Consider the following 72,089-nt stretch of genomic DNA (forward strand, 5'->3'; position numbering starts at 1 on the left):
ACGGAAGCAATTGAAAACAATCTTTAGTATTTTGTGGCAAGGGGTGTTTCCATCGTGTCTGAAACTATCAATGTTAATGATGTGAAGAGATTCAAGCACCTCGAATCTCAAGCAAATAATATCATTTGTGGCCATCTGAGCAAAGGTCAGTATGGCAGAGTGAGTTCTTTGGGAACTGCAAAGCTCATCTCGGATTTGTTGTGCAAAGTTACCGAAGGAGTATCTGCTTGTTGGGGATATTATCCCGTTATAAGACCCGCCTTATAAGGTCGGGTCAGGATAGTGGCGTCTCTACCTCGATGAAAAAGATGGGCCGTTGTTTGATAAGAGGAAGGCGCCAGCTGTACGCGGTGAAGAGGTAGTTGGCCCAAGATTCAGACAAAGCGACTTGCACTCCATGTAAGGAAAGTGACACCAGAAGTTTCCTTGCATGGGAGACAAGGCGAGTTAGAGATAGGTTGGCTTACGAATTGTGAGGAGAGCTGGATTCTTGTAAACCTAGAGCTTCGACCAATATATAAAGGAAAGTCTCTTGGGTTGAGGGGTTAAGTTAACATCAATCGGGAGCTAGGTTAGGCGAGTCCGCACCCTTGTAATAGATTCCCACAACAATATACACAAAGTAGGACGTAGGCTTTTACCTCAATCTGAGGGAACGAACCTCGGTAAACAGCGTCTCCCGTTTCCCGATTAACCCCTTCGAGTCGCCACATAGTGGCGATAGCTCAATCACTATGTCCTTTCACGAGGACATCTGTCGTGAAAAAACCATGACAGTTGGTGCCCACCGTGGGTCCTGCGCACGGTGGAGTTGCGTTCTCAAAGGGAGACCTTCCAGGGTTCGGGATCTATGCGGTCGGCCTTATGACGAAGAGCCACCATGGAAAGTACTATATCGACAATCAACATGGGGTCCGAAGGCCGGATCGATCGAATCCAGGTACCGGGTCCCCTTCTGCAAAATCCATATCTTCATCGGCAAGGTTGGAACGCCGATTCCCGAGCTGGACATCAGCACCGACATTGTCGAGCCGGCTCAGCTCTCCCAACCCGCCGTGCGTTAGCTCAGACGACTTTGCGCCTTCGTTGGCTTGACGCAAGGAGTCTCCCTCCCAGAGGAACCAGAAGCTGGCGGAGACACCCCTATCAATTTTGATTGTCACTCATCGATTGGAGACACCAATTCAATTTGCCCTCTCCACAAGGGAGGGCTGGGCAGTTTCCCTGAGGCGGTGATTTCCGAAGAACCATAGGAGCACCCCCGCCAGATCGCCATCTATATGGCAGGGGCTGAGGCGGCTCAGGATCAGCCAAACGCTGCAAAAGCAAATGGAGTGAGCGGATCAGGCAAAACCCCAGCTCAGGCTATGTCAGATATGATGGTAGATATGGCAAAACTCATGGAGGTGGTTGTGACGGCTGATAATCAGGCGTAGGTTAACACCGAATTGGCTAAACTTCGCCAAGTGATGGCCGCGATACAACGCCAGATCGATGCGAAGAAAACACAGAAGACAGATCAACGAGCCCAGATGGATGAGGAGGAGGAACGTCTAAAATTGGAAGCGTGGCGACTTGAGCGCCGGCGAGTTGCTTCGGAAGCCATGTAGGAGCGGAGGCACCAGGGTCGCATCCCGCATGACCTTAATCCAACCCTCTTGTTCAATATCCCGCAAACCCCTGGGGCAGATCGCAACCCGCCAGGACAAGGTGATCCAAATGGGGAGATCATCCAACAACCATTGCAGCCCCCATTGAACCCACAGGTGAGTCAATGCTTCCAAAGACCTCACGGTCACTTCTCCAATCCGGTGGATAACATGTTGGCTACGACCCGCCATCTGGAGTCTCTCCCCATCCATGGGAATGCTACCTTAGAGGTGGAGGCACGAAACGCCATAGAGATGTTAAAGACTATGGTCGTCCAGCAGGCTCAATTCTCATACAATAGCGATCGTTTGCATTCAACGCCACAGGCGAGCCGTATGAAGAGCCGCCTAGATGACCTCCCGGCGATTTCCAGTGACGCCCATCAACATCAACCTCAGGCCAATCCACTAGAGCCGCCAACACCCAATCCTCACGCGCTTGTCAATGCTGCACGAGCCCCCGACAGGCCGAAGCGGAAGCGACGGCAGCCCTGACCGGTCAGGGAATTATGGGTCATGCTCAACCAGCCTCGGCACATGGTGGCCAAGGTAGGAACATCGGAGTCCCCTTCCTACGACTTTCCCTATGCAATGAACGCATGCCGGAAGATTTCAAAGGTCCCCTCAAGGTGACCAACTACACTCCTGATCTTGAGCCGGTGGCATGGGTAGAAAGTTATGAGCAGGCCATGGACATGCTCGATGCCAGTGATGCGGTCTGCGCCAAATACTTCACCATGATGTTGGAAGGGTCGGCTCGTATTTGATTGAAGAACCTACCGCTAAACTCCATCAACACCTGGGCATAACTCAAGGAGCATTTTGTCATGAATTTCTGCGGGACTTGCAAAGGTCCGATAACCATTGTGGATCTCCACCATTGTGTTCAGCGGGTAGATGAATCCGCCCATCATTGGACCCGGCGGGTCGACAAAATCATCCACCCCTCGGACGATATTTCGGCGGCTCAGGCCGTGTTGATTCTGGATAAGAACTATCACTTCGAACCCCTGGTGTTGAAGCTTGGCCATCTCAAGAGAAAAGTGCAGGATATGGGAGAATTGATGGACACCCTCACCAGGTATGCTGAGTCGGATGGGACGAAGGACGCTGCTCTGCTGATGAGAATGTCAATGAAGCTAGAAAAGGAGAAGTAGGCAAGAGCTACCACCAACACTCTAGGCGCAATAATAACCAGGGAGGTCACGGATAGAGGATGCAACAGGATGGCGTCTCTGATTTTGTTGCTAACACCAATGTCGGGCCGTGAAATCAGCGCTGGAACAAGAATCTGGGCGGTTTCCAAGACCGAGGCTTCACTTGGAAGAAGCCACGTAATTACGAGGAGATGCTCAAGGGACCTTGCCCCAAGCACAGTACCCCAAGTGTCCTGTCTACTCATTCTTGAGAAAATTGCTTTGTGATGCAGGAGTTTCGCCTTCAGGCATCTCGAGGTCATCAAGGAGGTGGTGAAGGCGCCTCGCAGGATTAGTTTGGTTCGGGCAGGTCACATGGCTCTTCATTTGGTGATTTTCCTAACTCGGGGCTCAAGGGTGAGTAGGCTCACATAACAAGGGTGGACAGTCGTCTGGCCGAGGCAATCAACAGTTTAACGACCGGGGAGAATTCCAGCACCCTAAGCAGCCGAATGGTGGACAGTACCATGTTTTTACCACGAGCTCTTGCAAAAGAGACAAGAAGGTGAGGCAGAGGACTATCAGTATGACTGAGCCGGCGGTTCCCCGATACTTAAATTGGTTTGAGCAACCTGTGACGTGGAGCAGGGCCGATCATCCGTCCCAGATTGATAACCCTGGCGAGTTGGCATTAGTGGTGACGCCTCAGGTTGGAGGGTATATGCTTTCTAACGTCCTTATGGATGGAGGTAGCAATATCAATATTCTATACTACAACACCTTCCAGCGGATGAACTTTAAGGAAGAGAATTTTATGCCCTCGACCATGGTCTTCCACGGCATCGTCCCGGGTAAGTCGGTATACCATGTTGGGCGGATTAAGTTGAATGTGGCCTTCGGTGATGAGTCCAATTACAAAAGAGAGTCATTGACGTTTGAAGTCATCAAGATCAAGAGCCGTTATCATGCTTTGTCTGGACGGCCGGCTTACACCCATTTCATGGCCTGGCGTTTCTATGTGTATCTCAAGCTTAAAATGCCGGGTCTCAATGGTACCATCATTGTAAATGAAATCCGGAAGATATCGTAGGAATGTGAAGAGGGGTAGACCGCATACACTGAGTCGGCGTGTGCTGTCCAAGAGCTGAAGGTCCACCAAGACAATGTGGATCCAGCTGGCATGAGCCCATTGAAGAGACCCACGGTCGACTCTGTACCGCCCCTTAAGTTTAAACTCGCGGATGGTACCAAGGAGGTGGATTTTGTCCCTAGCGACTCTTCAAAGCAGTTCACCATTGGGACCGACTTGGATCCCAAATAGGAAAGCGCGCTCATCGAATTCATCTGCGAGCACCAAGACATCTGCGCATGGAAACCTTCTGACATGCCAGGTGTATAGAGATAATTCGCTGACCACAATATCAATGTAGGTCACAAGATGTAGCCGGTTCACCAATACCTTCCTTGTTTTAACGAGGAGAGGCGCTAGGCAATTGGAGAGGAAGTCTCCTAGCTCTTAGTTGTTGGTTTCATTGTTGATGTTTTTCATCCTGAATGTTTGGCTAACCTGGTCCTAGTTGACAAGAAGAACGGCACCTTCTGTATGTGCATCGACTATACGGATCTTATCGAAACATGTCCCAAGGATACATTTCCGCTGCCCCATATTGATCAAATCATCGACTCTACGGCGGCTTGCGAGAGGCTATGCTTTCTGGATGTGTATTCAGGTTACCATCTAATCAAAATGGCCAAGGAGGATTAGGAGAAGCCGGCTTTTATCACCCCCTTTGGTGCCTTTTGTTATGTTTCAATGCCCTTTGGGCTCAAGAGCACAGGGGCGACTTATCAGCGTTGAATCCAGAATTATCTTCATAGTCAGATTGGGAGCAAAGTTCATCCTTATGTTGTTGACAATGTGGTAAAGTCGTAGAAGAAGGAGACGCTTCTAGGTGAACTCAAGGAGACGTTTGACAACCTCCGGGTCTATCAGATGAAGCTTAACCCCACAATGTGCGTGTTTGGGGTCCTTGCTGGAAAGTTACTTGGGTTTTTAGTATCCAAGCGTCGCATAGAGGCTAACCCGGACAAGATTAAGGCGATTACCTTACCTGGGAAGCTGGCCAACATTAACCAAGTCCAACGTATGGCGGGTCGTATCGCGGCACTTAGTCATTTTATAAGTCGCCTGGGTGAGAAGGCCATCCCGCTCTATCAACTGCTCAAAAAGATGGATCACTTCGTTTGGACTGATGCTGCCAATGAAGCGTTTGAGGCCCTCAAAAAACAACTTGCTGAGCTGCCCGTGCAGGCAGCCCCAACTGACAAGGATCCAATGCTCTTGTACATTGCTGCTAATTCTAAAGCGGTGAGCATGGTAGTGGTTGTTGAGCGCAAGGAAGAAGGCAAGGAATACCCAATCTAGCGGCCAGTGTATTTCGTTAGCGAGGTGTTAATCTTTTCCAAGCAGCGGTATCCATATTAGCAGAAGTTGGTCTTTGGATCTTTATGGCAAGCCGGAAGGTGAAGCACTACTTTTTGGAGCACCCATTACCATAGTCAGTTCTGCAACTATTGGGGACATTATACAGAATCGAGAGGCTACGGGGCGGATTGCTAAATGGTAGATAGAACTTGGTCTCCATCATGTGAAGTATGCACCACGTACATCTTTCAAGTCTCAGGCACTTGTGGATTTTATCAATGATCGGACCGGGCTGCAAGTGCTAGACGACAGGCCAGACAACACCTACTGGACGATTCATTTGGACGACTCTAGGCAATTGGAAGGTTCAGGAGCCAAAGTGGTGCTGACAACTCCAAGAGGGGACAAGTTTTGTTATGTCCTGCAACTTATGTTTCCTTACACGAACAATGCAGCTGATTATGAAGCATTATTACACATGCTCAGAATAGCTAAGGAAATGAATTTGAGCCTAGTCGGGTGCTTGGGCGACTCAGATTTGTTGCCTAGCAAGTGTCAGATACCTGGGATTCCGAGGCTCCGATGATGGCGGCTTACAAGCGAGAGGTCACCGAGGTGGCAGGTTATTTCCTTGGCTATCAGGTTGATCATATTGATCGACGACAGAACGAGGCAACTGATGATCTTTCCTGGCTTGGGTCACAACATAAGCCTGCCCCTCCTAATGTGTTCTTGGATGTTTTTCATAACACTTCTGTGAAATTGCCTTCGGAAGAAGACATAGCAATTCGTGACCCGGACTCACAATTGGTGGCGGCCTTCATAGCAATTCCTGATTGGACGATACCTTATATGTCTTATCTGGCTCGAGGCGAGTTGCCATATGATGAAGTTTTTGCTATACAGATCGTGCGGCGATGCAACTCCATGGTTATACATAAAGTCGAGTTGCACAAACAAAGAACTTGTGGGGTTTTCCAGCGTTGTGTCTCACCCGAAGAGGGGAGAGAAATTCTAAGTGAGATACATGCGGGCGACTGTGGACATCATGTCGGGTCATGATCTCTATTGTCAAATTCTTTTCGTCATGGTTTTTACTGGTTGACAGCTCATGCCGATGCTAAAGACATAGTACATCGATGCGATGGATCTCAGAAGTTTGGACATCACGCACAGGTGCCGGCTCAGGAGTTGCGCATGATTCCCATTACGTGGACTTTTGTAGTTAGGCGGCTTGACATGGTTGGCCCTTTTACAAGATCTTCGGACAAGAAGGCACATCTGCTGGTTGCGGTTGAAAAATTTACCAAGTGGGTTGAAGCGGAACCAGTTAGTAACTGTGAAGGAAAAACGACAGTCAAGTTCCTCAAGAAACTGATCTTTCATTTTGGCTACCCTCATAGCATCATCACCGACAATGGTACTAATAAATCTAAGGGGGCAATGAAGGATTTTTGTCAGCGAGAGCACATCCGGCTTGATGTGTCTGCAGTAGCTCATCCACAATCTAATGGTCAGGCTGAGCGGGCTAACAAGGAGATATTGCGTGGGATCAAGCCCCGACTCATGGTTCCTTTGCAGCGCACTCCAGGTTGTTGGGTTGAAGAGATCCCCTTTGTGTTATGGAGTATCAGGACAACGCCTAATAGGTCGACTGGGTACACTCCTTTTTTCCTTGTTTATGGAGCAGAGGCGGTTCTTCCAAGCGATATGAAGCACGATTCTCCCAGAGTCGCCGCATATGTTGAAGTTGGTATTGAGCAGGTGCGTGAGTATTCTTTGGATGCCCTGGAAGAGAAGCATGATTTAACTGCTGCACGATCGGCGATTTACCAACAAGACATACGTCGTTATCATAGTCGATGTGTTAAAAGTCGGGTCTTCCAGGAGGTCAACTTGGTGCTTCGGTTGATTCATTATCATACGGGTATGCACAAGTTTGATTGATCTACACCCTTTCGTCGTCAGCAGGAACCTCCGCAACGGCTCGTACTACTTGATTGATCTACGCCCCGACAATCCAACCATGGAGGAAGAGACAATCCACCCATGGAACATTGCTAATCTACATCACTACTATACTTAGAGACATGGGCTCCTTATCTATGTACATATTTATATCATTGTGTACTCTTTAGATTATATCAATAAAGCCGGCGCCCATGAAATTCGTGGTTTTGCCGTTTCATCCCACATGTGAGCATGAGTCTTTATTGATCAAACTTAAGTCGCCCAAGAGGATAAGTCGCCATTGGGGAGGCTATTCAAACTTGGACGCTACTGGTATCAAAGAGAGTAAGTCGCCTTGAGGTGACCACTTAAACATAGGTACCAGTAAAGCCAAAGAGGATCAAGTGCCATGATGCATGGTTCAAACATAGGCCCCTATGTATGATCATGAACGATAAAAACATGCTTACTTGGGGGCTACTAGGTCCCAAGTTGTTTAGCAGAATAGCATTGTCTTCTGCTATCCTATGCCCATTTTTCCTTGATCATAATACATTTAGGGGCTTATAATGGAATGTATGTTTCGTGACTCGCCCTTAAGACCCGTGTACTCTTAGCAAGTCAATCCAAGTATTGGACCCTGAACTCCCAAGGTTAAAACTTTTAGGTACTTGCGAGAGCCAACATATCGAAAATTGAAAAACCATGGGTTCACTGAAGCTTGACTGGAGCCTGATCAGCTAGCCTAAACACATAAAGGTTTTTGCAAAAACCTCTTTGTGTATGATTAGAGCCTTGCAAGCTCATCTACCCGCCGTGACTCATAGAGCTGGCTCATTTTACACCTTATATGGTGACTATGCTTTCAAGCAGAAGATCCAAACAGCAAAGACTAAATTCATCCAAAGAGGTGGTGGTCAAAGCGGGAGTATAACACTTCTTCAAATTGTCCAATCATGGCGACTTCTATTGCAAAGGTAATGTCATGAAAATTTAAACATTCAGTGCATAGACAAAATCAATTGTTGGGCATGTTCCAAAACAACGATTACAAGGCTCCTTAAGTCCAGAGGTTTTCTATGTTACAACCCGGTGGCAAGGTTTCTCCGGGTTCAATTTCTTCTGCAGCTTGAAGCTTCAAAGAGTCGCCACATCTAAGACGCCGCCGGTTCATCCTGTGGTGAGGTTTCGGGGTCTTGGATATGGAAGTTATCCACATCCCAGGTGCAATTGATTAAGGCGTAAATTCCAGCTTCGTCCGTCCAGGGAAAAAAAGAGCCTTACGGCGTTGAGTGGCTAAGTCCTAAGGAAATCATAAGCTAATTGATATTTCAAAAGATCAAGGTTTACATCAAGGCGGCTTGCTCTAGGGCGGATGTCCTTTACGCATTGCGTGTAGTCTTATTGTATGAGTTCTGAACTGTCATCCTTATATTCAGGGAAGCCGCCAGTTATTTCATCTGTCTTATGTTCCGGAGCATAACCTAGCGCGCGGATGATTTCCTTATTTCAGCTATATGCTGAGGGATAGTTGAGAGTCACCTCAGCATGTCTTTTATGTACCTTACTGGGTTTTTATCTCCCCAAACATCCTTGTCAGTCAACAAGCCGCCAGCATAAAGTTGCTCCGTCAGAGTGTATATGTTCTTCAGCTTCAAAATTGAATCATCTTGAAGGTTGGCAGATCGAGGGCCTGTACAAGAGCAAGTGAGATATAAGTCGCCATGCATTTTGTGTCCTTGGCAACAGAGATAACAACTTTTATGAAGGACTGACCAAAAATAGCGTTGGTCATCTTGGAGATATGTTTACGTAGGCCAGACAATTCTGCTTTAGCTTCTGCAAGTTGACCTTCGGCTTTCTACGCTCGTTTTTCAACGGCGGCTGGTTCCGCTGCGGTTGACTCCTTATACTTCAGATATTCAGCCCTGACCTATTGAAGCTCTGCCGTCGTGGCTCGGAGTTTTTCTTCTAGTACGTACATCGCGTCTTGCCGGCATCCAAGTCTTTTTTGCATCTCGCTTAGGGATACGTCAGTTTGCCTAATCGTCTCCTACAAAATCAGATAGGAAAGATTAGTGACCTTAATATTATGGGATTGCGTTGAAAGGTGGACATACAAGTCTCAAGCATATTGCAAGCAATACACTCAACACTTGGGGGCTATGTACTTGTTATTCTAAGAGGGAAGATAACCTTTTCATTTCTAATAAGCAAGACCCGGCTCATCTTCAAGAAGATGACCCGGACCTTGGGGGATACCTGTTGAACCTTTTCAAAGACTACCAAGTAAGACTCGACTCATCTTCAAGAAGATGACCCGGCCCTTGGGGGCTACGGGTTGAAGCTCTCCACGGATTATTAAGTAAGACCCGGCTCATCTTCAAGAAGATGACCCGACCCTTGGGAGCTACAGGTTGAAGCTTTCCACAGGTTATTAAACCAGACCCAGCTCATCTTCAAGAAGATGAGCCGACCCTTGGGGGCTACAGGTTCAAGTTTTTCAAAGATTGTTGCACAAGATCTGGCTCATCTTCAAGAAGATGACCCGACCCTTGCGGACTAAAGGAGGATATATAAGACAACTTGTTTCGTAAATACCTCGTATCTTCTCTTCATCATATTTACTAAGCCGGCTTCAAAATCTTGGCTCGACGCGAGGCGGTTCAAATATCCTGCGTGAAGCTCTTCAAAGTTCAACTTCTCGATGTTTGGAAGGTCTAGTACAGATTTTCCTGCCGTCATTTTGGTGGAGACATAACCGGCAGTGTGCTTTGACAACACATTGCAGACAGGGGTTGTATGACCCGTCCTAGTGATAACGACAACATCATCTTCAGGTAAAGCAACTTTGGTTGACTTCATGGGAGTTGGCGGCTTGAGTTTATCTTTGCGACTCGGCTCCACCAGCTTACTATCAGTTCTGGATGGAGTAACTTGGGCTTCAGGGATGTTATCTGTGGTGGCGCCTTCAGAAGGATCAGCATAAGCCCCAATATCTTCATCTAGAATATCAAGGACAGGAATATGTGCTTCATCCATTCCAGGCATTCAACGTTTAGAGTTGACCCGCCCGTTTTCCATTTCTTAGGTTGAGCTCTACAAAGATGAAAGTTTAGGACACACTTAAATTGAAAATCTTAAGGAAAAATGCATACACCAATTGATTTCATACCCTGGTACACGGACAAGACGTGGTAGTTTGGAAGATGTCGAGTTGCCAGATGAAGGAGGAGACACCTGTTATAGTTACACGGTTTGATGAATGTAGTCAAAGCTTGTCAATAAAACTTGACAGGATATGAGAAAGTACCTCAGTTTGACGTTTGCGGCCAGATGTTTTTGATGTAAACCCGCCAAAAGATCACCTGAAGAGCCACGGGTGTGGCTCTTTGGAGTATATAAGGCCTTTTTCAAAAGGAAGTTAGGATCCAAGTGAGCATCTGGTTGACCCATAGGGACTTTCCTACAAACCCGCCTCTGAGGTCTTTCCAAGGAAATACTAGAATCAGAAGAAATGGAAATTACCTCAGCCTCTTCAGCATCACTTTCCCCATCTTCTCCCTGGAAGCTAAAGTACATGGTTAGAACAGATCTACGATGCCTTAACGTGATGGTCCAGCATGTGGTGACTCGCCCACAACGGATGACTCGACCGCGTCGGGTTTATTTTCTTCTTCTTGGAGAGGGTCTTCACTCTTTTTACACACGGCTTGACGACCTTACGCTTTGAGAAGGGCGCATTTTTTTATAAAGAGGGAAAGTTAGTTCTACCAAAGAACAAGAGAAGGCATCAAATCAAACGGATGAGAGGTCGAATTATCTACCTCATGAGCAGGGTTGGCACGACAGAACGGTTTTAGACCAATTTTGGAACAAGCCTCTTTGGGTTCACCACATACTGACACATCAGACCCTCGTGGCGGCTCGAAGGCACGATCCGCCATTCAATCGAACATCGGATTAAGTCGACGCCAGTCAAACCATTGGCGTTCAGAGCCCTCAGCCGGAGCCAAATAGATTTGTGGGAGGCTTATTCTTCTGAAGTTAGAGGTTTAGGGAGTTGAAAGTCCATTGGAAGGCAATCTTCTATGTAACCTGGTAGGGGATTCTCTTGATCTGGAGCGATGTTTTTGCACTAGGACCAAGTCTTTCCCCAACCTTTAGGATGGCTGGGCAAGGCGGCAGCAGGGAAGCCAGTTTCACGATGCGTCTGGATGGTAACTCTGCCACGCTCCAAGGTAGGACCATAAGCACATTCCGTTTGGCGATTTCAATAGAAAAATTCTCTAAACATAGAAATGGTGGGTTCTATTTCTGAACATGCTTCACAATGAACCTGGAATTGGCACAGGTTACTAATTGAATTGGGACCCAGATCTTGGTGGTGGAGATTGAAAAAGTTGAGGACGTCTCGAAAGAACTTTGAGCTGGGGGGCGAGAAGCCTCATTCTAAGTGGTATGCAAAGACTACTACTTCCCCTTTGGCGGGTTGTGGTCGAGCATCTTTGGCGGGAGCCCTCCATTCAAACTCCTCTTTAGGAAGCAAGATCCCCATTTACACAAAACATTGTAAGGCGGCTTCGTCAATATCAGAAGGTAACCCGTCGCATTTCGATGGTTCTCACATAATGTCCCAAGCCGGAAAAAGGTCAGCTGCATGGATATAAATGACGGGTTATTCTAAAATGACTAGCAAGAAGGGACATTGCAAGGTTCTAAGTCGTCTAAGAATGGGAGGGCGCATGAGAATGGCGAGTCACGAAAAGGGCTAAGCCGATTTCATGGTAAGTCGCCATTAGGTCATGAAGGACCCCAAATGATTGAATTTTGCTAAGTGTTGGAAGAACAGTTTTTTATCAAAACTACACAACAGTTTGGATCTACTAGTAGTGCAGAAAAGAAAAGTTAATGGCTGAAATAAAAACAACGAAGAACAGCGGCGACAACAAGTAAAAGGCGGCGGATTTTTCATGGAGAGATATGAGTAAAGTTTTTGCTAGATTCATCCAACATTCGCTTCCACTACTTGTTAAGGGAATTTCGATGCGTTTAAAGGAGTACATCAACTAGCGCTGCTAATGGAGGTGCGACGAACCCTGGAGAAGCTCCGCCGAACTATGACACGCTATTTGAGTAGATCTATACAAAGAGATGAAGGCGTACCCGACGGCGTCGACTGGCGGAGGAAAAAGATAGCTGGGCGCAGAGATGAACGAAGAAGGAATCTGTACTTCGGAGGGGATCGCTGGAGAAGATGCAGCGGCGGCGTGTCCAGGGTCGAGTAGCTCGAGGAGGAAGAAGGTGAGCTAGGGTAAAAAGTAAAAAGATCCCCCTCAGTATATAAGGAGCGGAGGGGGAAATGGAAACGGAAGGCGCGGGAAACAAGGAGGCACTGTAAATTCGGAATTGATCGAGCCTTGATTTTCGAACTGTACGGATAAGATCGAAAGGAGCCATTGGGTGATGTCATGAAGATTCTTGAGATTTCGGAGTGAATGACATCATCATTCCACGTGGCAGAAAATCAAAAAAGTTCACAAGCTGGCAATGTTTCCGTTGGAAGTAAGATGGCGATTCAAGTGAGCCGCCAAGAATTAAGGAGAGGTTTATTGACGTGAATAAACTCAAGTCAATCTGGATCCTAGTGTTGGGTATATTATCACGTTATAAGACCAAGATGGGCCGTTGTCTGATAAGCGGAAGGCGCCAGCTGGACGCGGTGAAGAGATAGTTGGACCAAGATTCACAGAAGGCGACTTGCGGTCCACATAAGGAAAGGACACCAGAAGTTTCCTTGCGTGGGAGACAAGGCGATTTAGAGATAGGCTGGCTTACAATTATAAGGAGAGCGGGACTCTTGTAAACCTAGAGCCTCGACCTATATATAAAGGCGAGTCTCTAGGGTTGAGGGGTTAAGTTAACATCAATCAGTATCTAGGTCACGCGAGTTCGCAACCTTGAAATCGATTCCCACAGCAATATACACAAAGCAGGACATAGGCTTTTACCTCAATGTGAGGGGCCGAACCTGGGTAAAAAGTGTCTCCCGTTTCCTGATCAACCCGTTTGAGTGGCCACATAGTTGCGATGGCTCCATCACTAAGTCCTTTCATGAGGACATCTGTTGTGACAAAACCATGACACTACTCAAAATGACTCAAGGGTTGATGTTTGTTGCAATCTCTTCGACTGCTTCAAAAGACGCGATAATGAAAATTGTCAGGAAACCCTCGATCGCCTCACTTATATCTCCAATGATCTATAGGCTCTTGGGGCCAATGACATCCCCGACCATGAGGTGGTGAAGAAACTTCTGAGATATCTTGATTCTTCATTCGATACACTGGTTCCGATGATTCAGGAGTGTAGAGAGAACAAGTTACTAGATACTTATGATATTCTTGAGAGACTCAATACTCATGAATTCCCACACGGTGAGAAGAGAAATCTCTATGGACCAAGCTATGGAAGATCTCGTGCATTGAAGGCAAACGTTATTTCATCATCTGAAGAAGAAGAATCTGATTGCAGTTTGGGTAATCCGAAAGAACTTGGTCACGAACTTGCTATGCTTGTGAGGAAATTCCTGAAGTTTTTCACATGAGGTCACTTCAGAAAATCTTCAGGAAGAGATGTGAGAAAATCAAAATCTTCATCCGAGGACTACAAGAAAAGAACATGCCATAAATGCTAAAAGTCTGGTCACTACATTGCTGGTTTTCCTCGTTGGGTAAAGGAATCAAAGAAGAAGTACAAGGATGACAGTTTTGATGACTCGAAGAAACAGAAGAAATCTTCAAATTCCTCATCATCAAAGTCCTCATAGCACAAGAATAAAAATTTCAAAAAGGCTCGGGCTCTTATTGGCAAGGAAATGCATTCCGAGGAAGAATCTGAGGAATGTGATGAAGAGGACGAATCTGAGGAGGAGCCTGAGTCTGGTGTGGCAAGCCTAGCCCTTTCTACCAGATTCATGAGCACGTCCATCTTCAACCTCGAAGGAAATGAGAACGTCAACAACACTGATGACTGCACCGACAAATTTGCTCCCACCTATTGCTTCATGGCAAAAGGTGCCAAGGTACCCAAACAGACCTCCTCTTTTGACTCAAGTGACCGTGAACCTCATGATTATCATAAACCCAGTTACAACAAGGTTACCAATCACTACTGGAATCTGTTGGTTTGCCGACAGCCAGAGCTGACGGCAAAGGACAGCTTAACTGATGGCAAAGGCTTTGCCGTCAGTGTGCTGTCGGCAAAGGTACCGGCCAAGATTTTATTGGTAATCACCTTCTTTGCCGTCAGCTGAAGGTCGACCGACGGCAAAGAGTTTGCCATCAGCTTTGTGGCACGGGCTGACGGCAAAGAGGAGTGGCGGCAACGGCGCAGGCCGAGCACCGTTAGAAGGTTAACGGCAGGCTTTGCCCACAGCCGTAGAAAAGCTGACGGCAAAGCCGAAACCCCTGTGTCCCCTAGGTCCCCTCTTTGCCCACAGCCGTAGCAAAGCTGACGGCAAAGCCGAAACCCCTGGGTCCCCTTGGTCGCCTCTTTGCCGACAGCTGGAGCACAGCTGACGGCAAATCCAAAAATCTAGGAAAATTTGGTATTCCCAGAGTTGTCAGGATAGACAAGTTGCCGCCACGTGTCTTCTTTGCCGTCAGTCCACCGACGGCAAAGCCGTTGCCGTCAGTAAGCTGTAGGCAAAGACCCTCTCTGCTTTTTTCATATTTGTTTTCTGTTAATTCCCTGCATTTGCAAAACATAGATACAAACAACAACATATATATATATATATTCCCAGCCCCAAAACAGCACCACAAGTGCATCACAAAGTGCAGACAGCACAACACAAGTGCAAACAACACGAATATATGTAATTAAAGTGCAAACAAAATCACAAAGTATTACAAAGCATCACAAGTGCATCCACAAATACAATTGCATTACAAAGTTCATCTAAGACTACACAAGTGCTTTACAAAGTCCCTCGAGCATCCATCGATATACCATGCTGCTTTATCAAAATCTGCATAATGAGAAAGAAGTTAGAAGAAGAATACAATAAGAAGGAAGTTATCTAAATCAAGCTAAGCAATTATAAGAAGAAGTGGAAGAAGAAGAAGAAGAAGAAGATGTGGAAGAAGTGGAAGAAGAAGAAGAAGAAGATAGAGAAAAAGAAAGAAGAGAAGTTATCTTTTTCTCCTCTTTCTTCTTCTGTTATTTCTTCATCTCTTGTTTGTTCTTCTCTTCTGGTTGCTTTTAAAACTTTCTAAACTAATTATATCATTTTTGAGCTCTAATATCAACTATAATTTACTAAGCTAACTAAAACATGGCTAATATCAACTATAATTTACTAAGCTAACTAAAGCCTGGCATAATCTAAGTTGATCTAAACAATAAGAATAATAAGAAGGAGAGGAATAACTTACCGAATGCCAAGAAACGGAGGAGAAGCTGCATCTCCGTTGGTCGCTGGGTTGCTAGGTCTCTCACCAGGAGAAGTAAAGGGATCGTGGGATTCAACTCTGGAATGATGCTGCAACAAGGCAAGAGTTAAAATATGTGGTTAGCACGGCGACAGACAATGGTATAAGACCGTGCAAGGTTGTTCATTGAAAGGGAACTCACCGTTCCCACCGGAGAAGGCATCGGCGGAGGGGGCGGCAAACCTTGCTTCTCACACATAGCCTACAAATTAGTTTTCGAGGAGTCAAAGAAATAGCCTTGTTGCGTCTCACACATACCCTTGCTTCTCACACAACTGACTTACCGCAACGAAGTCGTGCATGGCCTTCGCATGGGCATTATTGCGTGCCCTCTCCTTGTCAAGCAACCTCTACGTATTCCGGTCCCTCTCCTCCAACAAGAGCCTGGTGGCCTCCCTCGCCTTCATAAGTGCCGCGTGCAACCACTCCTCAAAAGGAATTTTCATCATCCATCCAGGGACAAAAGAACGAAAGAAATAATGAAGAAAACTAACCTCAATGGCAAGAACAACTGGCCTCGCGCGTTGCCGTATTACAGGAGCGGAGCTCGTTTGCCTCGACTTGATCTGAGATAGAGTCGCAGTGATAGGGACGAAGCCATCACACATGGCCAGCGTGCCATGACTCTTACCGCCACCAGAGATCATTAACGCCTCTGGATCGATAGGATTCTCGCTCGGGTCAAAGTCAAGCCCACGCAGTTGTTTGACCACCTCAGAATAAGACGTCATCTTGTTGTAGGCGGACAGGCTTGTGTACGCCGACGGCCCGTCCCCCTCAGAATATGCCTTCGCCGTCTTGGACGAGCCCTTATGGGCCATGCTAAACGCGGCGTATCCCTGAGGCTCGGGCTGGTTATTGTGTTTGGCCTACACGAAAGGACAAAGAATTAGTACAACAAAAATCATGAACGAACGAATTATTGATGAAACAAAACAAGGCACACATACCCATTTTTTGGCGTATTGCTTGATGTTGGCATTGCCTTGGTGGTGTGGCAGACCAACCAATTGGGCACGACGGTCCTTGGCCATAGTGTGGGTGCTCAACCAAGCCTCTGTGCACCACCTGTCCACTATCATCTCCCAACAATCCATCTTATCAGCCAACCATCTCGGGGGCACGTATGAATGTAAGTTAATGAAGAATGAAACTAAGTATTATAACTAAATAGACCTAACTAGCCCAAAGAATTGATCTTTGGAATGTACATACCTCCATGTACTCGGTCTTATCAAGGAAAATCTTTCGACATTTAGTCTTTGTCTTCGGCTTTTCTTGCTTGGCGTACCAATCTCGAACAGCCTGAACACGCAACTCATGCCTCGTGTTATTCAATAAACTCTTGCACTCTTTCATGAGGTTCTTCTTGGCCGCCTCCTCCGTCCCCTCCTCGACCCTAAAGTAACTCTGCAATTATGCCAAATAGATGCACAAATGAATAGTGAAATGATTTGGAAGGAAATAACAATATATAACATTGTATACTTTTTATTGGGTAAAATAATAGTTACCCAAAAAATCAGCCAACACCTTGTCGGCCACGCTCACGCAAACAACACCATTGACATGTTTGTTTTCCGGGAGCAGAGCGGCTTGGTAGTGCTCCCACTTGAGTCCTGGCTCGGGAACCATACCCTCACCAGGCAACTGCACTATCCCGGGGAAGTGCTCCCTAAGAAAAGCACCAAGGAGGCAGTTTGGATTCCGGGTATTCTGCGGGTAATCCCACCCCCTACATAATGATAAGGCAAAGACATTAGCTACTTGGTGAAATATAATGATATAAGGTACACAATATATATCAACTTACTTCTCGCCATCTAGCTTAATGAACGCCCTGTGCTGCAACTCCAATCCGTCTGGAACTCGTGTCATACCTCGTTCGTAGTCCGACTTGCAGGCAGCCCCCTCAGCCTGTGCCTTAGCCCCCTCCGCCTCAGCACCCTCCGCCTTAGCCTCCGCCTCAGCACCCTCCGCCTCAGCCCCCTCCGCCTCAGCCTCCGCCTCAGCACCCTCCGCCTCAGCACCCTCCACCTCAGCCCCCTCCGCCTCAGCCTCCGCCTCAGCACCCTCTGCCTCAGCCTCCGTCTCAGCCCCGTGCATCGTTGTCTGCTACTGGACGGGAGGATCCTGTACCGGTGACACCCTCATCTTCAAGGGTGAAGTGGTTGAGACAGAAATAGCTATGGGTGGTGGCGACTGGCTCCTATCATGCAGCCTCCCTCTCCCACGACCACGTCCTCTGCCTCTCTTCTTTCCTACGCCTCTCCCACGGGGCTCCTCGGCAAAGCTCTGCAACAAAGTTCTCCGTAGCTGCCCAGGTGCTATCCTCAACTTATCCCCGCCTGCCATGTCTCACCACCTGTAACGATAAATAGTTAAATAATTAGTACAAATTCAAGGACAATAATTAAATGAACAATAATACATACATGAATAATTCAACTAATAATTGAATAATTAAACAACAATGTTTGGATGCATACAAAGTACTAATAGTCTGGATCATCTGTCTCTTCTCCATGGTCAATTGAAGCAAAATCATGATCAGTATCACACGTGTCGTCATGACTGATATCTTCATCGGGTTCAGGGACGTCATGTGGAAGGACTTTTTGTAACCGATCAAGCATTGATAGCTCATCGACATTGGTAACTTCTTCTACTTCCACTTCTTCCTCATCATCACGTGAGTCTTGTTCCTCCGTGTTCAGGGTGGACGTAGAGCAGCTTCGGGTACGACGTCTGACACCACGTGATTCTTGGAAGAATTCTCCATCATATGTTATTGGGTCAATTTGAGGTTCATAATCGTCTTCATTTGGGGGAGGTGGTCTAAGATGTGGCGGCACATCGAACACGACATACCAATCTTCTAGGTTCTTAACACTTTGACGACAGTATGGCAGATAGAAAACTTGGGTGGCCTGTTGAGCCACAATATAGACATCGGCACCGCTTAACTGCTTGTCTTGTCGAATTTCGAGAATATCAAGATGTTCATGAGTCCGTCTTGTCTTAGTAGGATCGAACCAATGACATTTGAACACAACAACGTTCGGAGGATTTTCACCATAATAATGAAGTTCGTAGACTTCTTCAAGTCTTGCATAATACTCGACACCTCCCTCGCCTATAGCAGAGACACCAGAATTGTTTGTTTTTCGACCGGGCATTGAAAGGTCTTTGCTAGCAGTACGAAAGCGATACCTGTTGATGTCGTACTTCTGAAATGTACGGACCTTAAAGTCAAAACCATTAGCTATTTTTATCAATTCATCATCGAATTGCTCATCTTAATTAGCCTAGAAGTTAAGAAAATATAGAGTTTGGTGTGTTACTCATGAGTAATAGCAACAAAGGAAATCACTTATTATATATAAGGGAGGTACCATTTTTTTTGAACCAAGAGATGAAACCGGGATAGCCGCCTCCTGTCTTTTCAAGAAGTTCATACTCGAGAATGGATTCTTTTTCGATTGCAACACCATTCGAGAATTGTTCGACGTATCGACTGTATCAATTAATAATAGTTGTTAGACACAAAACTTGTTAAAAGTTGCGAAACAATGTACAGAGCACTTACTCGACGTATGGCCAAACTTCTGTTAAATTGTTCAATATATACATCGTTAGTGTGCGGCACTCCTCGACGCACAGCAACTTTGGTTTTCCCACACCAGAAAGTGCGAGCTTCCCTTTGAAAAGGATGAGATTGGATTCACGTCGTTTGGGGTCGCCCAGATTGTACTGAGGCTTTGGATTATGCAAGCTGTGCATAGTGGCATCATAGTGTGCTATTACGAAGTTTGCCGCCTCCTCGGTAATGAACGACTCGGCCATCGATGCTTCAGTTCTACATTTATTTTTACATTTTCCTCGAAGTGTCTTCTGCATTCTTTCAGTTGCGTAGCACCAACGATTTTGCACAGGGCCACCCAATCTTGCCTCGGTTGGGAGATGCAAAATCATGTGTTGCATTGGATTAAAGAAGCCCGGTGGAAAAATCTTCTCTAACTTGCAGAGCAACTCAGGCGCCAACTCTTCTATGTCATCTATCAAGGCACGCGACAACTCTTTAGCACAAAGAACACGGAAGAAATAGCTCAACTCGGCCAATACTAGCCATTCAGCCTCGGGGATATAGCCACACAACATCACCGACATTATCCGCTCAAGCCATATGTGCCAATCATGACTCTTGAGCCCAAATTTTTTTCATTATTTCAATGCTCGCTCCCCTCGCTAGATTCACAGCATACCCATCGGGGAACAATAACTTTTTTTGCACCCACAAGAGGATTTCCCTTATTGCTCCCCTCTCAAGATTGTACCAGGCGGGTGGTTTGGACCAATTTTTTCTTCCTTTCGGTTCTCGCATGTTTAGTGATGGCCTATCACACAAAGTCTCCTGGTCAACTCTAGCCTTTGTATTATCTTTGCCCTTATCAGTGGTGAAAAATGTGCCAAGAAGGGCCTCGGCGATATTCTTTTCAGTGTACATCATGTTAATGTTGTGTGGAAGTAAGAGGTCTTCGAAGTAGGGAGATCCCAGATGCATGGCTTGTGGGCCCAGGCGTGTTCCTCATTGTAACCCAAGAAATACCCTGGACGGTTTGGTTCAGGCTCCATAGATTTTAACTGTTCATTAATTTGTGCCCCCATCAACACAGGTGGTGCTGAGAGTTTGACAACTTTACCTTTCATGAAATTCTTCTTGTCTTTTCTGAATGGATGGTCCATATGCAAGAACTGTCTATGCACGTCAAAGCAGGAATACTTCCCACCCGCCGGCAACCAATGAAACTTAAGAGCTGCCTTGCATTGTGGGTGTGGGAACCTTCCATGCACACACCAGGCAACGAAAAGCGCAAATGCTGGCAGATCATGCAATGAATATTGGTACCAAACATACATTTGAAAGTTCTCTTTCTTAGCTGCGTCGTATGTGTTGACCACATTCACCCAAGCTTCTTTAAAGTCATCCATCAGCGGTTGCATGTACACACTCATATTCTTCCCCGGGTAGTTTGGCCCTGAACTATCAACGTCAGAAATATGTGTTTTATTTGCATAATGGATGATGGTGGAAGATTGAGGGGAATGACAAATACAGGCCAGCAACTATATTGGGGAGCCGTCATACCAAAAGGATTGAACCCATCGAGGCTGATGGCGATTCGACAATTCCTTGGTTCTTTAGCTTTTCCTTATGTATACTATCGAATGCCTTCCATGTGTCACCATTTGAAGGGTGTACCAACATCGGAACTCCGTGTTCATCTAATTCTTTCCTAATTCCATGTTTGTGCCATGTCATCTGTTTTGCTGTTTCTTCGAGCATGTAAAGTCGTTGAAGTCTTGGTAGGATCGACAGATACCGTAGGACACTCACGGGGATTTTGCTCTGCTTCTTCTCACCTTCACCGTTTTCTACCTCAACATATGTGGAGGACTTGCAAAATGGACAATATATTTCGTCCGCATACTCTTTCCTAAATAAGGCACATCCCTTCTCACAAGCATGTATGTGCTCATACGACATCTTGAGTGCACTAAGGATTTTGTCTGACTCATATAGGTTTGAAGGCATAATATGACCTTCTGGTAGAAAGCGCCCAAATAGGGTCATCACTGAGTCAAACAGGTCTCTTCCAATGTTGAACTGGGCTTTCAGAGCCATTACTTGTGCGATGGCATCTAGCTGAGAAATCTTAGTGTGCTCGTGAAGAGGACGTTTTGAAGACTCCAACATGGCATAGAAGGCTTTCGCGGATTCCTCCATCTTTTCGTCCTTGTTCCGAGCATCATCAAAGTCATTCACCATGTCTTCAATCCCTGTAGCATAATCATCGGTGCGCCGATGCAACACCTCGTCTCTGTTACGTTGGGCCGACTCACCATAAAATGTCCACAAGGTATAGCCGGGAGTAAAACCACGCATCTGCAGGTGTTTACCCGTTACATCATTTGTCTGTCGCGAATAATTCTTGCACTTAGTGCAGGGGCACCATGTTTTTGCCTGGCCTTTAGAAAACGTCGTTTCCACGAATTCATAGGTTTTTCTCAACCCTTCATCGGTCATATCTATCTGACTATGGTGACCGGTGTACATCCATTCACGATCAGTCATTCTGGCAAGCTAGCTACATAGTATCCAAATATAAAACAATATAAATTATCAATTCATCAAGTATGTTAAATTAATTATGGCCATTTTTAATCATGGTTAATACATTGGGATGCACGGCGTGCACACCTACCAGCTACTAGGTAAAGATGGGTCCTAATCCCACCCGAGTATGTGTAGATTGGGTCATTTCCCCATGCTCTGCTCCCGACCCAACGCAAAATTTCGGCAGCACCTCCCCGCTGTTCTCCTGATACACGTCTCGGCAACTAAGGATGTGTACCCGGAGAAAAACAAGGAGGAGCTGTCGAAACTCTGCATGGGATCCGGAGCAAAGCGTGGGAAACGACCCAATCTACACATACCCGGGCTGTCCATGGATAACGTTGGACAATTCAAAAGAATCACCGTTATAAATATGCAAATGCGTGCATATTTATGACAAGAACCCTTTCGAACGGGAGACGCATATTGGTTACAAACACCTTTGCATTTTAATACTAAAAATACCTAGCTAGATAGTGTCATCAGCACGAAGGCCGGAAGAGAGAAAAATAAAGGGGGTGGAGGAGGAGTTAACAAATGTGCTCACTTTCGAATGCAGGGGAGGTCGTCAAAAACCAATCCCTCGCAGAGAAGCTACTGCACATGTAAATGCACTCAATCAACACAAATACGCACTCGCGGTAATTAAGCTAACTAATACTAACATCTATTATTAATAATTTATTATTCAAGTTTTGTGACTCTTCTCTTCTTCTATTTCTTCTCTTCTTATTATTTTCTTTCTATTGCTAACAGCTAGCTAACTAATACTAACAGCTAGTTGACTAATACTAACAGCTAGCTAACTAATACTTACATGTACGAACATCTATTGCTAACTAAATCTAACTAAAAATCTACCACTAAGTAATTGCTAACTAAATTTAACTAAAAATCTACTACTAACAGATCTGACTAAGGCCTCCTTTGATTTGAAGGATTTTTCGTAAGAAAAACGCGGGAATGCAAATTCCATAGGATCTAACTAAGGCCTCCATTTCAAAAGTTTCATTTGTTTCATATTCATGTACTTTTCCTCTGTTTTTCAATCCTCAGTTTTACACATGCATCTTCTATTCTTAAATAGTTGCAACCCACAAAGTATTTTTCCTAAGCATGCAATGCTTCCACACCAACAAACCATGCATGTATGCCACATAATTAATCTACAATCCCACTAAATATATTTTCTATGCATACAACCCGTTTCTCTTCTTAAACAGTTGCAACCCACAAAGTATTTTCCTAAGCATGCAACGACTTCCACACCAACAAAACATGCATGTATGCCACATCATTAATCTACAATCCCACTAAATATATTTTTTATGCATGCAACCCTTTTAAATCAACAAGTCATGCATGCCTGCCAAATCACTAGTTCCGATAGTTTTCCTACATTTTTTCTGTTCCTATGTTTTTGCGATCCTGTAAATCTAAGAGGCCCTAACGTAGAAAAAATAATCTAAACAATAGGGGGGAGGAGGAACTCACCAGCGAGTCAGGGCGGGGCTGGCGCGGGGCAGCGTCGGGGCGGGCTGGCGCGGGGCAGAAGCGAGTAGGGGTGGCGCGGGGCTGAGGCGGGTAGGGGCGGGCGCGGGGCAGAGGCGGGTAGGGGCGGCGCCGGCGAGTACGGGCGGGACGGGGCGGCGCGGGGGCCGATGCCTCGGGGCGGGGCGATGGCGGGGCTGGCGCGGGGCGGCGCCCACGAGTAGGGGCGGCGTGGGGCGGCGCAGGGCGGGGCTGCGCAGGGCGAGTAGGGTCGACAATGGCGGCGGGTCGGGACAACAGGGTGGGAGAGGTGAGAGAGGAGGGTGGGTTAGGTCGTGGCCTGCACGGGGGGATAACCACCCGACTATGCCGTCAGCTGGCTGTCAGCAAAGACAACCGTTAGGCTTTGCCGTCAGCTGGCTGTCGGCATAGATGGCTCCCGTTAAGCCGTGGTCGAACGTGGGACCGAGAACCTCCCTATGCCGTTAGCCGCCCTTTGTCGTCAGTCTTTTGCTCCTTGGCCGTCAGCTAGCTGACGGCTTAGATAGAGCGGACGGCATAGAGTTTCTATGTCGTTAGCTGCGCCTATGCCGTCAGCATTATTTTTGGCTGAGGGTAAAGCCTCTATGCCGTCAGCCCCGTGAAAATGCTGACGGCAAAGCCAAAAGCTGTTGGCAAATTAGGATTTTCCAGTAGTGAATATTGGCACTAAGCAACAAAATTCTCTTGAAAAGCTTGAGTAATAGGGATGGCAATGGGTACCCATTACCCATGTACCTATGGGTAAAAACCCTATTAAGGTAAGGGTATGGGTCAAAAAAATACCCATGGGTACATAAATGGGAAATTTTGAAACCCATGGGGTATAGTTGGTACGGGTATGGTTTAGTATAACCCATACCCGTGCATCATGTACCCGCATATAATTTTAGAAATATGCCTTAAATATAATTTATCAACATATTAAACGTATTATATGTACAGAAATCCCGCAGCTAGCCCACGTCCAGAATGTGTTGTTGTTTATGACTATGTATTGTTGTCAAGAAGTGTTGTTGTTTATACATTATTATTATAAGTTGTTGTCTATGACTACGTAATAATAGAATTGATGTGCTGCAAATATGGGTAATTTTACCCGCGGGTACCCATTTACCCTGATGGGTGATGGGTATGGGAAAGAATTTACCCGTCGATGGATATGGGTATGGGTGATGGTTCTGGTTTGTGGCGACGGGTAAGGGTATGGGGTTGCTCCACCCGTTCCCAAACCCGGCGGGTGCCATCCCTATTGAGGAACTACTAGACAAAAGCAATGACCTATTGAACGAGGAAATGGATCGAACTCAAACCCTGACTAATGATGTTCAAAGTCTTAATTCTAAGTTTGATAGTCTTCTAGAATGTCATGACACTCTCTTGGCTGATCATGAGGAACTTTCCTATGAATATCTTGAAAGAAAGCAATATCGTGAGAAACGAAGAGCGTCACATGATGATCTTCGAAGTGAAAATGTTTCTTTGCTCGCTCAACAAATCAGTTCCACTCACAAATATTTAATTCCACCATACATGAAATGCATCAAACATGAATCTGCTAATTCTTCAACTAAAAGTTCAAATGCTTCTATTGCTACAAATTCTTCAACCATGTCTATGGTCACAAATTCCTCACTTAAGGAACCCATAAAGGTCACTGACGAAAATGAAAGGTTGAAGGAATTGTATTTGACAGGAATATACAAAAGTCTCAAAGGGCATCAAACCCTTTGCAATGTGCTCAAAAAGAAGATTCTTAACAGAAACTCTAGGAAAGAGGGTATTGCATTTGAGAAGAAATTGAATGCTGATGGATCATACTCGAAACCTTAGTAGTTTCCCAAAACGTCATGGGTTGCTGCAAAAGTACCTCCTGTTGATCCATCTACATTATCAGCCATTGCATATGAGATTCTGTATTCCTTTGATGAGTCATTTGACTCCAACTATAAATAATTCAAAAATAAGAATGGTGAAGTATTTGCTAGATATGTTGGAACTAACTGTAGGAATGGACCACCCTTGAGGAAAACCTGGGTGGAACTAACTGTGCATTAGCTTCAATGCCTAAATTCTCATATGGTTCTCACAAGATGATGAACGCTTTGTCAACCCTGTAGATGTGGGTGGTGAAGAAATTGAACTAACCACTTATACAGGTCAGGTTTCCAAATGAACTTGATCATCTAAAGAATTTGCTGGAGACCTGAGGAAATGGTGAAAGGAAACAAGCTAATCATGATGAAATTATTGTCGTTTCACACGTCCTCGTATTGTCCTAACTCTACTCTATGTGATGAAATTCAAGTCTGATGAATTTTATATCATATTTCTTCACTCTGAAGCATATGAGATGGTAAGCAGTACTAATTCATCTGCAAGATAACAACACCAAAACCATTGATTGGGTTCTTGATAGCGGATGTACTAATCACATGATTGGTGACAAGAGTCTATTGATGAACATTCTATTAACTCCATCACCACTAAAGCATATCACCCACGCAGACAAAGGAAAAAAGCAAGGTGTTGGCACTAGTAGGAAAAACCATATAGGTAGGAGGCTAGTAGTAGCGCTGGAACATATAACCCGCTGCTACTACTTAGCAGCAGCGCTGGCTCTGCCACACGCTACTGATAATGGCCTTAGCAGTAGCGCTTGATATGCAAAAAGCGCTACTGCTAAACGCGGCCCGACGAGGTCACCGACGGTAGCACTAGTAGCAGCGCGTGCACGTAAAAAGCGCAACTACTAAGTTTCTAATAGCAGTACCTCTCAGCTAGAAGCATAAGTACTGCTATTGGGCCCCACTTAGCAGCAGCGTTGCTTTCTAAAAAGCGCTACTACTACGCGTGGTTGTGGGCAGCTTTCACCCAAACACACCCCCTCTACCCCTTCCTCACCCCTTTGCACTCTCCCCTCTTTTCTCCTTCCTCTCTCTAATTTTCTTCTCCACCATTGTTGCCCTTCTTGTCTCTTCTTTCCACCTATCTTCTCTCCCCATTAAGTCCCCCTCCACACTAATTATCCTCCATAAATGAACTCTTCTAACTCTACCTTCCACATTTATTTGGCTCTCCCTCCTTCCATACATATAGTTCTAGCTATCTAGGTCATCTCTATCCCTCTCCACTAGTTAGCTATAATCATCTCTCCTCACAACAACTAGATCCAGCTATTTATTTAGCCATGCACAATCTCTCTCTCGGGTTATATATAGGTGAGTAAAAGTTTGTGCATTTCAATAATGGAATATGTGTGTTTGCGATATGAAGGGATTTGTGTGAGTGATATGCCCCGTGAGTTGCTTATATTTTACCGAAATGTTGATTTATTTCTGTTTCGGTGAATTTCGAGCAAACTCGATATGTCCTATTTTTAGGAATGGTCAACCCAAATTTTTATATGACTTTGATGCATGCATGCATTTTGTTTATAATGCTTCTTCTTGTTATACCGTGGAGTCATGAAGGTCAGTGGAAGGAAGGTGGAGAGATACTTGCAATCTGTGGTGATGGACATGTATGCAAATAAACGGACTCGGATTAGATGTCCGTGTACAAAATGCAAAGAAGGAGTAGTTTTGAACCCTTTTGATGGCGGCCGTTTGAAGGCCCACTTGCTAATCAATGGTTTCATGGATGGCTATACTCGATGGATAAGTGAAGATGATGATGAGGACCTCCACATGGCACGGAATAACAACATGGGACTAAACAAAGAGATGAACGATCAACATGAAGACGATGGCACCGGACATGGCGGGGGTGAAGAGTCTGAACACCGCGGCGGGGAAGAGTCTGGACACTACGGCGGAGAATATTCTAGACACGGCGAAGAAGCAGAGTCCGGACATGGCAGTGAAGAGGCGACAGACATTGTGGGGACCCCGACTTATGCATCGAGATCGCTGAATGCACATATACAATGATCCCAGACATCAATGCTCACACAACACACAAATACTGAATAAAAAGTCTTACATCCGAAATTAACGTCTAACACAATAACGGATCATCATGGTTATGTCTTACATAGATAGGGCCTATAAGGCCAGTCACACCAACATAACTACTCGCGGAATACTTGGTAGTAAACGGGAACCCATGCCATCAGCCTTAACCAACAGGCATTCTGACTCGGAAGCGTCCTAGTTCGCGAGTTCGTCTCCGATGACAAATTCCTCTCCATACTCTGGTTCCTCCATGTCTGGTCAATAAAAAATAACCAGTGGCAAGCCAATGAGTACTTTGAATGTACTCGCAAATAGCCCATGATATGGAAAATGTAGTTGGTATGATAATGATGTAATATGCAGTCTTTGCGAAAAGCAAGTTTTAATTGAAAATGAGCACGGTCAAGTACTTGTATGGATATGCATCATAAGCTACATGGTAATCATAAGAAAAGGTTAGAGATATCAATATATCTGCTGAGGCCAGAACACCTCACGTTCACCCTTTCTGTCAAGTTTCCACACTTGTGATATCATCTTACTCAGATAACACCGTAACACACATATGTTTTATGCGAAAACGACTGGACGTAGTTTAAGCAAGATTACCCAACTATCCTTGACCATGGACACGGCTATTCAAATAGTTTTACACTCTGCAGAGATTGTACGATGTACCCACTAGATCGGGGAAACTTCCGAGTCATCCACGACTCGCGGTATATAACACACCCGAGGTAAGTACCCCAATCAATGCCTTTCCCCTGACGACACTAGACAAAGAGTCTTACGAGCACCAACTCTAGACCGTATCATCCATGCGAGGACCAACGGTATGCCCGGAACACGTATAAACGGCATTGTCGACCTACCTGGTATGACCCCGTCACGAGAGTGACCATATCACTCCCTCCACTAGAAATATGGGCTCTTTGCTAGCACCAACCAAAGTAATCAACAAAACCCCGTCCATGAAGTGGTATCGTGGTCGCACATGTAAGCTTGGGGCGGTGGATACATTATAAATATAATCCCATTTCCGAAACAACTCACACAAAACCTTTCCGGTACACCACTTCTTTCTCAAGTGGTCATCCAACTCATTGATAACCCACAAGTATAGGGGATCGCAACATTTTTAGAGGGTAGAGTATTCAACCCAAATTTGTTGATTCGACACAAGGGGAAGCCAAAGAATATATTCTCGAGTATTAGCAGTTGAGTTGTCAATTCAACCACACCTAAAAGACTTAGTATCTGTAGCAAAGTATCAGTAGCAAAGTGGTGTGATAGCAACAGTAACAACGGTAATAGTAGCAGGAGTGACAACAGTAGCGGTAACAGTAGCAGCAGTGACAACAGTAGCGACAGAGTAACATAGCAAGGACCAGTAGGAAAAACTCGTAGGCAATGGATCGGTGATGGATAATTATGCCGGATGACATTCATCATGCAGAAGTTATAAAATGGGGAGATATGTAACTAGATCCAATTCGTCAATGTAATGTAGGCATGTATTCCGTATGTAGTCATATGTGCTTAGGGAAATGAACTTACATGAATTCTAATGTACATCCCTCACGTGGTAGTGGGTTACTAATGGAAACTAAGGGATATTAAGGTTCTCCTTTTAATAGAGAACCGGAACAAAGCATTAGCACTTAGTGAATACATGAACTCCTCATACTATGGTCATCTCCAGGAGTGGTTCCGGCTATTTTCACTCCGGGGTTGCCGGGTCATAACACATAGTAGGTGACTACAACTTGCAAGATAGGATCAAGAACACACATATATTGATGAGAACATATTAGGTTCAGATCTGAAATCATGGCACTCGGGCCCTAGTGACAAGCATTAAGCATGGCAAAGTAGTAGCAACATCAATCTCAGAACATAGTGGATACTAGGGATCAATCCCCATCAAAACTAACTCGATTAAATGATAGATCTGATCCAACCAATCACCACCCAACAAGACTACGATGAGATTACTCATGAACGGTGAAAAGCATCATGGAATTGGCGATGAAGGAAGGTTGGTGATGACGATGGCGACGATCTCCCCCTCCGGAGCGCACAATGTACTCCAGATCTGCCCTCCAGAGGAAGAACAGGTGGTGGCGGCGCCTCCATATCATAAAACACGATGAACTCTTCTCCTTTATTTTTTTCCGGACGAAAGGGACTAAATAGAGCTCGAGTTGGAGGCGGCGGAGCCCTGAGGGCCCCAGAAGCCTGCTAGGCGCAGCCGCGGGGGGGGGGGGGGGGGGGCTCGTGCCTCATGGGCTTGTGGGCTCCTCGCTCCACTCCTCCGGCTGATTCTTGCGCCAATATTTTTTATATATTCCACAAAAAATCCTCGTAAATTTCCAGGTCATTCCGAGAACTTTTATTTCTGCGCACAAACAACACCATGGCAATTCTGCTGAAAACAGTGTTAGTCCGGGTTAGTTCCATTCAAATCATGCAAATTAGAGTCCAAAACAAGGGCAAAAGAGTTTGGAAAAGTAGATACGATGGAGACGTGTCAACTCCCCCAAGCTTAAAGCCTTTCTTGTCCTCAAGCAATTCACTTGACAAACTGAAAGAGACAAAAGAAAAACTTTTACAAACTCTGTTTGATCTTGTTGTTGTAATTATGTCTAACTCATATTCAGATTTCCAGCAAGATCATAAGCAAACCACATAAGGAATGACATTTAGGTCTCAAGAGGAACTCATATTAATGGCATAATCAACTAGCGAGCAAAAATAATAAGTTTCAAACGCCAACACTTCAATCAAAACAATCATGAAGCAATATGAACAGATGGTATCTCGCTAGCTCTTTCTGAGACTCCAAAACATAAATGCACAGCACCTTCAAATACCAAGGGCTGACTGAACATTGTAATTCATGGCAAAGAAGATACAATCACAGTCATATTCAATAACAATTAAAAGCAAAGCATAAAAATGACGGAGGTGCTCTCTAATTGGTGCTTTTTGAAAGAAGAGGATGAAAAAACAGAAACATAAATAGATGGGCCCTTCGTAGAGGGAAGCATTGATTTGCAGAGGTGCCAGAGCTCAAGCTTTTAAAGGAGAGATAAATTATTTTGGGTGGCATGCTTTCATTGTCAACGCAATGACCAAGAGTTTTCACCATCTTCCATGCTACACATACTATAAGCGGTTCCCAAACAGAAAAGTAAAGTTTTGACTCCCCCACCACCGATCAATCACACTCCACGGCTAGCCGAATACTCAGGTGCCGTCCATACCAATGACAATCCAAGGGTAGTTTTGTTTGCAATTATCTTTTTGATTTGAGCATGGAACTGGGCATTCCAATTACTGGCCCCTTTCTCGTGAGTGATAGTGAATAAACACATATCGAGGATAACATGCCTAGCATGGAAGATACTGATCGCCCCTTGTCACCACATGAGTGGTTCGGGCATGCAAAACAAATTATTTCTTGAAGGTTTAGAGAGTGGCACATATAAATTTACTTGGAACTGCAGGTAGATACCGCATATAGGTAGGTATGGTGGACTCATATGGAACAACTTTGGGTTTATGGAAGTGGATGCACAAGCATTATTCCCGCTTAGTACAAGTGAAGGCTAGCAAAAGACTCGGAAGTGACCAACTAGAGAGCGACAACAGTCATCAATGTGCATTTAGATTAACAAACATTGAGTGCAAGCATGAGTAGGACATAAATCACTATGAACATGAATGTCATAGAGGCTATGTTGATTTTGTTTCAACTACATGCGTAAACATGCGCCAAATCAAGCCACTTGAATCATTCAAAGGAGGATACCATCCTATCATACTACATCATAATCATCTCAAAATTCATGTTGGCATCCAAGACAAACCATTATAAGATCCTAGCTAATTAAGCATGGCATCAGAAACTATGATCTCTAAGTTGTCATTGCAAACATGTTTCTCTCACAACAAAGCTGAATTAGGAACGGTGAGCTAGTCATATTTACAAAAACAAAATAGATCGAGCTCATACCAGCTTTTCCAGGCTGAGTCACTTCATCATATATCGTCATTATTGCCTTCACTTGCAAGACCGAATGATGTGAACAATAATAAGAGTGGTCGTGCATTGGACTAAGCTGGAATCTGCAAGCAAACATAAAGGAGAAGACCAAGTGATATGGCTCTTTGACAGATAAATAGTAATGCATACGAGAGCCACTAAACATTGTAACCATGGTCTTCTACCTTGACCCAAAGAAAAAGAAAACTATTTACACGGGAAAGCTCCCAACAAGCAAAAGAAGAACGAGATATCTTTTTGGGTTTTCTCAATCTAAACAAACACACGAGAAGAAAGCAAGAAAAATAAAATAAACTAGCATGGATGATAGAGTGGCAAGGTGTGAATACCGACTATCAAAGTGAAAGTGTGAGCAGGAATATAAAGTCGATGAGAAACATGTACTCCCCCAAGCTTAGGCTTTTGGCCTAAGTTGGTCTACTCCCATGGCTGGTCCAGGCGATATCCAAAATCATAATGGGGGTTGTACGGGAACATGGCAGCTACCGCCTGAATAGCTACCTCACGGAGGCGAGCAGCCTTTGCCTCCCTCTCATACTCCTCTGCCTCTCCTCTGGTTATGTAGTATCTCCGTTTTACCTAAAAGTCAAAGAAGGCAGGAGCAGGAAGGGTAATATGGAAAACACGTTGTTGGTTAAATACTAACCGGTATAGGAGGGATTCATTATCCCTCTCAAGGAACTGATAGCGTGTAATAGCGGCGTAATCAAGGGAAGTTGTATGGAGCGGGGGATCTCCTTCGCGGATGGGTACTCCAAGAAAATTTGCTATGCGAGTGGCATAGATCCCACCAAAGAAATCCCCTTCACTAGCATTATTATTCAGCCTCCTTGCTATTATAGCTCCCATGTTGAAACTTCTATCACCCGTTACTGCGCTCTTAAGAATACTAAGGTCAGGTGCGTAGAGGTGACAATGATCAATCTTGCCGTTAATGCATCTACCTATGAAGAGGGCAAAGTAATGCAAGGAAGGAAAATGAATGTTCCCCATGGTAGCCTGCGTAATATCTCTAGTTTCTCTGACAGGTATACTAGAGAAAAAAAAATTCTAACCGAAGATTTAGGAGGATCATTGAGACTACCCCAATCTGGTATCTTGCAAATTCTATTGAAATCCTCTAAATCCATGGTATACGATTTGTCATAGAGATCAAACAGTACGGATGTGTCACTGCCAGCTGAAAATTTGAATCTACGAACAAAAGAGGCAGTGAGAGTAGTATATTGTTCACATTTATCGGAGATGAATTCTTCAAGTCAAACATTGTGAACAAGTGTATCAAACTCGTCTTTGAAACCTGCATCAATCATGAATTCATCAGAACGCCATTCACATGTTGTACTTGTGCGTTCCTCGGTTAGTAAGGATCGGGTTCCCGAATCGCGAGACGGGGACCCCTCTTGCTGGAGGAACCACCATGATAGTTTCTCCTAAACATCTTCCTTTTCTGAAATTTTTAGCTCAAAGGAAAAGTGAACAAGGCTCAACGAAACTCATAGCAACTACTCCTACAAGTTCCTAGAGGCCATATCACGCATCGAAACTACTTGGGACTAGCTAAAATTAGCATGCAAAGCTCAAGAACAGGGTCACCAAGGCAGCAAAAATACGCAACGAATAAGGCACTAGAGCAAAAACTAATTGGATCATTGGAGGAGTCACATACCAAGGAACAATTTCCCCAAAACAGTTTGGTGAATGGGGCTTTGCACAAGGAGATCAAAAATTGCAGCAAGAAGAGCAAGAACACGGGTTTGAGCTGTAGAATGAATTTATCTTGAGGTAGGAGAAGGAGATGGGAGCTGGATTAATTGGAGGGGGATACGTGGGCCTCACAAGCCTAGTAGGCGCGGCCAAGGTGATGTCCGCGCCTCCTGGGGTTGTGGCCCACTGGTGCATCCCCCTGACTAGCTCTCCGTCTCAGAATTTTTCAAAAATTCCCGAGAAAATCCTACTTGATTGTCAGGGAATTCGGAGAGCTTTTATTTTCGGGACACTTTTCTACAGGATGCAAAAAGCAGAAAACAGGAGAAACTAAAGCTAAATCTATCATTTTTCTTGTAAACAACCGAAGGTAAAGGTTTGGAACAGAGGGTTGTGACTGTCAGATTCATCCATCTCATGGTCATCAAAAGAAATCTGTCAATGAGGTTGATCAAGTCTCCTTCACAAACTTTTTTCGAATCGCATAAAAACGGAGAATTTTTGAATAGTCACTAGGTTACCTCAATGGGGATGTGCATATCCCCAACAAGCAAATCATACTTCATCTTAACAGAAGGTATAGGGCATTCAAAGCTCCCAATAAGAAGCGATGGCGTTTTTTCAATAGCATCGATGCAATGTACCCGATATTGTTCTTCGGAAAGTGCACCGTATGATCATTACCATTGACATGGAAAGTCACATTGCTTTGTTGCAATCAATAACAGCCCCTACAGTGATTAAAAAGGGTCTTCCAAGGATGACCGCCATGGCATCATCCTCGGAAATATCCAGAATAACAAAGCATGTTAAGATAGTAACGTTAGCAACTACAACAGGCACATCCTCGCAAATGCCGATAGGGAAAGCAGTTGATTTGTCGGCCATTTGCAGAGAGATTTCAGTGGGTGGTAACTTATCCAGTTCAAGGCTATGATAAAGCGAGAGAGGCATAACACTAACACTGGCTCCAAGGTTGCATAAAGCAGTTCTAACGTAATTTCCTTTAATGGAGCAAGGTATAGTGGGCACTCCGGGATCACCTAGTTTCTTAGGAGTTCCACCCTTGAAGGTGTAATTGGCAAGCATGGTGGAAATCTCAACCTCAGGTATCCTCCTCTTATTAGTCACAATATCCTTCATGTACTTAGCATAAGGAGACATTTTGAGCATATCTGTCAAACGCATTTGCAGAAAGACAGGTCTAATCATTTCAATAAAGAGCTCAAAATCCTCATCATCCATTCTCTTGGATGGTTTGGGAGGAAAGGGCATGAGTTTCTGAACCCATTGTTCCCTTTCTTTACCATGCTTCCTAGCAATGAAATCGTTCTTACCGTATCTCATATTCTTAGGTTGTGGGTTATCAAGATCAACAGGTTCAATCTCCACATCCTTATCATTGCTTGGTTGAGCATCGTCACAAACACCACTATCGATATTATCACTAGGCTCATGTTCATCACCAGATTGTGTTTCATCATCAGAAACAGAGACATTGTTTGGATTCTCGGGTGTAACAACAACATGGTTGCTAGCCTGCAAGTTCCTATTATGTTTATTTTTCTTTCTAGGATGACTAGGTGCCTCGGTGCTAACTCCTTGAGAATCTTGTTCAATTCTCTTAGGATGACCCTCAGGATACAAAGGTTCCTGGGTCATTCTACCGCCTCTAGTGATAACTCTGATAGAATTGTCATTCAACTCATTGAGCAAGTCATTTTCAGCCCTAAGTACTTGTTCTATTTGAGTGGTAACCATAGAGGCATGTTTACTCAAGAGCTTAAGATCATTGACGTTTCTATCCACACAAGCACTTAAATGTCTAAGCATGCGAGCATTCTGTTCCAATTGTCTGCTAACATAATCATTGAAACTTTGTTGTTTGGCAACACAGTTATCAAATTCATCCAGGGATAAGCTAGCAGGTTTATAAAAAGGAATATCACTCTCATTGAATCTACGAAGAGAATTTACCTCTACCACCTGTGTCGGGTTATCAAGACCATGGATCTCTTCGATAGGTGGTAGGTTTTTGACATCTTCAGATTTAATGCCTTTCTCTTTTATAGATTTCTTCGCTTCTTGCATATCATCAAGACTGAGGAATAGCATACCTCTTTTCTTTGGAGCTGGCTTCGGAGGTGGTTCGGGAATAGTCCAAGCATTCTCATTGCACATGATATTATTCAATAGGATCTCTGCTTGTTCCATAGTTCGTTCCCTGAAAACACAACCAACACAACTATCTAGGTGATCCTTAGAAGCATCGGTTAGTCCATTATAGAACAAGTATTTCATTCTTCTCAAGAGGGTGATCGGGCAAAGCATTTAGTAGCTGGACAATCCTCCCCCAAGCTTGTGGGAGACTCTCTTCTTCAACCTGTGCAAAGTTATATATTTCATGCAAGGTAGCTTGCTTCTTATGGGCAGGAAAACATTTCTCAGAGAAGTAGTCGATCATATCCTGGAGACTACGCACACAACCAGGAGCAAGAGAAGTGAACCAAGTCTTAGCATCATCCTTTAGCGACAAAGGAAACAGCTTAAGGATATAGTAGTGGCGGATCTTTTCCTCACTCGTGAATAGGGTGGCTATATCGTGTAGCTTAGTAAGATGTGCTCCAACCGTTTCAGACTCATTACCCTGAAAAGTATCAGATTCGACCAGAGTGATTAACTCAGGGTCTATAGAGAATGCATAATCCATCAGTCACAAAGATAGGCGAAGTAGCAAACTTCGGGTCGTATTTCATAGCGTCCAAAGATTTTTCTTTCCACTTGCGCAGTAATTTCTCAAGATCGTACCTATACTTACAATTAAGAAAGTCCTCAGCTATCTCTCCCTCCATAACATAACCCTCAGGCATATCAGGAAATTCATATCTAGGAGAGCTAGTTCTGACAGGTGAAATAGCAGGTTCTACTTCAATAATCTCAGCAGTTTCAGAAGTATCATCACATTCAACAGCAACTCTAGCAATTTGTGCATCAAGGAATGCACCTAGTGGCAAATCAGTATCAAGCAAAGCATCATCACAAGCATCAGAGATAGCAGAAGTAGCATCGTCAAGCACAGGCGACACATCAAAATTTCTAGCAGGAGGTGGTGTCGCAAACTTACTCATAACTGAAGGTGAATCAAGTGCAGAGCTAGATGGCAGTTCCTTACCTGTCCTCGTAGTTGAGGGCAAGACTTTAGTTTTTGGATCTCTCGGATTCATCATAGTGATCAGCAGACGTAAATCCCAAGTGACTCAGAGAATAGAGCTATGCCTCACTGGCAACGGCACTAGAAAATAGTCTGGCTAATGCAGAAGTATAGGGGATTGCAACAATTTTCGAGGGTAGAGTATTCAACCCAAATTTGTTGATTCGACACAAGGGGAAGCCAAAGAATATTCTCGAGTATTACCAGTTGAGTTGTCAATTCAACCACACCTGAAAGACTTAGTATCTGCAGCAAAGTATCAGTAGCAAAGTGGTGTGATAGCAAAAGTAGCAACGATAATAGTAGCAGTAGTGACAGCAGTAGGAGTAACAATAGCAGCAGTGACAGCAGTAGCGACAGAGTAACAGTAGCAACAGTTACAGCAGTAGTGGCAAAGTAACATAGCAAGGAACAGTAGGAAAAACTCATAGGCAATGGATCAGTGATGGATAATTATGCCGGATGACATTCATCATGCAACAGTTATAATATGGGGACATATGTAACTAGCTCCAATTCGTTAATGTAATGTAGGCATGTATTCCGTATGTACTCATACGTGCTTAGGGAAAAGAACTTGCATGACATCTATTGTCCATCCCTCCTGTGGCAGCGGGGTCCTAATGGAAACTACGGGATATTAAGGTTCTCCTTTTAATAGAAAACTAGAACAAAGCATTAGCACTTAGTGAATACATGAACTCCTCATACTATGGTCATCTCCGGGAGTGGTTCCGGCTATTTTCACTCCGGGCTTGCCGGGTCATAACACATAGTAGGTGACTACAATTTGCAAGATAGGATCAAGAACACACATATATTGACGAGAACATAATAGGTTCAGATTTGAAATCATGGCACTCGGGCCCTAGTGAAAACCATTAAGCATGGCAAAGTAGTAGCAACATCAGTCTCAGAACATAGTGAATACTAGGGATCAATCCCCATCGAAACTAACTCGATTACATGATAGATCTCATCCAACCCATCACCGTCCAGCAAGCCTACGATGAGATTACTTACGAACGGTGAAGAGCATCATGGAATTGGCGATGAAGGCAGGTTGGTGATGACGATGGCGACGATCTCCCCTCTCCGGAGCCCAGAACAGACTCCAGATCTACCCTCCAGAGGAAGAACAGGTGGTGGCGGCGCCTCCGTATCGTAAAACGCGATGAACTCTTCTCCTTTATTTTTTTCCGGACGAAAGGGACTAAATAGGCCAGGGGGGCCCGCGCCTGATGGACTTGTGGGCTCCTCGCCCCACTCCTCCGGTTGATTCTTGCGCCAGTATTTTCTATATATTCCACAAAAAATCCTCATAAATTTCTAGGTCATTCCGTGAACTTTTATTTCTACGCAAAAACAACACCATGGCAATTCTGCTGAAAACAGCGTTAGTCCGGGTTAGTTCCATTCAAATCATGCAAATTAGAGTACAAAACAAGGGCAGAAGCGTTTGGAAAAGTAGATACGATGGACACATATCACTCAACACCATCACCCTCGGGCATTAGTAGCACCCAACAGGGTTTTCGTAAAACCTTTGATTTCATCTTTGTGATACCATCAACATGCTTATGCTCATCCTATGCATAGCACTACTACTACTTGTCAACTTTTATCAGCGTGACCCTCATAGGTGGTAGGGTCATGCTCAATGCAAGTGCTAATAAAATAATCAACATGTCATGCATAAAACATTTTCTCACACATGGTCAAAGGGCTGCTTGCATTGATCAGCTAGGTATCTAGGGTCTTCGAGGTCTTCGGGTCCAAGTCCTTCGTCAAACGCGTGATCTATCGTCGTAATAATAATAATAATAATAATAATAATAATAATAAGCACACTGAAAAAGAGAGCACAAACTCATTTTTATAAATGTTAACCTATTCGCAGAAATTCTATCTTTAGTTTTAAAAATGTTTGTTTCTGTTTTTAATGTAAAAATTATATTTAAAGTCTTATTAACACAAGCTAAAAATACCCAATCTAGGTGTTTAATTGAAGTTGTGCATAAAAGTCTTTTAAAAAATTTGTGCTACAACACTAATAAATTCTACATATTTTCAGAACAATTATGGTGGAAAAATATTTAAATTTGATTAAATATATTATCCTGTAGAAATAATCTAAAATCAGATTTTTAAAGAAAATTAAAATGGGGCTCGGCCCGTGGCCTGGCTCGCCGAGCAGCTGGGCCAGCCCAACTGGGCAACGGGCCAGCTAGCCGAGGCGCGCGCCGTCAGGTTTAAACCGGACGTGCGGGCCCCTGCGGTCAGCGAAGGAGAGGGGGAGAGACTAGCCACAGAGAGGTGGGACCCTCGTGTCGGGGTCGTCTTCCACTTCCAGAAAGAGAGGAGGGGAGGCACGCCGACGGCGACTCCGACGTCCTCCTGACCAACTAAGCACAAAAACGAGCTCTTGTTGTCTCCGTCTACCTGGTAGGGGAAAAGGAACCGACGGGGAGGTCGTGTGTCACTGTCGACGATGATACCGCGGTAGAGGATCTATAGGTTATGGTGGAGGAGGGTGTTCCGAGCGGAGAGAAGCTCGGGGGAGTGGTGGAGAAGGTCCCTGAGCTCACTAAAGTCTCTAGGGCAGCGAGAGGAGCTCGAGAGAGAGGTTGTAGCCCAATATCGACAGAGCTCCGACATGTCGGTGCCACGGGCGATCTCGATTACAGGGGCTCTACTTGCTCAATTTGGGGTGCTATGGGCTCGATTGGAGGTTGGGAGGAGAGGTGTAAGGTGCTAGAACAACGGAGGAGGCCTATTTATAGCCTGGCGATGGGGCACCGAGCGGGGGAGCACCGATGGTTATTTCCACAGCTGCAAGAGAGGGAGAGAGGGCTTAGGGCCGAAACCACAGTTTGCGGAAGTGGTTTAGGGCTTGTGCGGATGCAACAGGAGGAGCGGGGGCAGATGTGCAGGCGTGATGCGGTGTCGCGCCCTTCTGAGCGAATCGGGCGCCCTTATTAAAAGAAAATATGAGTAAATTAATCTCCACAAATACATTCTTGGCAGGGTCTCCTCATTTGGGGTATTGAGCACTGCTGGAAAGTTTTAGGCCATTTCGACAAACTTTGCTACGTAGACTTTCTTCAATTTGATTCTGGATAGAAAAGGTTTTAGGGTTATTTGGTGAACTAAACCACCTTGGAATGAGGTGAAACCTGGCATGATCACCAAATATAGCTTAAGATACATGCTAGAATGTTCTGGGAATTTATTGAGAATATTTCCTTTCGAAATATTTCAAAAGGTAAAAATAGACAGAAAAGGTTTTCAAAGGTTTTCTCAAATATTTTGAACATAAATAGGGGTTGAAAATCTTATCTATGGAAAATATGTGTCCTGTCAGTATCTCCAAATTTTCTCAGTTTTTTCTAAGTAGAAATATAATTTTCCACTTAGAAATATCATTTATGGCCTCAAAAAAGGACATGCAAATAAAATAGAAAAATATTTCATAAAATAATTATTTTATGATTTTGGAGAGTTATAATAGTGATAAAATCAGAATACAATCTTTGGGTGAAGGCACACCCTCGAAATCAGGGACTTGTAGTGCAAACCCCAAAGCAAGGTTTTGAATTAACAATCAATAACAATCATTTTAAAAGAAATATTTTTAGATCCACACACCAAAGCAGACCTACAATCAATAACAATCATGTCACTCATAGCATTTGTTTAAAAAGTTTTAATAAACTCCAAATTTGAAAAGACTACAGTTGAGGCAAAGTGAAAACAGGGTGTGACAAACCTATCCCCCTTACAAGAATCTCCTCCCCAAGATTACTAAGCTAGGTGCTAAAAAGGTACGTATATTAAGATGTGAGATAGTCTTCATGCTCCCTTGTTGCTTCCGCCTCTGTGTGGTTGCTCAACTGTACCATGAAGTACTTGATGGTGCGGTTTCTGGTACAATGCTTTGCTTCGTCCAGGATGCGGATTGGTCCCTCGCCGTAGGTGAGGTCAGGTTGGAGGTCAATGGCTTGGTGGTCTATGTCCTTATAACGATCTGGACGGTTCGGCGCTTGAAGGCACTTCCGAAGTTGTGGCACGTGGAAGATGTTGTGCACACCCGAAAGTTCCGGAGGTAGCTCCAACTAGTAAGCAACGTCTCCACGCCTGGGTTGAAATCCACTTCTCTACGATGTTGGGTAGGTCTCCGGGGTTGAACTCCACTTCTCTATGGTGGGAATCTGCATGGCTCTTTTGCCTTGACTTGGTAGCCTTTAGGTGCTCCCTGCCAAGTTGGTCCTTTTCTTCACCTTCACGGATGACATCTGGCCTGAAAATCAATCCTTCACCAGTTTTGGACCAGTTGAGTGGAGTGCGGCACTTACGTCTGTATAGCACTTCAAATGAGGCCATTTCGAGACTGGACTGATAGCTGCTGGTGTAAGAGAACTCAGCAAAAGGCAAACAGTCTTCCCATTTGGATCCATGTGCCAAGACACAAGCGCGAAGCATATCCTCAAGTATCTGATTTACTCGCTCCATTTGTCCGCCCGTCTGTGGGTGGAAGGCAGTGCTGAAGGAGAACTGTGTGCCTCGGTCGGACACAATTTCCTTGGGAACTCCATGGAGGTTTACGATATGCTCAACATAGAGACCGGCCAACTTGTCGCCAACATAAGTGATGCTGATAGGAATGAAGTACGAGACCTTGATCAGGTGATCGACAATGACCCATATGGAGTCATGGCATCTGCTGGATCTGGGTAGACTAGTGATGAAGTCCATACCGACCTTATCCCACTTCCATTCGGGCACCTCGAGAGGTTGTAGCAGCCAGCAGGTCGTTGGTACTCAACTTTGGCCCGCTGACATACGTCGCACTTGGCTACATATGAAGCTATTTGTCGCTTCATGCCAAGCCACCAGAATCTTTCTCTGAGGTCTTGATACATCTTGGTCCCACTAGGGTGGATTGAGTAGGAAGTGTCATGGGCCTCTTGCAAGATTAAGTTCTTGAGTTCAGCCTTGTTGGGTACGCATAAATGTTTCCAAAACAACACAACTCCTTGTTCATCAACTAAGAATCCCGGGGCCTTGCATTCCTAGATCTTCTTCTTGATTCCTTCAATGCTATCGTGTCCCTTCTGGGCATCTTTATTGTCGTCAGCGAGAGTGGGTTTCACTTCGAGGTCAGCCAGGAATCCTTGTTCAACCAGCTCTAACCCGAAGCTCTCTAGCTATTCAGATAGGGCGGGTAGCCTTTCCTTGATCATAGCATTCAAGGTGCAAGCCTTCCGGCTCAAGGCATCGGCCACCACATTGGCCTTACCGGGGTGGTATTGAATGCTGAGATCGTAGTCCTCAATTAATTCCAACAACCTTCGATGCCTCATATTCAACTCCTTTTGTGTAAAGATATACTTCAGCCTCTTGTGGTTGGTGTACATTTCGTATCGCTTCCCCAGGAGATAATGTTGCCATGTCTTTAACGCATAAACTACAACTGCCAACTCGAGGTCATGAGTGGCGGCCTTCTCTTCGTGTGGGCACAGTTGTCGTGACAGATATGCCACGACTCCGTAGTCTTGCATCAGAACGACACCGAACCCGATTCTTGACGCATCATAGTATATCACAAACTCCTTGTTCATATCTGGAGTGGCCAATACCGGGGCGGTGGTCAACCTCTTCTTCAGTTCCTGGAAGCTTTCTTCGCATTCCGGCGTCCATTCAAACTTTTTGTCCTTATTTAACAGTTGAGTCATTGGTGAGGCGATGTGGGAGAACCTTTCCACGAACTTGCGGTAGTATACCGCAAGTCCGAGCAAGCTTCTAACTTCCTTCACATCGATTGGTGACTCCCAGTTGGTTATCGTAGTAATCTTGGCGGGATCAACTGCCGATCCTTGTGCCTTCATGGTATGACCCAAGGATACAAATTCATATAGCTAGGATTCACATTTGCTAAACTTGGCATAAAGTTAGTGCTCTCGAAGTTCTTCCAACTCCAGCCTTGTCGTGGTTTTGTCACGACAGATGCCTTGTGAAAGGACTTCGTAATGGAGCCTTCAAAATTTTGTGGAGACTCAAAGGGATTGATCGGGAAACGGGAGACTAGTTTACCCAGGGTCGGCCCCTCACATTGAGGTAAAATCCTTCGTACTTCTTTGTCTATATTATTGTGGGAATCGATTACAAGGGTGCAGATTCGCCTGACCTAGTTCTCGATTGATGTTAACTTAACCCCTCAACTATAGAGACTCGCCTTTATATATAACTCAAGGCTCTAGGTTTACAAGAGTCCAACTCTCCTGACAATTCGTAAGCCGACCTATCTCTAACTTTCCTTGTCTCCCACGCAAGGAAGCTTCTCGTGCCTTTTTCCTTACGTGGACCGCAAGTCGCCTTCTCTTAATCTTGGGCCAACTGTCTTTTCACTGCGTACAGCTAGCACATTCCGCTCATCAAACAACTGCCCATCTTGTTCATCGACGTAGAGCCACTATTATCCTGACCCGGCCTTATACGGCGAGTCTTATAAGGGGATAATATCCCCAATAGTAGGCTCCAGATTGACTTGAATTTATTCACCTCAATAAATCTCTTCTTAATTCTTGGCACCTCACTTGAATCGCCATCTTACTTCCAACGGAAACATTGCCGGCTTGTGAACTTTTTTATTTTCCGCCACGTGGAATGATTATGTCATTCACTGCGAAATCCAAGGAATCTTTATGATGTCACCCAACGGCTCCTTTCAACCTTATCTGTACAACCCAAAAATTGAGCCATCAATTCCAAATTTACAGTGCTTCCTTGTTTCCCATTCCCACCACTTCAATTTCCCCCCTCCGGTCCTTAAATACCAACGGGGGAATATTTTTACTTTTTACCCTAGGTCATCTTCTTTCCCCTCGAGTTACTCGACCCTCCACGCATCGCTGCTACATCTTCTCCGGCGATCCCCTCCGAAGCACGGATTCCTTCTTCATTCATCTCTACGCCCAACTTTGATCTTTTTCCTCCACTAGTCGACGCCCTCAGGTACGCCTTCATCTCCTTGTATAGATCTACTCAAATCGTGTGATGTAGTTCGCTGGAGCTTCTCTAGGGTTCGTCGCACCTCCATTAGCAGCGCGAGTTGATGTACTCCTTTAAACACACCGAAACTCCCTTAGCAAGTGGTGGAAGCGGATGCGAGATGAATGTAGTAAAAACTTTACTGATATCTCTGCATGAAAATCCGTCTCCTTTTAGTTGTTGTCGCTGTTGTTCTTCGCTATTTTTATTTCAGCCATTAACTTTTCTTTTCTACACTACGAGTAGATCCAAACTGTTCTATAGTTTTGATAAAAAAATGTTCTCCCAACACTTAGCAAGATTCAATCATTTGGGGTCCTTCATGACATAATGGCGACTTACCATGAAATCGGCTTAGCCCTTTTCGTGACTCCCATTATCATGCGCCCTCCCATTCTTTGGCGAATTAGAACATTGCAATGTCCCCTCTTGCTCGTATTTTTAGAATAACCCGTCATTTATATCCATGCAGCTGACCTTTTTCCAGCTTGGGACATTATGTCAAAACCATCGATATGCGAGAGGTTACCTTGTGATATTGACGAAGCCGCCTTACAACATTTTGTGTCAATGGGGATCTTGCATCCTAAAGAGGTTATTTAATGGATGGCTCCCGCCAAAGAAGCTCGACCACAACCTGCCGAGGGGGAAGTAGGAGTCTTTGGAGACCACTTAGAACGAGGTTTCTCGCCCCCGTCTCAAATTTCTTTCGACATGCCATCAGCTTTTTCAATCACCACCCCCAAGATCTGGGTCCCTATTCAATCAGTAACCTATGACAATTCCAGGTTTATTGTGAAGGATATTTAGAAATAGAACCCACCATTTCTTTGTTTAGAGAATTTTTCTATTTAAATCGCCAAACAGAATGTGCCGATAGTCCTAGCGTAGACCTTGGCGGAGTTACCATCGAGAGGCGTCCCGAAACTGGCTTCCCTGCTGCCGCCTCGCCCAGCCATCCTAAAGGTTGGGGAAAGACCTGGTTCTACAGCAAAAACAACGCTCCAGATCACGAGAATCCCCTACCAGGTTACAGAGAACATCACCTTCCAATGGACTTTCAACTCCCCGAACCTTTGACTTCAGAAGAACAAGCCGCCAACAAATCTATTTGGCCCCGGTTGAGGTCTCTAAACGCAAATGGTTTGACTGGCCTCGACTTGATCTGATGTTGGATTGAATGGCGGATCATGCCTTTGAGGCGCCGTGAGGATCTGATGTGTCAGTATGACGGTAACTTGAACAATGCTCAGCATTTCTTGAATGTCATCTTGACACTGAAGAAAACAACAGCCTCGTGAAAAAGCTATGTGGTGAAACCAAAGATGCTTGTTCCAAAATTGGTCTAAAACCGTTCTGTCGTGCCAATCCTGCTCATGAGGTAGATAATTATACCTCTCATCCGTTTGTTTTTATGCCTTCTTGTGTTATTTAGTAGAGTTAATTTTCCCTCTTTACAGAAAAATGCACCTTTCTGGAAAGGTAAGGTCGGCAAGCCGCTTGTAAAAAGAGTGAAGACCCTTACCAAGAAGAAGAATAGCAAACCCAGCGTGGTCGAGTCTTACGTTGTGGGCGAGTCACCACATGATGAAGACGTGTGTGAGGTAATTACCTAGACCGTCCTGTTAAGGCATCATAGATCTGTTCTAACCATGTACTTTAACTTCCAGGGAGACGATGGGGGAAGTGATGCCGAAGAGGTTGAGGTAATTTCCATTTCTTCTGATTCAAGTATTTTCTTGGATAGACCTCACACGCGGCTTTGTAGGAAAGTCCCTATGAGTCGCCCAGATTCTCACTTGGATCCTAACTTCCTTTTGAAAAAGGCCTTATATACTCCAAAACACCACACCCATAGCTCTTCGGGTGATCTTACGGTGGGTTTACCTGAAAAATCATCCGGTCACAAATGCCGGACTGAGGTACCTTCTCATTTCCTGTCAAGTTTTGTTGATAATTTTTCCTGTATTCATCCATACTTGTAACTATAATAGGTGTCTCTTCCTTCATCTGGCGAATCAACATCCTCCAAATTACCACCCCTTTTATCGTCTACCAGGGTATGACATCAATTGTTGGAAGCATTGTTTCTCATGATAATCCATTTGATTATGTCTTAACCTTTCATTTTTTGTAGAACTCAAGCTAAGAAACGGAAGATGGGCGGGTCAACTCTAAATGTTAATAGGCCTAGAATTGATGAAGCAGATGCTCCTGCTCATGTTCTTCTTCGGATTTGGAGAAGATTAATATGTCATCGATGAAGACGACAACAAACTTATCCAGGTATTCCATGAAGATTCTGTTCATGAGGTACATGAAGTATGCTGGGGCATATGTCAACCCAAACGACATGACCGTGCACTTGTGCAGACCATACCTGGTTACGAATGTCGTCTTAGGTATGTCCTTGGGCCGAATCTTCAATTGGAAATACCCAGATCTGAGATCGATCTTGGAGAATACCTTGGCACCATTTAAATGGTTGAATAGGTCTTCAATCTTGGGGAGTGGATACTTGTTATTTATCGTGACTTCCTTGAGGGAACGGTAATCAACGCAGAGCCTCATAGTTCCATCCTTCTTGGACACGAATAGAGCAGCTGATCCCCAAGGTGACGCACTTGGACGGATGAATCCCTTCCTGACTTGCTCGGCCAACTTCTTCTTCATATCTGCGAGCTCCTCGGAACCCATCCTATAGGGCTTCTTATAGATCGTCCTTGATCCGGGCATGCGCTCAATGATGAACTCGATGTCTCGGTCAGGAGCCATCCCAGGCAGCTCATCGGGAAATCCGTCCGGATATTCACATACCACTAGTACTCGGTCCAACTCTCTTTTCTGGAAGGCAATTTACTTGAGAGACTTGAGTGGGGGTAGGCTCAGGGACGTATTTGACGTTGACCCCTTGCTTACTTGTCATGGTAATAGCTCTCTTGGCGCATACCAGTATGCTTTGGTGCCTGGCCAACCAATCCATACCCAGGATGACATCCAAGCCTTGCAACTTAATGACGATAAGATCTGCTACGAAGTCCATCCCATTAATATTGAGCCCAACTCCGCTATATCCTAGGTTGGTCATTAGCATTGCTCCCGGGGTCTATACTGCCGTTTTCCCATTAAGGTGGGTAGGATTCAAACCGCACTTCGCAGCAAACTTTTGGGTGACAAAAGGATGTGAAGCACCACAATCAAACAATACTGTTGTTGGGGTGGAGTTGACAAGGAACGTAGACACAATGCAGTACGGGTCCTCCTGGGCTTCCTCAGCGGAGATATGATTCATGCGTCCCATGCTGTGGTACCGCTGGTTGCGGGGAGCCTGATTCCTGCTTGGTAATCCATGGCCTTGTCCTTGATTTGGCGCATTGGGGCATGGTGCATCGGGCTTCTTGTCGGGGAATTGCCTAGAGTAGTGTCCAGACTGACCACATCCAAAGCAGGTGACGTGCCCTGGGATATTGGGCTTGCCCCCACTGTTGTTGGGTGGATTGATTGCAGGCTTGGGGATGGCATGCTTCTGAGGCCGATGGTTTGGCCAAAATGCAGGAGTCTTATACTAATGATGTTGATAGTTAGGCCTTTCGGGTGCGAATTGCCACGGACAAGCCTTCTGGTTGCTAGAACCACCATTTCCCATCAGCTTACGCTTGTGAGTATCATCCTTAGCACGACACTTCTCTTCCAGCATGAGAACCTTGTTCACCAGATCAGACAAGGTCCGATAGTCAAAGACAACAAGCTGATATTGCAGCGACTGCTGAAGCCCTTCCATGAAGCATTCCACCTTAGCGGCTTTAGTGCTGACATCTTCGGGCGCATACCTCGACAAGAGGTTGAACTTCTGCAGTTATTCCTTGACTGTGATGCTGCCTTGCTTCAAAGCACGGAACTTCCGCTTCTTCATAGTCATCATTCCACGGGGAATGTGAGCAGTGCGGAACCCGTCTTTGAAGACAGCCCAAGTGATAGGCTATGCGTCTTGCATAATCTGGAACCCGTCCCAGCAAGCCCTGGTTGTGCCTCCGAGACAGTGAGAAGCATAAAGGACTTTCTCGTGATCGTCGACGCTCTTAAGTAGTGCGAGGATGTCTTCAATGGTGTGGATCCAGTCATCGGCATCCATGGGCTCATATGTCTTAGTGAATATTGGCGGCGTAGCCCTCATGAACTCAGACAGAGTGGAGCGACCATTGTCATTTCTGACCGGCGGCAGGTTGTTCACCAGGGCCTGAGCTATATGCTGGATGGCGGTGTTGTTGGCTTGGCATTCCTCTATGAGAGCTTGGAGAAACTGATCCACATTCATGTTCTCCAGAGGAGGCGGCAGCGGGGGAATGTCACCTTGCTGTTGCTCCGGGTGATCTCCGGCGTGGGTAGACCCACCGGCTCCTAGCTGTTGGCCAGAAGTGCCAGTGCTGGGGTTGCCGAAGGAACTAGTGCGAGTAGCAATCACCATCCTCTTTGAAGCAGACGAGTCAATACTCTGAACTGGTCGAGAGGAAAGCATAAGGGATTATGTGCATATATAAGGGGTCTTTCGTATAGTGCAAGTGTGTCAAACAAGAAGGGTCGAAGAACCCTATGCAAATACATTAATTAAGAGAGGTTGTGCAGTCTCTTACATGTTTCCTAAGGCAGAAACGCAGCTTGCATCGTGATACAAACAGAAAGCACACACTCTACAACCATTCATGGTTTCATAGGAACCATTACACGGACTTGACTTCGCATGGGGACTCCTAACTTGTCCTAATACATCCATCCGAGCGACAAATTGCTCGGTCTCGTACACAGGTTCTTTAGGGTCCTCCTATTCATCCTCATCTATGCGGGTATCTTCTTTCTTCAGGGGTGTGGGGGAAGGTAGAAGTCCATCACGATGATGTTTCTTCGGTGAAGCAGTGATGAGTTCAGTGTATTCCTCTGCGTTCAGGCGACGACTCTGTATTGGAGTGGCCTTAAGTGGTGATATTCCTCCCTGGAAGGCAATGCAAGATTGCCCTCTGGGTGCTCTTTCCTTCTTAATCTTGTGCGTCTTCATCTTCTCTAGGCGGAGTAGGTCCTTGACTTGATGGAATTCTTGCCGGAGCGTCATGGATTCCTTGATCAGAAGGTGAGCTAGAGTGTCGGCAGAGAGGCTGTAGTAGATCTGAAACCTGAGTGGCGTTCCGTCCTCCAGGGATGGTTTGAGTGTCCAGCTCCTGTCATGTCCATCCTTAACAAAAGGCAGGTGATGAGTAGCTGGCTCGTCGGCCAGCTTGGGAAGGAAATCATGAAGATGCATGAGCACCTCTCGTGCTGCTGTGTCCACTGCCAACACCAGAGTCTCCATTTGTGGTCCTTCAAATAACCAACTAGTTGGGGAGTCGTTTTCCTTCACAATCACATCCACGTGATATTCCTTTGTATTGGCATTGACCCAGTGCTTGTTGTAAAGAAAAATGGGTGTGCGACGTACTTGACACTTCTCCAAGCTGTCTCCCAAGAGTAGGGGAAATCCAGTCTCTAAAAGCGTCTTAGGTACGACGGCGATCTACAAGGTTTTTAGGAGAGGGTTAGAAATTTGTGGGTGGTATGAAAAGGTAGTAGGGTCTAGAAAATCTCAAGTGTAAGGGTGTGGGGACCCCGACTTACGAGTCGAGATCGCTGAATGTACGTGCTCAGTGATCCCAGAGAACAATGCTCATCGAACACACAAATACTGAATATTAAGAGTTTTACATGCAACATACCGAAATAATACATCAAATGACCATCAAGGTAAAGTCCACAAGGGTAGGGCCTATAAGGCCAATCACACCGATACATCTAGTAGCGGAATTCTTGGGGCTAAGAGGGTGCACGTGCCATCAGCCTACACCAACAGGCATTCTGAACCGGGAAGCGTCCTAGTTCGCAAGTCCGTCTCCAACGACGAATTCTTCTCCAAACTCCGGTCCTTCCATGTCTGGTCAATAACATAACAAGTGGAAAGCCAGTAAGTACTATGAATGTACTCGCAAACATCCCATGATATGGATAACATAGTATGTATGATAATAGGTAATATGCAGTATTGGTGGATAACAACTTGTGTAACTCAACATGATCATGGATGGATGTGCAACATAAGCTAGAAGGCATTTTAGAAGTACAAGTTACAAATATCAACATATCTATTGGGACTGAACACTTCGGGTTCACCCGATATGCCAAGTCAACAAACTTGGTCATATCCACTCTTTCACATAACTCCATGAACACAAACACACACTTGGTTTATGCGGAAATGACTGGACGTAGTTTAAGCGGGAATGACTTGGGACGTAGTTTATGCGGAAATGACTTGGTTTATGCGGAAACCACTGAATAGAGTGGACACGTCTATTCGAATAGTTTTACACTCTAGAGTGGTTGTACGCTGTACCCACAAAATCCGGGAAACTTCCATGTCAACCACGACTCGCGGTATATAACATACCCGAGGTAAGTACCTGATCATTGCCTTTCCACTGATGATATTAGACAAAGAGATTCACTTGATTGGTACCCAGCCCATATGATGTACGTGTTACGAGCACCAACTCTGGATAGTATCATCCATGTGGGGACCAACGGTGTGCAAGGAACACGTAAAAACGACATAGTCGACCTATGTGTTAAGAACCCGTCACGAGAGTGACCACATATCACTCCCGCCATTAGTAACGTGGCTCTTTGCTAGCACCGATCAAAGTAATCAACAAAGCCCCTTCCCATAAAGGGGTAATATTGTCACACATGTAAGGTTGGGATGGTTGACACATCAGCAATCTATTCCCATTTCTGAAACCACTTACAACAAAGTATTTCCGGTGCACCACTTCTTCACAATTGGCCACCTATCTCATCATCACCCTCGGACAAATAGTGGCACAAGACGGGGTTTTCATAAACCTTTGATATATACCATCATCATGCTCATGCTTCTACTATGCTTAGCTCTACTTGTTAGTATGATATTAGCGTGACCCTCATTGGTGATAGGATCATGCTCAAATGCAAGTGCTCCGGAGGAGCAATCGGAAATATCATACCGATGATTTACCGAATATTCATGATCATATGCAACGGGAATATTTGCTCTACTAGCATGCAAATAATATTTTGCAAAAAGATGGTCATAGGGCTGCTTGCCTTGATCAGCTAAGTATCCGGGCTCTTCGGGGTCTTCGAGTCCAACTCCTTCGTCACATGTGGTATCTATCGTCGTAGTAAATAATAAAATAATAAGTAGCTCACTCAAAAACAGAGGACAAACTCACTTTAAAAATATTACCCTATTCTGATAAATCTTTATTATAATTTTGAAAATATTTGTCTCTGTTTTTGGGTAAAATATTATTTCTAAAATCAATTTAACACGAGCTAAAGTACTAAAATTAAGCACTTTTAATTATAGCTATAAAGAAAAGTTTTCACAAAAATTTGTCTAACAGCTCTATTAAATTCTACTCATTTTTAGATGAATTGTGGTGGAAAAATAATTAAATAATACTATTGGATAACAAATTCTACAAAAATCTTTTAAAACGGGATTACAACACACAAAGAAAAAGGGCTTAGCCCTGGCCTGGCTCGGCCTATGGCTGGGCCGGCCCAACTGGCCAACCAGCCAGACAGCCCAGGCGCGCGCCGTCAGGTTCAAACCTGACGCGCAGGTCCCTTCAGTCAGTGGGTCAGAGGAGGAGGATTCTCCGGACGAGGAGGTGGTGGAGGCACATCCTCACGACTTGGATTCTGACGAGTTAGTGGAGCCATCCTGAAGACCGACAACACATTAGCCCACATAATAAATTGAAGGTATAGCTGAATCAAAAAGGCAGGAATATCTTAACAGGAATATTAGCAATTGCACTCTAACAAAATAGTAAGAATGCTTCAACAAAGTGACTGTCGACAAAATTCTAATTAAGGCCACTTGCAAACAAGTATGTGCTAGAACTGCTCGGAACAAACATATGATCGATATTTCATCCGATATCTTCGTGGATAAGATCGCACGGGCTCGAATTTACAGTAGCCATCCTGTGCAAGGTAGTGCACACGACTTACAAAGTATCCCCGAGTCGTAGCGAGCTACAAGGACTCTTTAAGACACAACGAGAACCGCTGTAAGACGACCGTGAACAAACATACCCACTGAATGTCGAATCCCAACCTCACATCATGCATCTGTAGGAAGATTGTCCTATAAGTCACTACTTGATATCCCACCTATGAATTCCCGAAATATATGGTCATACAATCTGGTACATGAATACAAGGAGTAATATTCACACAACTCCCATACTAACCCGTCCACGGTATCACATCCGTCAACACATAACCAGAATCTCGGACCATCATTTATAACAGACCCTCGTGATCACAATGATACAAAGTATGGCAGTACTCCCGAACAATATGCACCAGTACTGGGAACATCGGGCTTATCTCGCCACTACTAGTATTGAAGCAATTACAAACATCCTTCGTTCTGAGATACTTAGAAATATGAATGGTGGCAATGTGCACAAGAATCCCCTGGAGCTCAACTCCCCGGAAGAAATCAAGGCAGACAGGAGGCAACAAGATAGAACTCCGTCACATCGATATCATATAGATTTCAAAAATACCTGCGTGATCCTAAAAAAAATTTGAGCGAGAAGAGGGGTAGAATTAAGATTTCCTAAGTCGGGAACCTCACCACAACATGGAAGAGGAGAAAAAAGAATCCTACTCTCCGATATAACTAAGACTTAAAACATTTTACTAGATTCGACTCGGCCAAGTACGATCACACAAAGGCTCCTATGGTCATAAGGCTCTGATTACCAACTTGTAACGACTAAGATGCGGTCCTTTCTGATTTAGGGAACGAGGCCCCAAAATGGAAAGAAGCGCATCTAAGCGTTTTGCAAGCACGGTAACATAGCACATACATAATAATAGAATGACAAATAGGGAATCATCTGCCATCTCTTAGATAATATCAGAGTTTACATCACACATTTATTCAAACAAGGTAGTTCTTGCTACGGACTACATAACATGAGAAAAGGCTATGCTACCCTGCATGCTTGCCCACGATCAGGACCACGCCTCAGTCTTCTGGATAGTTCACGTACAGGCGGTCGTTCTCATCATCGTACTGCCACGCCAGCTGTGTGCCATTGGGATTACCTGTGTCGGGCGTAACTGTACCTGTTGGGGGTGTTGAAGTAATCTGTGAGCCACAAGGACTCAGCAATCTATGACCTTGGTGCCAGAACTAGTCAAGTTATTAGGTAAGGGAGGTTCGGTATTTAGGTTGCAACATCCTAAGCATTTATGGTGGCTAACTTACGTAGAACAAGTTATTAATGGTAGTCTATACTAGCGGGCGAAGACTAGCTGATCAATAAGTGACCCTGAACACCTATTTACGTCAATCATAACCCCACCGTGTTCTCGATCAAAGAGAGGTCTTCGAAGGGGACAGTCACGGTTACGCACATAGTTGGCAATTTTATTAGATTGGGTTCAAGTTATCTATAACCGGATGTTAACAAATATTCCAAGTTGCCACATAACCGCGGGCACGGCTTTCCGAAAGATTAAACCCTGCAGGGGTGCTCCAACTAGTCCATCACAAACGGTCACGGGCCGCGAAGTAATCCTCTATCACGAATCTCGTGATCTCGTCGGATTCCTTAGAGTAAAACCTCAACTCTGGGGAGAACCAAAGCTTCACCGGGGTTCCTATACGCAAGATATATCGCTAAGGTAAGACAAGACTAGAAGGACCTCCCATCGTGTCGACGACCCTGATAAGAGCCGCGTATCTCAGTCTCAGGACATGATGGATGAGTCACACTACGGGTATACCAAACCTCAGGATGCCCTGTGGTGGCCCCATAGTCTGCTCAATTTGGACCAACACTCTTGAGGAGCACTGGCCCGGGTTGTTGATTAATTCCTCGGGGTAGCTATTCCCTATGTAGATTATTATTAAGTGATTATCAAATTAATACCAATGTTGGGTCCTGTCGGACAAGTCTTAACACTACACGATTTATCAAGGGGGTCCCCATAACATCCCCGAACGTGTTAGGAGCGATCAGTTATGGAATCAAACACCGGTAGCCGGAAACTATGGCGGCAATAACGGAACAAAACCCCAGGCAAAAGGCTAGGCCTTTCGTTATCTACCAAGTATATAGGTGCATTAATTAAATAACAGATTTAACGTAATGATATCAAAGTCATGTTAACACATGAGACAATTGCACCTACAACTAGCAACACTAACATTAGTAGCTGAGCAAGCCTACTTAGCCATTCAATATTTGCTAGGAGGGGAAAAGTGTTTGGGTTTCATGACAATATCAGGAGGCAATTATTTCAGTGGTAGGCAGCGAGCATATGACGAAGGGAACGTGAATCTAGCATAACAAGTCTAGAGATGGAATCAAGGTCATATCATCTTGCATGTGATGTCCTCAGCTTGGAACTGCTTTTGTTCGTCCTGCACGTACTCTCCCGGATCCACGTACTCGTTCTCTGATCCCGGTTCTACCCAACATAAAAATAGCATCCAATGAACAATAGCACCACAAGATGCAACAAACACATGATGCATGAGATGAGAATGAACATGCATCTCTATTCTAGTCACTAGCACATGCATGAGAAGAAACTACAAACTTCTGGACAGAACTGCACTCTAAGCTATCTTGACATGCATGAGGATGACATGAACAGATGCGTCACGCGAAAATGATGCAAAAACATATAAAGAACGTTACGATCGGATCTACGGATCAACCAGAAACAACAAAACAAGAAATGAAGTCCTACGGATCAAATCCATCACAACACACTCCAATGGCATACTTCTGGTATTCCCAGGTTGCCATAACACAAAACAAACAAGTATGGATGGGGTGGTGCAAGGAATATCACCACAACATCAAATATGCACACACAAGCATGAAAACATCAAAACTATACATTCTGTCACAAACAACAACAAAGAAGTTTGTGAGCTACATGCAAAGCACCTACAGCCACCCAAATGTGCCAAATAGGATATGTGGTAGAAGCTATTCAAAAGCTCTACAAGCATGAGAAAAATGGTAAATGAAAGGAGTTTCACACAGGAAGTTCTAAAGCTGCTAACTTGGACAAAAATATCAGTTTTCAGGGACTGTGAAATTCTCAGATTCTCACTAGTTGTTTATGCTCTGAAGCATTTTGACAACCCCCAAAACAATATCTACAGGAAGCCAAATGGAATGAAAATTGACAGAGAGCTAGAAAAACACAAAAGCTACATCTTCTCATTTGATTGCAGGGGCTGATTACCAACACATAAACTTCTGCAAGCACAACTACAAGGGAAGAAATTAACAACAGTTTCTCAGACTTAGTGAAAATCACAGATTTTCACGAAACTGGAATTTTCAGCCACATGCCAACTTTGACTTGGCACAACTTGCACATATGAACTCCTAAGTATTAAAAAAAACCAACATGCTATAGAGGGGTTCACCCTCTACTGCCACAACAAGGAATCAACCTCTTGGGCTCTTCACATCACATGGAACCAGGCTCTAAACATTGAACAAAACAGAAATATGACATTCCCAGAATTGTTCCAAAGTGGAATATGAACCCACCATTTGATTCCTGGGATGATTCTACCCCAAAAACATATATAATACATAGGCACTTGCATAGAACAAATGGGCACAAACTTGAAAGGAAAATCTACATGGAATCACAAGGGGGTGAATAGTGCTATATCACATGCTACTCAGTAGATCATCACCTACACATGCACTTGCACACTCTCACATATCCAATGGTGCACATGAGGGGTAGACTTCATGTTCATGTGCCTTAGCACACCACCACACACACACTTACTCCAAGCACAACTACACATGCTAGTTGGAACACACACACTACTTACGCTCACATCATGCATTTCTACACCTACACATACTAACTTGCCATAAGTGCTTATCAAGGCACATCATGCCTTGGGCATGTGTGAGACACACACACACAAGCACAAACAACATCACATGAACCCCTACACACACAAAGTATGTGGGGGAGGGGAACCCACACACACTCACATACACACACTACTTGCACAAGCTAGTGCTCAAGTTCATCACTCATGCATAAGAGTAACACACACACATGCATAACTAGCCTAGTGAAATACACACATGCTAAACACACCCACATACATGAGCTAGCTCAACATACACTTGCACTCAAATACCTACACATGCATATCTACACTTGCTAGCAAAATACTAGGAACACCTACTGCTTGTGAGGAGAAACAAAATCCCTCACAAGGTGTAGAGCATACCATAGCAACACATATAACAAGCAAAAGAAAAACAGCAAAGGAAATGCAAAATAAATAAAAGGATTGGGGGGATTCGAACCCAAGACCTCCTGGTCACCAACAACAGCTAACACGACTCCACTACACACTCTGGCTCGACAGGAACAGAGAAGGGAGCAGGGTATGCTCCCTCTCTGAAGTTACTGTGCCGAAAAACAAAGAGGAAAAGGGTTGTGCTCTGCGGGACTCGAACCCACAACCGCCCACTGCACCAAAACGCACCTACCACTCTGCTACTAGCTTGGATCTTAACAGAGTAGGGGAGGTAACTCTATTGAGCATCCCCTCTGGTATTTTCTCTGCCCGATGGTGGCAGGAACAGGGGAAGCACCTCGCTAGCAATACACACCAAATTATCCTACGGATCGTCAATGGAAGGGAGTAGGGGCTCCCAGGGTTCCATTTCACTAATTAATTATCCTCGGGAAGGCCTATAGCAATGGCTCCACTATGCGCGGCGGCGCCGGTGACAGAGAGGGGAACGGCGATGAAGCTACGGCCCTATGCTATGGATCTATCGACAGGAAGGGGGAATGAAGGCTTGGGCTCACCCACTGGACGAGGGCGTCATGCTTGTCAGAGAGGAAGTAGAGGAAGGAGTGGAAGAAGCCGCGGCGGGGAAGATCGTCGGGGAGGAAGCCGCCATCGTCGAAGATGGGGAAGCAGTGCAGAGCCACTCCTCCTAGCTACGGGAACGGGTTCCTTGAAGGACCCGCGTGCTGGCCGAGGGGTTGGGGAGGACGCAGAGGCACGACAGCGATGGCGAGGACCTTCTCAGGTCATGGCCATGGCAGAGAAGCTCGATCACTTACATGATGCCAACGACACAGAGGGAGGAGGAGATGGGGAAAGACGTGGCGGCGCTAGGGAGGAACCCTAGCCTTGCACGAACGCCAAGGGGGTATATATGGAGGAGGAGGAGGCGAGGGACGCGCACCTCGACGTCCGTGAGACGACATTGCTTGCTGGCGTGCTGTCTCTCTCTCTCTGACGAACTGACGGAGGAGGAGGAAGGAGGATGCTGTCTACAGGAAGGGCCACGCTCGAGAGGGAGCACTACAACAAAAATGGCTTGTATAACCGCTTTTTCTGAGACGCTGTTTGTATTCGTCTCTACGCCCATAAACACTAGTAGGCTAAAGACACTTTTTAAGACATTTACAAAACGCCACAAACTTTTTCTTATTATTGGTCATTTAGAAATAGCTATATAATTTCAATTAACTTAGGGACGATTTGTAAGGCGCTTTAGTATTCGAATCTATTGAGAAAACTTTTAATAATTATATTTTCAACTTGAAAGGCTATTGAAATTAGTTGTGCTTGTAGCATATTATATTTTAAAATTTTAATAAGTTGATTCCGGTATCCGATCTCCGTTTATAACATATGGCGTCGTGGATTGTAGTTCTCTACGACCGTGGCATGCTGTCGCGGGGCGCGAGACGACGAGTGTGAAAACCACCTATTTATTACCATCCTCGTCCATGAAGCTATAGTAGTTCACAGCTGTACGGGCGACGACGGCAATTCGCTATGCAGCTGTGCAAGGAGATGGCGCATGATGAGGTGGCTCAACACATGTAATGCGATGGCCATTTGATCCAATGACGCGGGCTCAGCGGGACAAAGCTTTGACCGGCTAGCTCTGTCCTTTTCATAATATAAGATCTTGTGACATTCATATATTGAATGTAACAAGATTTTAAAATAATAATTTTAATCATTCCTCCTCGCTGGAAATAGGACCTTAATCATCCACGATACGTGGGTTTGATTTATTGAACTTAATAATATTTCTACATGGAATGACCTATGTACCCTCTCGTATTTTGCAAGCTATACTGTAGGAGTAAGTATAGTACTAGTACTATGTACGTGGCTCCCGGTCCTGGATAGCTATACTATGACTAGGCAGCAAGCCTGGTAAGTTATCTCAAAAAAACAACAACCAGCACGATAGCTATACTATGTACTAGTACTATACGACGGCTGATGGATTATGAAGTTAGATCTCGATAAACCCTTCTGGAGCAGCTTGTCCATAGCGCCACCACCGCTCGATACCTCAGCACCAGCCGCCGCCCTCCCGCCCGTCCTCCCGCCGCCGTTTACCCCTAGCCATACCTCGGCACCAGCCTCCACTCTCACGTCCCCATCATAGATCTCAGGCAACCGCCACTCGGCCTTAGATGAACTCCCGATTTGCCGGACTCTGCTCCCCGCCGCTCCTCCCGACCAAGTTCCCCTGTCGCTGGACGCCGGTAGCCTCCCCCAGCCCAAGCTTCCCCACCACCCAACGCCGGATTCCTGCAGTCCAAGCTCCCCGGCAGCAACCCAACGCCGCTCCCCGCCAATGCGAGGCTCCGCCACCTGCACTACCCGGGCGAATCCTCTCTCCCTCAGCTACCGGACATCGACAACGAGCTCGCCCGCACACCTCTGCTACTAGGAGCTTCCCCGTAGGTTGTTAATTTCACTTTTCTATCTCTGCATCATGTGAAAACTGAAAAATAGATCGAATTGGGATATATCTCCTCTGTTTTCCCTTTCTACCTTTTGTAGTGACGCACTGTATTGTTGAAATTTGACAACTGCTTTTAAAAACCAGTGAATCCTTTTTGTGATTGGATGAGAATTGTTCTTAAAAACAATGTGTATTGTTGATTGGATGGTAATTGTTGATGAAATGATATTTTGGACTTGATCTGGTTATGGGGAGTTGCATATGTCATGCCACACAAGAGTTTATTTTTCTCGTTTTAGCAAGAGAAACCACTGGATATTACTTATATATTACCTCTGTTTTCCCTTTTTTCATCTATGAAACTCTCTTTTTGTACTTCACATAATTCTACTACTATAGTAAAGACACATATGCACTTATATGTTTTCCAATGTAAGGTGAATGATAAAGGTAAATCCTATTATACAATTTTAAGCTAAGTATCTATTTCACAATTTAAGATATTCATATAAATCTTTGTTTAATCTACATGAGCATATGGGAAATTACAAACTGATCTATTTTGCTTTCATGACTATATATTGCGAAGGGTCATGGATCGAGGTTGGATGAGTAAACCAAGATCGACTCCTGCATATAAAGACGACGTTGAGCAATTTCTATCTTTTGCCTTTCGTGATCTTCCACTCGGTGATAAAATTCTTTGTCCCTGTGTAAACTGTGCAAATAAAGCAACACAGAATTATGACGAAGTGAAAACCCATCTAAGATGTGATGGTATTCTTCAGGGTTATACAAAATGGGTTTGCCATGGAGAAGAGTATTATTCACCGTCATTTGCATTTGCTCCCATGTCAAATAACAACAACAATTTTCATATTCCTGGTTTTCCAATCAATTCTGATGTAGAAGGCAGTAATAGAAGATTGCATGACATTCCTGGACTCTTAAGTGCTATTTTCCCCATGGCTGACAGCTTCCAATCACTATCAAGCTCATTGGATGGGGAACTAGATGGTGTTCAGTCTGAATTTGTGGACTTGGAGCCTCGTGTGGCTGAGAATGTGAATACAACATTTGTCGATGATGATAAAATGAGAGAACAAGACATATACACTAGTTTCTTGAAGGAAGCAGACACAGATTTATACCCTGGATGTACAACATATTCGAGGTTGTCATTTCTTGTCACTTTATATCACATGAAAGTATTGCATGGGTGGTCACAGGAGTCGTTCACACAACTACTTGGTGTATTATCGGTTGCATTTCCTTAGATAAACCTGCCGAAGAAATATTATCAGGTGAAAAAAATCATACGGGGATTAGGGCTGGATTATGATAAAATTCATGCATGCCCAAGAGATTGCATGCTTTTTAGAGGTGAAAGAGCTAACCAGGAGTCTTGCCATGTGTGTGGTGCCTGTCGTTGGGTTACCAATGAAAATGAGAAGAAAGATTCAATAGCTGAATCTAAAAAGAAGAAGAAGAAACCAGCCAAGGTGTTGCGATATTTCCCATTGATTCCAAGGATCCAAAGGTTATTTGCAACTAAGAAGACATCAAGTGACATGCGTTGGCATGATGAAAGTCGTACGAAAGATGGATTGCTGCGATGTCCAGCTGATGCAGAGGCATGGAAATATCTTGATGCCATATATCCTAAATTCGCTGAGGATCCCCGTAATATACGACTAGGCCTTGGGTGTGCTGGGTTTAACCCTTTCCGACTCATGAGTGCAAAACATAGTACTTGGCCAGTCATGTTTATTCCATACAAGTTACCACCTTGGATATGCATGAAGCAAACATCTCTAATTTTATCAATGATTATTCCTGGACCAAGTTCCCCTAGCAATGACATTGATGTATACCTGCATCCGTTGATGGATGAGCTGTTACAACTTCGGAAGGATGTGGACACTTTTGACTCATGTACTCAAGAGAAATTTCCTCTTCGAGCTGCACTATTATGGACTTTGAATGATTTTCCAGCATTAGCTTACCTGTATGGATGGAGCATGAGTGGTAGATATGCTTTTCCGTCCTGTGGTCCTTTCACAAGATCATATTGGCTAAATAAGAGTAAGAAATTTTGTTATATGGGTCATCGGCGATGGCTACCTCGGGATCATGTATTTCGGAGATGAAAGAAGGAGTTTGATAACACCGAAGAGATGGAACTTGCACCTACAACTATGAGTGGTAGTTCAGCTTTGAGAATGTTGCAGGGCAGAGTGTTTGTCTTAGGAAAAAAAGTTGTTGCAGCAAACAAAGGGAAAGGGAAAATGAAGGGCAAAGCCAGTGAAAAAGCAACTGAAGGGCGTGAAAAACAGAAGCGTAAAAGAGCGCCTAAAAAGAAATCGGATAACATCTCACGTAAACCTGAAAAGAAGCCCGAGGATTGTTTCAAAAAGAAGGTGTGGTTCAGCGTATCTTGTATTTCTTTTGTTTTTCATAAGTTGGAAAGAATAATGATGTTATTTGTCTTATTATTATAGAGAATTTCTGGATCAAGGGAAGAGGAAACCGGGTAACTTAAATTTGACGGATGATGACAATGAGGGATTGACTGGTGGACACTTTGCTGACTGGTTGGAACAAAAGGTATAGTTCACCTTTAGCATATTCCATATGAACTCAATGTAACAACTCTTACATACAGGTTATACTAAACGATGGACCGGATATCACAGAAAAGATAAGAGCATTAGCCGCAAAACCAAGCAAATGTGGGGTGCGCTACAGTGGCTATATAATTAATGGTTTCAGGTTTCATACTATCACTCGCAAGATAGGACGCGGGACACAAAATAGTGGTGTTGTGAACCTTGCTGAAAATGGTGTGTCGTATTATGGCCGGTTATCTGACATCTTCGAATTGTCGTACAGAGATTAAAAGGTGGTGTTCTTCAAATTTGATTGGTATGATGTTCATCACAAATCTGGTATTATAAGAGATGAGTTTGGATTCACTCATGTGAACTTCTCTCGAAAAATACATACAGGGGAGAATTTAGAGGATGATCCTTTGTATTTTCTTCCCAAGTTGAACAGGACTTTTATATCCAGCCTCCGAGAAGTGAGAATTGGAATACCATGGTAAAATTCAAACCTCGTGATATATTTGACATGGATGAAGAACCATCTTCAGATGAAACAGATTAGTCTTTGGGCTTTCCGCTTGTTATCGACAACTAAGATATAGGTTGAGCACTTGTCATCCATGCTCCTAGGTAGAGTTACTCCAACATAATTATTCCAGCTGTGTGGATCTTCTTCGGAATGTATTGTTCCCTGCGTTACTCTGTAATGAATGATCCTATGGTATTTTTTTAATGCATATGTTGCCTTTTGTTCCAAGATTATTGTTCCCTTTGTTACTCTGAAGTGTGTTACTCTGTAATGAATGATCATATGCAGATTATTTTTCAGTCAGTTTTAAGATATACTCCCGGAGTATATTTAGTGATCTAAACGCTCTTTAGTGAACACAATTTAAAAGAACCAGTTCAAAAAGATTTCCTCATAGTTTGCTTGCAAGGAGTAGTCTTAGAACATAATATTTGAACTGCACCACGAACATATTTTGGTACTATCTATGCCCGCAATCTGAAATTATTGCAAAATCCTACCCTAACACCCCCAATTATAGGAAGCCTTAGCGAGGCATTATGCAGCGCAGATGTTGCCCCTGTCCGGCAGCTGGAATAATCCTCCTTAATATCAATCCATCGATCCAAATACGACACCTGAAATATTTGCAAATAAACAAATTAAATTTTCATACAGCATATGTTCTCACATACTAGAAGGTAAATACACAGTTGATATTCTCTCTTTCCCACTATGTACGCGGATTATTTTTTAGTTTGAAGCACATATGGCCGTTGACTTTCACAAAAAGTTCACAATTTTGGGTGGAAACAAAAAATGTTTGCGATCTTGAAAAAAAACATGAATTTGAAAAAAGTTCATGGCTTCTAAAATTGTTATTGAATTTTCAAAAAATCTAACCAATTCAAAGAAATATATTCACAAACTCAGAAAAATGAATTTAAAAATGTTCAAAACTTTTTGAAACAAATTGTAAAGGTTCATGAATTAGAAAACAATTTGCAAATTCAAGAAATGATTGCGAGCTTGAATTTATTGTGAATTTTAAGAAAGTTCACGGTTTGAAGAAAATATTCACGAATTTAAAAAGATAGGGAATTTAAATAGTTTAGAAATTAAGAGCGACGCAATGTCGTGCCACGTTCGCCACATCAGACATCAACAACGTGGACACGTTGACACCGCATCAGTGACCAGATGGTTAAGATCGGTTTGAAGGAGTCGCTGCGCGCCGCCACCCCATCGACGACATGGGCTATGTGAAGTGATGGCATGTCGGGCAGCATTCACGGTCGACACGGGCAGAGCGTGGTAGAGGGGGAAGGCCAATTTTGATCTTTTTTTTGAGAAACCGGCAAGAGCTTTGCCATTGCTTTAGAAGAAGAGAATTCACCCGAGGCTGCCCACCTAACGAGCCGACTACCCTGCCGCCCAAATGGCTAGAGTTGCCACCCTACCACAAGACATGGAGCCGCCACTCCGACATACAAACCTCAACAACACACACACGTCGGCCACGAGGCCGCACTCCACACGAGCCGACGACTCTGCCACGTGGCCAGATGCGACACTCCACAACACCGGGTGTTCCTCGGAGTCCCTCGCTCCAACTTACCCACTGGCCTCGAGTCCACACTCCAGCCAAGCCGACGACTCTGCCGCCCATGTGATCAGAACCGACACTCCATGACACAGCTCCCCCCGCCAAGGTAGGGGAACGCAGGCACCTAGCGCGCCCAACAGCCGCGACTCGCCGGAGCGACACCACGGCAGCACGCCGAAGCGCCCCAACCACCAGATCTGGGCGTTGGGCGCTAGATCGACGACCGCCAGCCTTAGCACCGCCCAACATGCCATCCAGTGGAGGAAGGGGATGGGAAACACCGCCCTAGCTCGGATGCAGGCCCTCGACCGGGGCCTTTGCCATGCAATGCGCGACGATGGCCCTGCCGCCACCGTCCGGCTAACGGGCTTTGTCCGTCGGCATCCTCCAATGGTGATGGGAGGATCGAGTGAGGAGAGGGGAGTGAGGGGTGGCGGCGGCTAGGTTATCGTCCGAGCCGCTTCCTCGGGAGCGACACAAGCGAGTTGTTCCAACTTTGATCTGCCATTGCCTTTATTATTTTTATCGAACTATATCAATATTACTTGGATACGTATATTACTCAATAAAGTTTGATCTTAAAAAAACAATAATAAGGATTTATTTATCCAATAAAAAATACACCTCAAAAATTAATTACTTAGGGCTCCCAAAAAATTTGGTGCTACAGTTCTTTAGCGCGCATATACTTCCCGCGTTGCTCATTTTTCCTCGGATTTTCCTTCGCCCCACCTCCTCATTTATCCAACCTCCGATTCCACTCTGCACTGTGATCGCCATCTCGTGCGCCGCCCGTTCCTGTATCTGGCGCGGTGGCATCCTCACCCTCAAGCGCTGCCCTGTGCCGCTATCGTCGCCTCGGCCGAGTCCTCGTGCGCCGCCCGTTCCTGCATCTGGCGCGGTGGCAGCCTCACCCTCAAGCGCTGCCCTGTGCAGCTATCGCCGCCTCGGTCGATTCCTCGTGCGCCGCCCGTTCCTGCATCTGGCGCGGTGGCAGTGTACATCGCCCCGTCGTCTCAAAGCCATGCTCCTCCTCCCGACGTCGTCCTCACCATCACAAAGCCAGATCCACGCAGGTCTTGGCCTTCATCCAATCCTCAGCCTCTACCAAGCAGCTATTATGTGTATTCTGTTTGGAAAGAGCCTGCAAGAAGCTATTCTGTGTATTCTGTTTGTACAGAGCCCGCAAGAAGCTATCGCCTCCATCCAATCTTCAGCCTCTACCAAGCAGGTAATTCCTTGAATCCCATAGTCCCTACAGTTTACCATTAGATAAGTCGAAGTGGGCTCCTTCATTTATATGCATCTCAAATCCTGATCCTTTTCTCCTTCGTATTCTTCCTTCCTTCATGTAGGCAATGCACTCTAAGTGTTTGTTGAATTGCTTGCTTGCCTAAAAACAACAAGCAGGTGGTATTGCAGATAAGTCATTAGCCTGGTAATATTTGGTTCCTCTTTTAGGGGAAGATAACTTTGTTCTATTAAGGGGTGCAGAACAGCATAATTGTTTTCATGATATATACTAGTCCAGACTCTGATAATATTGCAGACACAGACTGTGGTAATATATACACATAATTGTTCTCACAACATATATCATAATCTACAGAATCTTCTTGTAGCATTGTAAATTTTGCATCGACAAGAAAATATCGAGTCCATTCTGTGAATTACAACAGGTCAAATATCTGGTGTTCAATCTATCCTAGAAGAAAAAGGATGCAGCATCTGTATAACCCTCTTTTGTTTTAGGTTGATCTCAACAAAAGAGTTGCTGGCAGCGATCTCCCAAATGAATCATATAAAAAAGCTGAAGAACATGCTCCATTGAGTGCTATGCAGGTGATGTAATAGTTTCTTTCCTAATAAGTATTCTAGTTCATTCTTATGCTTAATCAATTGTTCATCATAAGTTGCAGGAACTAGATCCTAGCAATTGTGCGAGAGCCAAAGAGTGTTACATCGTTTTATCATTAACACAAGAAAAAAATGGTTGCTAAGGTGTGCGTGTGTGTATAAATTTCTCTTTCATTATTACAAAATGCCTATGTTTTGTATAAGTCTACTTACAACTGAACTGGACCTCAATTGTAGAGAGCACACATTGCAAAGTTTGATAGCGCCAACCAAGGAAGTGCAGAATCTATTTTACCCGACGAGCGGATCACTAACCAGGAATTGCATCCTAGTTTTTCTATGAGAACCAAAGAAGAATTCACTCGTTTATCTTTACTACACATGGTTGCTAAGGTGTGTGCGCATAAACTTTTTTGCTTCATTATCAAACAATGCCTATTATTGGGTATGCTTATATCTCACTGTACTAAACCTGAAATGTAGAAGGCATGCATTGAAAACTTTGATAAGGCTAATCAAGGCCGTGTAGAATCAACCAAAGAGGGTTATACCAATCAAGGAAGTGCAGAATCAACTATGCCCGATAAACATATCACTGTCCAAGAATTGCATACTAGGTTCTCTTCGAGAAACAAAGAGGATTATACTGCTTCATCTTTACCACACATGGTTTCTACGGTGTGCCTGTGCATAATTTTTTTGCTTCATTGTCAAACAATGTCTATGTTTTGTGTATATTTACTTATAACTGAAACCTCAATTGTAGAAAGCGCACACTAAAAAAATTGATACGGTCAATCAAGGCTGTGCAAAATCAATTTTACCGGACAAGACTGACCAGGAATTGCATCCTAGAAATTGTGAATAACCAAAGAGGGCTGCACCAATTTATCTTCACCACATGAACACATGGTTGCTAAGGTGGGTGTGCATGTGCGCATAAATATCTGTTGAGTTATCAAACAATGTCTATGTTTTCTATAAATTTACTTACAACTATACCTAACCTCAACTATAGAAAGCACATGATGGTCCTCTATCAAAGAATGGTCATGCTGAAAATAGCAATGCCACCAAGCAAGGTTGTCCTGAACCAAGTGAACAGGTTCTTCGCATCACTAAGCAGGTATATTATATTTATATATGAATAAAAATGGTTAGAATAGTTAGTTTGTCTAATTCCATGTGCAATTGATCCTGTTTTGTGTAAAGTGAAATCTTCCATGGTTTGTGATAACGAATGTTTCATTTCTTGAAAAATAAGAAAAAATGAAAGTCTTGTTGGTTTCGTTGAACCGGAGAAGCAAAAATAGATTTGTGGCCGAAGGAACTTTACTGAGCAGTGATAAAACATACGTGGTTGGAGGAAACATGCTTGGAGAATAATATGTAGCAGTTTCTGTTTGCGCTGTATCAAGATTTGGAGATGAGACACTTGTTAGACCACATGGAAAATTGCAAACGATAAGGGATGTTATTGGGCATGTTATTGCATGGCCTCTATCTCATGTAAGTACACTTCCATGCAATCATTGTATGCTCAAATGTGTGTACTTAAGGCTTTTTATTTATGAAGGATCTTTGTGGTTTTTAGGTAAAAAACCAAAATTAACCACTTTTGCACAACCTCAAAACAAGCCACCAAACACTGGTATGGTACACCATGAAAGTACATTTATTCTCACACTAGCCTTAAGGCTATGTTCTAAAATTTCTCGGTTTTCTTTCTTTCTCAGGGTAGCTCAAGATTTAGAAAAAGGAGTGCATTGGAGGAGCCAAGAGCAACTGTAAAAGAATTAGTCTTTACATGGACAAACATTATTTATGTATATATACAGATTTTAGTTTCATACGGAAACTTATTTCTAGTTTGTACGATCTCTTCTTAGTTATTTGCATATTTCATATGAAGATCTGCTTTGATTGTGCCCAAAGGTGTTTGTCCCAACTAAATGAAATTGTGCGAATGTGATGATTGTGGATACAATTGGTGATATGAGTGTCATGTAATAATATTTGTTTCTTATGAATGTGATTGGTGATATGAATGAAGCTTTTATATAAAATATTTGTTTATCATTCTTCTCAAACATATGGTACGATAAAGTTACTGGATTTCAAATGGCGAAGTACAATTTAGAATAAATCAAATATTATATCAAGAAAAATATGATTGATTACATACAAGCTTTTATGTATTTAGACACGAAAATAACGTCTATACATAGCATGTATAGGAATGGGCCTAGGGCCTATGACGAATGAAATGGCCCTGTTAGTAGAGACGTGATACGAACGCACCTAACAGAACGACTCTACATATTTAGGGACGCTTTTGAATGTCCAAACATAGCATGTCCTATCTACAGACGCTTTTGGATGAACCAATATAGCGTCTCATGCCATGTATAGACGCTTAGCCAGCGTGTCTACATGTTTTGAGACGGCCCGTGTGGAGACGCTCCAAAGATGCTTTGCTAAGTCGACTCTATAATTGCCTAGAGATGAATATCACGTCTCTAGCTATGGAATATGACGTCTCTACAGGAAGATTTTCTTGTAGTTGAGGTTGGGCCGGCTCGTGGGAGGAAGCCCACTTGGTGGCGCCAGATAAGAAAAAATTGAACCCTCTAGGGTTTTCCTATTAAAACAAACACAGACAAGAAAAATAAAACATAGGCAAATTTTTTGAGGCTAAAAATAAATCAAAAATGCCCCTGGTCATAAGGAATTATGACCTATTAAAAAAAATGGAAAAGGAATATTTGGAGCATATAAATATTTACAAAACAGAATTAAATCCACTGTTTTGTGAATATTTGCACCACTCAAACAAAGTTTCAAATCACTAAAACCACAACATCACATCCACAACAAAAAATACTAAAGCATGGGCATTTTTGAAACAGGGAAGGAACAAGTGAATCTTGAGCTTGAGATAAATAGAGAAAGGGAAAGTTTTGAATCCTATTGCAATCCACATAGTGCTTCCTTCTTTCAAACAACACCCACATCATTTCACATATCATCATCACATCATCACATGTCATCACACCACATATACATGATCACAAGGCAACAAACACAAATAGGCATGGATGAATGGATGCATGAATGCAAAGGAAAACAAGACAAGGTGACATCACATGAAATAACACATGCATTGAACTCCCATGACACTGACATGATGGACCCACATACAGAAGGTTCCAAATGAGGCAAGTTACACTCTTGGGGCATTACAACCAATGACTCGAGGCTAGGGACAATCGTGAGGCCAAAGCGTCCTCGCGACCTCCCATATACACCCCCACCGTGCCACTCTCACGTAATAACGAGCCGAGGCTGTATAAGCCCAGGGTCCCCCGAGGACGCGGAGGGGTCCACCGTACGCCTAGTGGAAGACCTATGCTCCATGATGGGTACAGATAGGGTCAATCAACATAGTCCTCCAATGATTATGCCCTCAGCCCGCATCAACACAATACGCCAATGACTGTGCTCACAGCTGGCACCAACAGAGCCCGTCAGCGGCTACACCCTCAGCCGGCAAGGAGATCAGCACAGTCCACCCGCGACTTCGCCCATGCCGAGAAGGTGGGCAAACAGCTGAAGGTACGAAGCCGCTCGCAGGGCAAGGGGGACCCCTGAGCATCGCGCCTCACAGGCCTAACTGTGCCCGTAGCCCCTCCCCTCTTTGGGCAGTCCTTGGTCGGTTCAATCGCGGGAAGGTATCCGCGGGGCGGGCCCTCCTGATGCAGAGCATAGTGCGCTCAACAAATCACTTCGTATCCCTTAGGAAGAACACTATAGTCATAGGTACATCAAGGGGGACTCCTGAGCATCGTGACTCGGGATCCCGGACTGCGCCTGTAGTGGGTTGGTCGTTGACGTCAGAGGCATCGTCTTCCCCATCGAGATGAATCAGCTGCGATGCGGCGAACCTCCTCATCAACGCCTCCATAGGGCCCTTCAACGCCTCTGTGGCGCGGCCAGGAGCCTCGGCAGGGACCGTCACGATCACGGAGCGTAGATCGAATCCCGGCTCACGAAGATGAAGATGGCTGAAGACGCGAGTCGTAGCCTCGAAGAAGAGGTAGCGGCACTCGCTTTTCAAGATCTCGTTGACCTGCAGGACGGCAATCTCCAGCGCCATGACGAGCCCCTTCGCGAGCGTGGCAAAACCGTCCTCCAGGGTGGCTACAGGCTCATCGAACTCGTCTTGACAGATGGAGCGGAGCGCCGTGCGAAGCCTGAGCTCAAGATCAGGGAAGCAGGCAAGCTCCACAGTTTTCCTCTCCTCGGCCGCGGCGAGAGCTTTCTCCTCGGTGTCAAGGAGGGCCTTCCTCTAGGCAGCCTCCTTCTCCTGCTCTTCATGGTGTTGCCCCTCTAGCGGCACCATCCACGCCTGCACTGGAGACTCTTCAAGAGGAGGTAAAGAAGACCTCGGTGTTCACCCAAGGTGTCTTGAATGCGGCCTTCACCACCCTGGGTGATGTCGCAGCTGAGATGAGGAAGGTTGAGAAGGAGGCCAAGGCCGCCTGCGCCGCGCATGAGAAGACGTTGAAGGAGGCCAAGGCGGCTGCCGAATGCTGTCAAGAGGCGGAAGGCTGCCTGAACGTCCTCCAAGGAGAACAAGCCAAACTGGCCGAGCAGCGTCTCCTTCAAGGGGATGAACTTAAGTCCGGCTCGCGAAGATGAAGATGGCTAAAGAGCTGTCCCAGGAGGCGAGTAGCCTGAGCATGAAGCAGGCACGCTTGGAAGAGCAGGAGAAGGAGGCTGCCTAGAGGAAGGCCCTCCTTGACACCGAGGAGAAAGCTCTCCCCGGGCAACGGCATCCCCATAGTCGCTTCACGATGATTCGGGGGCTCGGGGGGCTCGACGATCAAGGAAGGGGAGACCGCCCCATGAGCCTCCTCTTCCCCACATACAGATGGCGACGCGCTGACGAGAGCAGTTGGGGCGTCGGGAGCCGCCTTCGTCTTGACGACCGTCTTCTTACTTTTCGCCCCCAGAGAGACGACATCCCTGGACGTCAAGTAAAAAGGGGAAAATCAGCCAAGCACGGACAATAGACGCACAAGGCTTGCCCAAGAAGGTAACTTACTCTTCGGCATCGCGCCACCTCTTCCTCCTCTCCGCCCCGGCGACAGCAGATGTGATAGGGGGCCCCGTGGAGGGATGCGAGCTCGGCGCCTTGGACCCCGCACCGGCAGAGGCGGGGTGCGCCGGGGACGGCTCAGCCCCGAACTTCTGGGAAGCAAGCATGCACACAGACAGTGTGGAGAGCCGGGTCGACACGGGCCCCTTGGAGGACCTGGCCAGGTGCGAGGGGGGTCCCAACGGAGGTATCACCGGTGGCGTCACCATCCTCGAGCTCGCACAGAAGGATGGATTGCGACGGGAGAGGCACGCTCGGCGTGCGGTCGTCGACGGTCTTCTCTAAGTCCCTTTCACCAGAGGTGTCGCCTGATGACACCTCCACCGGGCCGGGGGCCCTCAGCCGGGAGGAGCCCCCGCTCGTTGAAGACAGGCATCGAAACGACCAGGTCGGCCCGGTCGTCGCGACGGTATAGAAGACCCAGGGCCTCGTGAAGGTCGCCAAGGTTGCCTCCCAGCAAGATCGCCACAGCCCTACTCAGCTCCTCTGTGTGGAGGTCACGAGACCGGAGCCGTAGCTCGTCATCACCAGCCTGGTACTCCCACAGGGGCCTGGAGTGTGCTTGGAGAGGCACCTGGCGCTGCGCTAGAAACTCATTCACTATCATTCCCCCAGTCAGAATCTAGGCGCTGATGTCGCGGGAAAAGCACTCTAGAACGGGCACATCCCAAGGATTGGAGAGCTTCGTCGAGCTCCACGCGGAGGTCTTCTCCGACAACTCCTTCGGCTCCTCCAGCCTGGGGTTGGCATCCTTGAGGCACATAAGGACCCAGCGGTGCCTGAAGTTCTCCACCTTCTTCCCAGCCTTCAAGAGCATGTTGCCGCGGTGGGCCGCCATGAAGGAGACACACGCCGATAAATGAGCGTCGTCGTCCAGGCGCAAGCTGAACAAGTGGCGGAGGAGGGCAACTGAAGGCTGCACGCCAAAGAAAGCCTTGCAGTATAAAGCAAAGACGGACAAAAGGAAGATAGTGGTCCCAGACGATGGTGAAGAACTGGGATAAAGGCGGCACCAGCACATCGTAAATATTGTGAAGGAAGAAGGGGTATACCGCCCCAGACGCGGGCCGCTCCTCTATGGCGCTAGGCCAGATCAGGGTTCGCCCATGCTCGCTGGACTCAGCCGTGGTCCTTCGAAGAACGGGGATGAGATCTGCGTCCTTGGAGTGGGCGCAATCCAAGAGCGGAGAAGCCGGGGCCGGACCATGCCTCTCGGGCTTCTTCCTACCGGCGGGCGCCATTGCTAAACTGGCAAGGAACTCTGCGGCGCTGGATCTGGGCAGGCGAGTACGGAAGAAGGAAAGCAATAAGGCACCGAAGCTACAAGCAGGGCACCTAATAATGAGGGCATAGATAGAGGACAAGGAGGACCCGACACCAGCCGCATGACATGCGTCGGCCTGGCCCACATGCATTTGAGGGCCCACGACACCTCATGCTGCCCGCCGAGGCTCCACCCCGAAGCCAACCCGAGCAGTCCGCGAGCCCGGAGGCAACTGTCGGTGTTCTGGGAATGGGGGTACCCAGACCTGCCTGCCTGTGGCCCAGGGCAGGCCCACCTCACCGGAACAAACCAACGGGCTAGGCAACGTTTAGGGAAAGGCCCCCGTAAGGGGCCAAGCCTCACGAGGGGGAGCAGTGTCAGGACACGCAGGGGGGCTCCTCAGGTCCCCTCTAGAGTGGCGGATATTCCAAGGCAAGGTCGGGCCTCGGGAGTCAAGGATGACTCTAGGAAAGGACAGGCGAGCAGAAGATGGCAGGAGGGGGCAGTTTCCCCTTTGGTGCAAAGGAGGCGGGAGTGTACATGGGTTACAAAGGCATTTTCCAAAGTTTTCCCTTCTCGTGCGACAAAGACGCCGCACACCAGTAGGGCAAATGTCATCCCCGGTCCTGTCCCTATAGCGCGGGGAGTTACTTTGCTGGCGAAGACCCCCTTTGGGAAGGGGAGCATGTTCCCCTGTTCCCCTTCAAAATTGGGCATCGTTGGATCCCTTCCCGCCGAAGTTATGAGGGAAGAGGACCCAGGAATCCACTATAAATAGTAAGGGTAGAACACTTGGTAGGGGAGAGTTCATTCCAAACGCATGGTAATACACCTAGCCACTTGGCC

The sequence above is a fragment of the Hordeum vulgare genome, chromosome 6H, assembly GCF_904849725.1.
Source record: "Hordeum vulgare subsp. vulgare chromosome 6H, MorexV3_pseudomolecules_assembly, whole genome shotgun sequence".
Lineage (NCBI taxonomy): Eukaryota > Viridiplantae > Streptophyta > Magnoliopsida > Poales > Poaceae > Hordeum > Hordeum vulgare.